At 44.7% G+C, this 72,089-nt stretch overlaps 1 protein-coding gene across 1 annotated transcript; it reads right to left on the bottom strand.

Moving 5' to 3' along the window:
• Positions 1-30,391: 30,391 nt before the first annotated feature.
• LOC109885199 (STAM-binding protein-like A) lies at positions 30,392-67,983 on the bottom strand. Its single transcript, XM_031816497.1, has 11 exons — positions 67,767-67,983; positions 62,532-62,765; positions 60,983-61,058; positions 60,240-60,335; positions 59,971-60,104; positions 59,203-59,426; positions 53,243-53,376; positions 52,623-52,760; positions 43,540-43,652; positions 33,071-33,170; positions 30,392-32,944 (listed from the first exon to the last, which is right to left on the bottom strand). Exons 2-11 carry the CDS (start codon positions 62,732-62,734, stop codon positions 32,888-32,890), a joined length of 1,275 nt encoding a protein of 424 aa, XP_031672357.1. The 5' UTR covers positions 62,735-62,765; positions 67,767-67,983; the 3' UTR covers positions 30,392-32,887.
• Between the last annotated feature and the right edge of the window lie 4,106 nt (positions 67,984-72,089).

The following is a 72,089-nucleotide window of genomic DNA, read 5'->3' as shown; positions in this document are numbered from 1 at the left end:
GTGCTTAAAGCTAGTGAGGGAGATAAGTGTTTCCAGTTTCAGAGATTTTTGTAGTTCGTTTCAGTCATTGGCAGCAGAGAACTGGAAGGAGAGGCGGCCAAAGAAAGAATTGGTTTTGGGGGTGACTAGAGAGATATACCTGCTGGAGCGTGTGCTACAGGTGGGAGATGCTATGGTGTCCAGCGAGCTGAGATAAGGGGGGGACTTTACCTAGCAGGGTCTTGTAGATGACATGGAGCCAGTGGGTTTGGCGACGAGTATGAAGCGAGGGCCAGCCAACGAGAGCGTACAGGTCGCAATGGTGGGTAGTATATGGGGCTTTGGTGATAAAACGGATTGCACTGTGATAGACTGCATCCAATTTGTTGAGTAGGGTATTGGAGGCTATTTTGTAAATGACATCGCCAAAGTCGAGGATTGGTAGGATGGTCAGTTTTACAAGGGTATGTTTGGCAGCATGAGTGAAGGATGCTTTGTTGCGAAATAGGAAGCCAATTCTAGATTTAACTTTGGATTGGAGATGTTTGATATGGGTCTGGAAGGAGAGTTTACAGTCTAACCAGACACCTAAGTATTTGTAGTTGTCCACGTATTCTAAGTCAGAGCCGTCCAGAGTAGTGATGTTGGACAGGCGGGTAGGTGCAGGTAGCGATCGGTTGAAGAGCATGCATTTAGTTTTACTTGTATTTAAGAGCAATTGGAGGCCACGGAAGGAGAGTTGTATGGCATTGAAGCTTGCCTGGAGGGTTGTTAACACAGTGTCCAAAGAAGGGCCAGAAGTATACAGAATGGTGTCGTCTGCGTAGAGGTGGATCAGGGACTCACCAGCAGCAAGAGCGACCTCATTGATGTATACAGAGAAGAGAGTCGGTCCAAGAATTGAACCCTGTGGCACCCCCATAGAGACTGCCAGAGGTCCGGACAGCAGACCCTCCGATTTGACACACTGAACTCTATCAGAGAAGTAGTTGGTGAACCAGGCGAGGCAATCATTTGAGAAACCAAGGCTGGCGAGTCTGCCGATGAGGATATGGTGATTGACAGAGTCGAAAGCCTTGGCCAGATCAATGAATACGGCTGCACAGTAATGTTTCTTATCAATGGCAGTTAAGATATCGTTTAGGACCTTGAGCGTGGCTGAGGTGCACCCGTGACCAGCTCTGAAACCAGATTGCATAGCAGAGAAGGTATGGTGAGATTCGAAATGGTCGGTAATCTGTTTGTTGACTTGGCTTTCAAAGACCTTAGAAAGGCACGGTAGGATAGATATAGGTCTGTAGCAGTTTGGGTCAAGAGTGTCCCCCCCTTTGAAGAGGGGCATGACCGCAGCTGCTTTCCAATCTTTGGGAATCTCAGACGACACGAAAGAGAGGTTGAACAGGCTAGTAATAGGGGTGGCAACAATTTCGGCAGATAATTTTAGAAAGAAAGGGTCCAGATTGTCTAGCCCGGCTGATTTGTAGGGGTCCAGATTTTGCAGCTTTCAGAACATCAGCTGAATGGATTTGGGAGAAGGAGAAATGGGGAAGGCTTGGGCGAGTTGCTGTTGGGGGTGCAGTGCTGTTGTCCGGGGTAGGAGTAGCCAGGTGGAAAGCATGGCCAGCCGTAGAAAAATGCTTATTGAAATTCTCAATTATGGTGGATTTATCAGTGGTGACAGTGTTTCCTATCTTCAGTGCAGTGGGCAGCTGGGAGGAGGTGTTCTTATTCTCCATGGACTTTACAGTGTCCCAGAACTTTTTTGAGTTAGTGTTGCAGGAAGCAAATTTCTGCTTGAAAAAGCTAGCCTTGGCTTTTCTAACTGCCTGTGTATAATGGTTTCTAGCTTCCTGAACAGCTGCATATCACGGGGGCTGTTCGATGCTAATGCAGAACGCCATAGGATGTTTTTGTGTTGGTTAAGGGCAGTCAGGTCTGGGGAGAACCAAGGGCTATATCTGTTCCTGGTTCTAAATTTCTTGAATGGGGCATGTTTATTTAAGATGGTTAGGAAGGCATTTTTTTTAAATATCCTGGCATCCTCTACTGACGGGATGAGACCAATATCCTTCCAGGATACCCCGGCCAGGTCGATTAGAAAGGCCTGCTCGCAGAAGTGTTTCAGGGAGCGTTTTACAGTGATGAGTGGAGGTCGTTTGACCGCTGACCCATTACGGATGCAGGCAATGAGGCAGTGATCGCTGAGATCTTGGTTGAAGACAGCAGAGGTGTATTTAGAGGGGAAGTTGGTTAGGATGATATCTATGAGGGTGCCCGTGTTTAAAGCTTTGGGGAGGTACCTGGTAGGTTCATTGATAATTTGTGTGAGATTGAGGGCATCAAGCTTAGATTGTAAGATGGCTGGGGTGTTAAGCATGTTCCAGTTTAGGTCGCCTAGCAGCACGAACTCTGAAGATAGATGGGGGGCAATCAGTTCACATATGGTGTCCAGAGCACAGCTGGGGGCAGAGGGTGGTCTATAGCAGGCGGCAACGGTGAGAGACTTGTTTTTAGAGAGGTGGATTTTTAAAAGTAGAAGTTCAAATTGTTTGGGTACAGACCTGGATAGTAGGACAGAACTCTGCAGGCTATCTTTGCAGTAGATTGCAACACCGCCCCCTTTGGCAGTTCTATCTTGTCTGAAAATGTTGTAGTTTGGAATTAAAATTTCAGAATTTTTGGTGGTCTTCCTAAGTCAGGATTCAGACACAGCTAGAACATCCGGGTTGGCAGAGTGTGCTAAAGCAGTGAATAGAACAAATTAGGGAGGAGGCTTCTAATGTTAACATGCATGAAACCAAGGCTATTACGGTTACAGAAGTCGTCAAAAGAGAGCGCCTGGGGAATAGGAGTGGAGCTAGGCACTGCAGGGCCTGGATTCACCTCTACATCGCCAGAGGAACATAGGAGGAGTAGGATAAGGGTACGGCTAAAAGCTATGAGAATTGGTCGTCTAGAACGTCTGGAACATAGAGTAAAAGGGGGTTTCTGGGGGCGATAAAATAGCATCAAGGTATAATGTACAGACAAATGTATGGTAGGATGTGAATACAGTGGAGGTAAACCTAGGTATTGAGTGATGAAGAGAGAGATATTGTCTCTAGAAACATCGTTGAAACCAGGAGATGTCATTGCATGTGTGGGTGGTGGAACTAATAGGTTGGATAAGGTATAGTGAGCAGGACTAGAGGCTCTACAGTGAAATAAGCCAATAAACACTAACCAGAACAGCAATGGACAAGACATATTGACATTAAGGAGAGGCATGCTTAGTCGAGTGATCAAAAGGGTCCAGTGAGTGGAGAGGTTGGTTGGTGATTTAGACAGCTAGCCAGGGCATCGGTAGCAAGCTAGCATAGGATGGAGGTCTGTTGTTAGCCACCTCTTGCGTTCCGTCAGTAGATTAGTGGGGTTCCGTGTGGTAGAGGGGATTAATCCAAATCACACAACAACAACAAAAATAAAAACAATTGATATAGTTATAGAGGCCCAAGAAGAAAACAATAATAATAATAAAAATAAATAAATTGTCCGATTGTCTATTCAGATAGCAGCCGGTAAAACAGCTAACGGTTAGCAGGCCGCATATGGGCGTTCAGGTAACGTCGCGACGGAGGAGCCAGCCGAATCTCCTTCGGGTAGATAACGTCGGCAGTCCAGTTGTGAAGGCCCGGTGGGGCTCCGCGTAGGCAGTAAAACGGGTCCGGATAGGTGACTGCAGCCCAGGAGTGATTGATGGAACTCAGGAGTGATTGACGGAGCTTGCTAGCTCCGGAATAATTGATGTTTGCTCCGGAATCGACGAAGGCCGATAGTCACACGGATAGCAGCTAGCTAGCTGTGAGATCCGGGTATGAATGTCCAGAGAGCAGTCGAAATCCAGGGACATGGAGAGAAAAATTGGTCCGGTATGTTCCGTTCCGAGCCATATGGACTATGGTGGGAGGATATGGACTATGGTTGGAGGATATGGACTATGGTTGGAGGATAGACACTATGGTGGGAGGATATGGACTATGGTTGGAGGATATGGACTATGGTTGGAGGATATGGACTATGGTGGGAGGATATGGACTATGGTTGGAGGATAGACACTATGGTTGGAGGATAGACACTATGGTGGGAGGATATGGACTATGGTGGGAGGATATGGACTATGGTTGTAGGATAGACACTATGGTTGGAGGATATGGACTATGGTGGGAGGATATGGACTATGGTTGGAGGATAGACACTATGGTTGGAGGATAGACACTATGTTTGGAGGATAGACACTATGGTTGGAGGATAGACACTATGGTTGGAGGATATGAACTATGGTTGGAGGATATGGACTATGGTTGGAGGATATGAACTATGGTTGGAGGATATGGACTATGGTTGGAGGATATGGACTATGGTTGGAGGATATGGACTATGGTTGGAGGATATGGACTATGGTTGTAGGATATGGACTATGGTTGGAGGATATGGACTATGGTTGTAGGATAGACACTATGGTTGGAGGATATGGACTATATCTCAGCCTCCAGTATCAGGGGCTGAGTCACTGGCTTGCTGGGGCTCTCTCATGCTGTCCCTGGAGGGGGTGCGTCACCTGAGTGGGTTGATTCACTGTTGTGGTCATCCTGTCTGGGTTGGCGCCCCCCCCCCCTTGGGTTGTGCCGTGGCGGAGATCTTTGTGGGCTATACTCAGCCTTGTCTCAGGATGGTAAGTTGGTGGTTGAAGATATCCCTCTAGTGGTGTGGGGGCGGTGCTTTGGCAAAGTGGGTGGGGTTATATCCTTCCTGTTTGGCCCTGTCCGGGGGTGTCCTCGGATGGGGCCACAGTGTCTCCTGACCCCTCCTGTCTCAGCCTCCAGTATTTATGCTGCAGTAGTTTATGTGTCGGGGGGCTGGGGTCAGTTTGTTATATCTGGAGTACTTCTCCTGTCCTATTCGGTGTCCTGTGTGAATCTAAGTGTGCGTTCTCTAATTCTCTCCTTCTCTCTTTCTTTCTCTCTCTCGGAGGACCTGAGCCCTAGGACCATGCCCCAGGACTACCTGACATGATGACTCCTTGCTGTCCCCAGTCCACCTGGCCATGCTGCTGTTCCAGTTTCAACTGACCTGAGCCCTAGGACCATGCCCCAGGACTACCTGACATGATGACTCCTTGCTGTCCCCAGTCTACCTGGCCATGCTGCTGCTCCAGTTTCAACTTCCACCTGACTGTGCTGCTGCTCTAGTTTCAACTGTTCTGCCTTATTATTATTCGACCATGCTGGTCATTTATGAACATTGAACATCTTGACCATGTTCTGTTATAATCTCCACCCGGCACAGCCAGAAGAGGACTGGCCACCCCACATAGCCTGGTTCCTCTCTAGGTTTCTTCCTAGGTATTGGCCTTTCTAGGGAGTTTTTCCTAGCCACTGTGCTTCTCCACCTGCATTGCTTGCTGTTTGGGGTTTTAGGCTGGGTTTCTGTACAGCACTTTGAGATATCAGCTGATGTACGAAGGGCTATATAAATAAATTTGATTTGATTTGATTTATGTTGCAGTAGTTTGTGTGTCGGGGGGCTAAGGTCAGTTTGTTATATCTGCAGTACCTCTCCTGTCCTATTCGGTTTCCTGTGTGAATCTAAGTGTGCGTTCTCTAAATCTCTCTTTCTCTCTCTCTCTCTCTCGGAGGACCTGAGCCCTAGGACCATGCCCCAGGATTACCTGACATGATGACTCCTTGCTGTCCCCAGTCCACCTGGCCGTGCTGCTGCTCCAGTTTCAACTGTTCTGCCTTATTATTATACGACCATGCTGGTCATTTATGAACATTTGAACATCTTGGCCATGTTCTGTTATAATCTCCACCCGGCACAGCCAGAAGAGGACTGGCCACCCAACATAGCCTGGTTCCTCTCTAGGTATCTTCCTAGGTTTTGTCCTTTCTAGGGAGTTTTTCCTAGCCACCGTGCTTCTACATCTGCATTGCTTGCTGTTTGGGGTTTTAGGCTGGGTTTCTGTACAGCACTTTGAGATATCAGCTGATGTACGAAGGGCTATATAAATACATTTGATTTGATTTGACTATGGTTGGAGGATTTGGACTATGATTGGAGGATATGGACTATGGTTGGAGGATATGGACTATGGTTGGAGGATATGGACTATGGCTGGAGGATATGGACTATGGTTGGAGGATATGGACTATGGTTGGAGGATAGACACTATGGTTGGAGGATATGGACTATGGTTGGAGGATAGACACTATGGTTGGAGGATATGGACTATGGTTGGAGGATATGGACTATGGCTGGAGGATAGACACTATGGTTGGAGGATAGACACTATGGTTGGAGGATAGACACTATGGTTGGAGGATAGACACTATGGTTGGAGGATATGGACTATGGTTGGAGGATATGGACTATGGTTGGAGGATATGGACTATGGTTGGAGGATATGGACTATGGTTGGAGGATATGGACTATGGTTGGAGGATATGGACTATGGTTGGAGGATATGGACTATGGTTGGAGGATATGGACTATGGTTGGAGGATATGAACTATGGTTGGAGGATATGGACTATGGTTGGAGGATATGGACTATGGTGGGAGGATATGGACTATGGTTGGAGGATAGACACTATGGTTGGAGGATATGGACTATGGTTGGAGGATAGACACTATGGTTGGAGGATATGAACTATGGTTGGAGGATAGACACTATGGTTGGAGGATATGGACTATGGTTGGAGGATATGAACTATGGTTGGAGGATATGAACTATGGCTGGAGGATATGGACTATGGTTGGAGGATATGGACTATGGTTGGAGGATATGGACTATGGTTGGAGGATATGGACTATGGTTGGAGGATATGGACTATGGTTGGAGGATATGGACTATGGTTGGAGGATATGGACTATGGTTGGAGGATATGGACTATGGTTGGAGGATATGGACTATGGTTGGAGGATATGGACTATGGTTGGAGGATAGACACTATGGTTGGAGGATATGGACTATGGTTGGAGGATATGAACTATGGTTGGAGGATATGAACTATGGCTGGAGGATATGGACTATGGTTGGAGGATATGAACTATGGTTGGAGGATATGAACTATGGCTGGAGGATATGGACTATGGTTGGAGGATATGGACTATGGTTGGAGGATATGGACTATGGTTGGAGGATATGAACTATGGTTGGAGGATATGGACTATGGTTGGAGGATATGGACTATGGTTGGAGGATATGGACTATGGTTGGAGGATATGGACTATGGTTGGAGGATATGGACTATGGTTGGAGGATATGGACTATGGTTGGAGGATATGAACTATGGTTGGAGGATATGGACTATGGTTGGAGGATATGGACTATGGTGGGAGGATATGGACTATGGTTGGAGGATAGACACTATGGTTGGAGGATATGGACTATGGTTGGAGGATAGACACTATGGTTGGAGGATATGAACTATGGTTGGAGGATATGGACTATGGTTGGAGGATATGAACTATGGTTGGAGGATATGAACTATGGCTGGAGGATATGGACTATGGTTGGAGGATATGGACTATGGTTGGAGGATATGGACTATGGTTGGAGGATATGGACTATGGTTGGAGGATATGGACTATGGTTGGAGGATATGGACTATGGTTGGAGGATATGGACTATGGTTGGAGGATAGACACTATGGTTGGAGGATAGACACTATGGTTGGAGGATATGGACTATGGTTGGAGGATATGAACTATGGTTGGAGGATATGAACTATGGCTGGAGGATATGGACTATGGTTGGAGGATATGGACTATGGTTGGAGGATATGGACTATGGTTGGAGGATATGGACTATGGTTGGAGGATATGGACTATGGTTGGAGGATATGGACTATGGTTGGAGGATATGGACTATGGTTGGAGGATATGAACTATGGTTGGAGGATATGGACTATGGTTGGAGGATATGGACTATGGTTGGAGGATATGAACTATGGTTGGAGGATATGGACTATGGTTGGAGGATATGGACTATGGTTGGAGGATAGACACTATGGTTGGAGGATAGACACTATGGTTGGAGGATATGGACTATGGTTGGAGGATATGGACTATGGTTGGAGGATAGACACTATGGTTGGAGGATAGACACTATGGTTGGAGGATAGACCACTATGGTGGGAGGATATGGACTATGGTTGGAGGATATGGACTATGGTTGGAGGATATGAACTATGGTTGGAGGATGTGGACTATGGTTGGAGGATATGGACTATGGTTGGAGGATATGAACTATGGTTGGAGGATATGGACTATGGTTGGAGGATATGGACTATGGTTGGAGGATAGACACTATGGTTGGAGGATAGACACTATGGTTGGAGGATAGACACTATGGTGGGAGGATATGGACTATGGTTGGAGGATATGGACTATGGTTGGAGGATATGAACTATGGTTGGAGGATATGGACTATGGTTGGAGGATATGGACTATGGTTGGAGGATAGACACTATGGTTGGAGGATATGGACTATGGTTGGAGGATATGGACTATGGTTGGAGGATAGACACTATGGTTGGAGGATAGACACTATGGTTGGAGGATATGGACTATGGTTGGAGGATATGAACTATGGTTGGAGGATATGGACTATGGTTGGAGGATATGGACTATGGTTGGAGGATATGGACTATGGTTGGAGGATATGGACTATGGTTGGAGGATATGAACTATGGTTGGAGGATATGGACTATGGTTGGAGGATATGGACTATGGTTGGAGGATAGACACTATGGTTGGAGGATATGGACTATGGTTGGAGGATATGAACTATGGTTGGAGGATATGAACTATGGTTGGAAGATATGGACTATGGTTGGAGGATATGAACTATGGTTGGAGGATATGAACTATGGTTGGAGGATATGGACTATGGTTGGAGGATATGAACTATGGTTGGAGGATATGGACTATGGTTGGAGGATATGGACTATGGTTGGAGGATAGACACTATGGTTGGAGGATAGACACTATGGTTGGAGGATAGACACTATGGTTGGAGGATAGACACTATGGTTGGAGGATATGGACTATGGTTGGAGGATATGGACTATGGTGGGAGGATATGGACTATGGTTGGAGGATAGACACTATGGTGGGAGGATATGGACTATGGTTGGAGGATATGGACTATGGTTGGAGGATATGGACTATGGTTGGAGGATATGAACTATGGTTGGAGGATATGAACTATGGTTGGAGATATGGACTATGGTTGGAGGATATGGACTATGGTGGGAGGATATGGACTATGGTTGGAGGATAGACACTATGGTTGGAGGATATGACCTATGGTTGGAGGATAGACACTATGGTTGGAGGATATGGACTATGGTGGGAGGATATGGACTATGGTTGGAGGATATGGACTATGGTTGGAGGATATGAACTATGGTTGGAGGATATGGACTATGGTTGGAGGATATGGACTATGGTGGGAGGATATGGACTATGGTTGGAGGATATGGACTATGGTTGGAGGATATGAACTATGGTTGGAGGATATGGACTATGGTTGGAGGATATGGACTATGGTGGGAGGATATGGACTATGGTGGGAGGATATGGACTATGGTGGGAGGATATGGACTATGGTGGGAGGATATGGACTATGGTTGTAGGATATGAACTATGGTTGGAGGATATGGACTATGGTTGGAGGATAGACACTATGGTTGGAGGATATGAACTATGGTTGGAGGATAGACACTATGGTTGGAGGATATGGACTATGGTTGGAGGATATGAACTATGGTTGGAGGATATGAACTATGGTTGGAGGATATGGACTATGGTTGGAGGATATGGACTATGGTTGGAGGATAGACACTATGGTTGGAGGATAGACACTATGGTGGGAGGATATGGACTATGGTTGGAGGATATGGACTATGGTTGGAGGATATGGACTATGGTGGGAGGATATGGACTATGGTTGGAGGATAGACACTATGGTGGAGGATATGGACTATGGTTGGAGGATATGGACTATGGTTGGAGGATATGGACTATGGTTGGAGGATATGAACTATGGTTGGAGGATATGAACTATGGTTGGGAGGATATGGACTATGGTTGGAGGATATGGACTATGGTGGGAGGATATGGACTATGGTTGGAGGATAGACACTATGGTTGGAGGATATGACTATGGTTGGAGGATAGACACTATGGTTGGAGGATATGGACTATGGTGGGAGGATATGGACTATGGTTGGAGGATATGGACTATGGTTGGAGGATATGAACTATGGTTGGAGGATATGGACTATGGTTGGAGGATATGGACTATGGTGGGAGGATATGGACTATGGTTGGAGGATATGGACTATGGTTGGAGGATATGAAACTATGGTTGGAGGATATGGACTATGGTTGGAGGATATGGACTATGGTGGGAGGATATGGACTATGGTGGGAGGATATGGACTATGGTGGGAGGATATGGACTATGGTGGAGGATATGGGACTATGGTTGTAGGATATGAACTATGGTTGGAGGATATGGACTATGGTTGGAGGATAGACACTATGGTTGGAGGATATGAACTATGGTTGGAGGATAGACACTATGGTTGGAGGATATGGACTATGGTTGGAGGATATGAACTATGGTTGGAGGATATGAACTATGGTGGAGGATATGGACTATGGTTTGGAGGATATGGACTATGGTTGGAGGATAGACACTATGGTTGGAGGATAGACACGTATGGTGGGAGGATATGGACTATGGTTGGAGGATATGGACTATGGTTGGAGGATATGGACTATGGTTGGAGGATATGGACTATGGTTGGAGGATATGGACTATGGTTGGAGGATATGGACTATGGTTGGAGGATATGAACTATGGTTGGAGGATATGGACTATGGTTGGAGGATATGGACTATGGTGGGAGGATATGGACTATGGTTGGAGGATAGGCACTATGGTTGGAGGATATGGACTATGGTTGGAGGATAGACCTATGGTTTGGAGGATATGAACTATGGTTGGAGGATAGACACTATGGTTGGAGGATATGGACTATGGTTGGAGGATATGAACTATGGTTGGAGGATATGAACTATGGCTGGAGGATATGGACTATGGTTGGAGGATATGGACTATGGTTGGAGGATATGGACTATGGTTGGAGGATATGGACTATGGTTGGAGGATATGGACTATGGTTGGAGGATATGGACTATGGTTGGAGGATAGACACTATGGTTTGGAGGATAGACACTATGGTTGGAGGATATGGACTATGGTTGGAGGATATGGACTATGGTTGGAGGATAGACCACTATGGTTGGAGGATAGACACTATGGTTGGAGGATAGACACTATGGTGGGAGGATATGGACTATGGTGGAGGATATGGACTATGGTTGGAGGATATGAACTATGGTTGGAGGATGTGGACTATGGTGGAGGATATGGACTATGGTTGGAGGATATGAACTATGGTTGGAGGATATGGACTATGGTTGGAGGATATGGACTATGGTTGGAGGATAGACACTATGGTTGGAGGATATGGACTATGGTTGGAGGATATGGACTATGGTGGGAGGATATGGACTATGGTTGGAGGATAGACACTATGGTTGGAGGATATGGACTATGGTTGGAGGATATGGACTATGGTTGGAGGATATGGACTATGGTTGGAGGATATGAACTATGGTTGGAGGATATGAACTATGGTTGGAGGATATGGACTATGGTTGGAGGATATGGACTATGGTTGGAGGATATGGACTATGGTTGGAGGATAGACACTATGGTTGGAGGATATGACTATGGTTGGAGGATAGACACTATGGTTGGAGGATATGGACTATGGTGGGAGGATATGGACTATGGTTGGAGGATATGGACTATGGTTGGAGGATATGGACTATGGTTGGAGGATATGAACTATGGTTGGAGGATATGGACTATGGTTGGAGGATATGGACTATGGTTGGAGGATATGGACTATGGTTGGAGGATATGGACTATGGTTGGAGGATATGGACTATGGTTGGAGGATATGGACTATGGTTGGAGGATATGGACTATGGTTGGAGGATATGAACTATGGTTGGAGGATATGGACTATGGTTGGAGGATATGGACTATGGTTGGAGGATATGGACTATGGTTGGAGGATATGGACTATGGTTGGAGGATATGGACTATGGTGGAGGATATGGACTATGGTTGGAGGATATGAACTATGGTTGGAGGATATGGACTATGGTTGGAGGATAGACACTATGGTTGGAGGATATGAACTATGGTTGGAGGATAGACACTATGGTTGGAGGATATGGACTATGGTTGGAGGATATGAACTATGGTTGGAGGATATGAACTATGGTTGGAGGATATGGACTATGGTTGGAGGATATGGACTATGGTTGGAGGATAGACACTATGGTTGGAGGATAGACACTATGGTTGGAGGATATGGACTATGGTTGGAGGATATGGACTATGGTTGGAGGATATGGACTATGGTTGGAGGATATGGACTATGGTTGGAGGATATGGACTATGGTTGGAGGATATGGACTATGGTTGGAGGATATGAACTATGGTTGGAGGATATGGACTATGGTTGGAGGATATGGACTATGGTGGGAGGATATGGACTATGGTTGGAGGATAGGCACTATGGTTGGAGGATATGGACTATGGTTGGAGGATAGACACTATGGTTGGAGGATATGAACTATGGTTGGAGGATAGACACTATGGTTGGAGGATATGGACTATGGTTGGAGGATATGAACTATGGTTGGAGGATATGAACTATGGTTGGAGGATATGGACTATGGTTGGAGGATATGGACTATGGTTGGAGGATATGGACTATGGTTGGAGGATATGGACTATGGTTGGAGGATATGGACTATGGTTGGAGGATATGGACTATGGTTGGAGGATAGACACTATGGTTGGAGGATAGACACTATGGTTGGAGGATATGGACTATGGTTGGAGGATATGGACTATGGTTGGAGGATAGACACTATGGTTGGAGGATAGACACTATGGTTGGAGGATAGACACTATGGTTGGAGGATATGGACTATGGTTGGAGGATATGGACTATGGTTGGAGGATATGAACTATGGTTGGAGGATATGGACTATGGTTGGAGGATATGGACTATGGTTGGAGGATATGAACTATGGTTGGAGGATATGGACTATGGTTGGAGGATATGGACTATGGTTGGAGGATAGACACTATGGTTGGAGGATAGACACTATGGTTGGAGGATAGACACTATGGTGGGAGGATATGGACTATGGTTGGAGGATATGGACTATGGTTGGAGGATATGAACTATGGTTGGAGGATATGGACTATGGTTGGAGGATATGGACTATGGTTGGAGGATAGACACTATGGTTGGAGGATATGGACTATGGTTGGAGGATATGGACTATGGTTGGAGGATAGACACTATGGTTGGAGGATAGACACTATGGTTGGAGGATATGGACTATGGTTGGAGGATATGAACTATGGTTGGAGGATATGGACTATGGTTGGAGGATATGGACTATGGTTGGAGGATATGGACTATGGTTGGAGGATATGGACTATGGTTGGAGGATATGAACTATGGTTGGAGGATATGGACTATGGTTGGAGGATATGGACTATGGTTGGAGGATAGACACTATGGTTGGAGGATATGGACTATGGTTGGAGGATATGACTATGGTTGGAGGATATGAACTATGGTTGGAGGATATGGACTATGGTTGGAGGATATGAACTATGGTTGGAGGATATGAACTATGGTTGGAGGATATGGACTATGGTTGGAGGATATGAACTATGGTTGGAGGATATGGACTATGGTTGGAGGATATGGACTATGGTTGGAGGATAGACACTATGGTTGGAGGATAGACACTATGGTTGGAGGATAGACACTATGGTTGGAGGATAGACACTATGGTTGGAGGATATGGACTATGGTTGGAGGATATGGACTATGGTGGGAGGATATGGACTATGGTTGGAGGATAGACACTATGGTGGAGGATATGGACTATGGTTGGAGGATATGGACTATGGTTGGAGGATATGGACTATGGTTGGAGGATATGAACTATGGTTGGAGGATATGGACTATGGTTGGAGGATATGGACTATGGTTGGAGGATATGGACTATGGTTGGAGGATATGGACTATGGTTGGAGGATAGACACTATGGTTGGAGGATATGGACTATGGTTGGAGGATAGACACTATGGTTGGAGGATATGAACTATGGTTGGAGGATAGACACTATGGTTGGAGGATATGGACTATGGTTGGAGGATATGAACTATGGTTGGAGGATATGAACTATGGTTGGAGGATATGAACTATGGTTGGAGGATATGGACTATGGTGGGAGGATATGGACTATGGTTGGAGGATATGGACTATGGTTGGAGGATATGGACTATGGTTGGAGGATATGGACTATGGTTGGAGGATATGACTATGGTTGGAGGATATGGACTATGGTTGGAGGATATGAACTATGGTTGGAGGATATGAACTATGGTTGGAGGATATGGACTATGGTTGGAGGATATGGACTATGGTTGGAGGATAGACACTATGGTTGGAGGATAGACACTATGGTTGGAGGATAGACACTATGGTTGGAGGATAGACACTATGGTTGGAGGATATGGACTATGGTTGGAGGATATGGACTATGGTTGGAGGATATGGACTATGGTTGGAGGATAGACACTATGGTTGGAGGATATGGACTATGGTTGGAGGATATGGACTATGGTTGGAGGATATGGACTATGGTTGGAGGATATGGACTATGGTTGGAGGATATGGACTATGGTTGGAGGATATGGACTATGGTTGGAGGATATGGACTATGGTTGGAGGATATGGACTATGGTTGGAGGATAGACACTATGGTTGGAGGATAGACACTATGGTTGGAGGATAGACACTATGGTTGGAGGATATGGACTATGGTTGGAGGATATGGACTATGGTTGGAGGATATGGACTATGGTTGGAGGATATGGACTATGGTTGGAGGATATGGACTATGGTTGGAGGATATGGACTATGGTTGGAGGATATGGACTATGGTTGGAGGATATGGACTATGGTTGGAGGATAGGACTATGGTTGGAGGATATGGACTATGGTTGGAGGATAGACACTATGGTTGGAGGATATGAACTATGGTTGGAGGATAGACACTATGGTTGGAGGATATGGACTATGGTTGGAGGATATGAACTATGGTTGGAGGATATGAACTATGGTTGGAGGATATGGACTATGGTTGGAGGATATGGACTATGGTTGGAGGATATGGACTATGGTTGGAGGATATGGACTATGGTTGGAGGATATGGACTATGGTTGGAGGATATGGACTATGGTTGGAGGATATGGACTATGGTTGGAGGATATGGACTATGGTTGGAGGATATGGACTATGGTTGGAGGATATGGACTATGGTTGGAGGATAGACACTATGGTTGGAGGATAGACACTATGGTTGGAGGATAGACACTATGGTTGGAGGATATGGACTATGGTTGGAGGATATGGACTATGGTTGGAGGATATGAACTATGGTTGGAGGATATGGACTATGGTTGGAGGATATGGACTATGGTTGGAGGATATGAACTATGGTTGGAGGATAGACACTATGGTTGGAGGATATGGACTATGGTTGGAGGATATGAACTATGGTTGGAGGATATGAACTATGGTTGGAGGATATGGACTATGGTTGGAGGATATGGACTATGGTTGGAGGATATGGACTATGGTTGGAGGATATGGACTATGGTTGGAGGATATGAACTATGGTTGGAGGATATGGACTATGGTTGGAGGATATGGACTATGGTTGGAGGATATGGACTATGGTTGGAGGATAGACACTATGGTTGGAGGATATGGACTATGGTTGGAGGATATGACTATGGTTGGAGGATATGGACTATGGTTGGAGGATATGGACTATGGTTGGAGGATAGACACTATGGTTGGAGGATAGACACTATGGTTGGAGGATAGACACTATGGTTGGAGGATAGACACTATGGTTGGAGGATATGGACTATGGTTGGAGGATAGACACTATGGTTGGAGGATATGAACTATGGTTGGAGGATAGACACTATGGTTGGAGGATATGGACTATGGTTGGAGGATATGAACTATGGTTGGAGGATAGACACTATGGTTGGAGGATAGACACTATGGTTGGAGGATATGGACTATGGTTGGAGGATATGGACTATGGTTGGAGGATATGGACTATGGTTGGAGGATATGGACTATGGTTGGAGGATATGGACTATGGTTGGAGGATATGAACTATGGTTGGAGGATATGGACTATGGTTGGAGGATATGGACTATGGTTGGAGGATATGGACTATGGTTGGAGGATATGGACTATGGTTGGAGGATAGACACTATGGTTGGAGGATATGGACTATGGTTGGAGGATAGACACTATGGTTGGAGGATAGACACTATGGTTGGAGGATAGACACTATGGTTGGAGGATAGACACTATGGTTGGAGGATATGGACTATGGTTGGAGGATATGGACTATGGTTGGAGGATATGAACTATGGTTGGAGGATATGACTATGGTTGGAGGATATGGACTATGGTTGGAGGATATGGACTATGGTTGGAGGATAGACACTATGGTTGGAGGATATGGACTATGGTTGGAGGATAGACACTATGGTTGGAGGATATGGACTATGGTTGGAGGATATGGACTATGGTTGGAGGATAGACACTATGGTTGGAGGATAGACACTATGGTTGGAGGATAGACACTATGGTTGGAGGATAGACACTATGGTTGGAGGATATGGACTATGGTTGGAGGATATGAACTATGGTTGGAGGATAGACACTATGGTTGGAGGATATGGACTATGGTTGGAGGATATGAACTATGGTTGGAGGATATGAACTATGGTTGGAGGATATGGACTATGGTTGGAGGATATGGACTATGGTTGGAGGATATGGACTATGGTTGGAGGATATGAACTATGGTTGGAGGATATGGACTATGGTTGGAGGATATGGACTATGGTTGGAGGATAGACACTATGGTTGGAGGATATGGACTATGGTTGGAGGATAGACACTATGGTTGGAGGATATGAACTATGGTTGGAGGATATGGACTATGGTTGGAGGATATGAACTATGGTTGGAGGATATGGACTATGGTTGGAGGATATGGACTATGGTTGGAGGATATGAACTATGGTTGGAGGATATGGACTATGGTTGGAGGATATGGACTATGGTTGGAGGATAGACACTATGGTTGGAGGATAGACACTATGGTTGGAGGATAGACACTATGGTTGGAGGATATGGACTATGGTTGGAGGATATGAACTATGGTTGGAGGATATGACTATGGTTGGAGGATATGGACTATGGTTGGAGGATATGGACTATGGTTGGAGGATAGACACTATGGTTGGAGGATAGACACTATGGTTGGAGGATATGGACTATGGTTGGAGGATAGACACTATGGTTGGAGGATATGGACTATGGTTGGAGGATATGACACTATGGTTGGAGGATATGGACTATGGTTGGAGGATATGGACTATGGTTGGAGGATATGGACTATGGTTGGAGGATATGGACTATGGTTGGAGGATAGAACTATGGTTGGAGGATATGGACTATGGTTGGAGGATATGGACTATGGTTGGAGGATAGACACTATGGTTGGAGGATATGAACTATGGTTGGAGGATATGACACTATGGTTGGAGGATATGGACTATGGTTGGAGGATATGAACTATGGTTGGAGGATATGGACTATGGTTGGAGGATATGGACTATGGTTGGAGGATATGACACTATGGTTGGAGGATAGAACTATGGTTGGAGGATATGGACTATGGTTGGAGGATATGGACTATGGTTGGAGGATATGGACTATGGTTGGAGGATATGAACTATGGTTGGAGGATATGGACTATGGTTGGAGGATATGAACTATGGTTGGAGGATATGGACTATGGTTGGAGGATATGGACTATGGTTGGAGGATATGGACTATGGTTGGAGGATATGGACTATGGTTGGAGGATATGGACTATGGTTGGAGGATATGGACTATGGTTGGAGGATATGGACTATGGTTGGAGGATATGACTATGGTTGGAGGATATGGACTATGGTTGGAGGATATGGACTATGGTTGGAGGATATGGACTATGGTTGGAGGATATGGACTATGGTTGGAGGATATGGACTATGGTTGGAGGATATGAACTATGGTTGGAGGATATGGACTATGGTTGGAGGATATGGACTATGGTTGGAGGATATGACACTATGGTTGGAGGATAGACACTATGGTTGGAGGATAGACACTATGGTTGGAGGATATGGACTATGGTTGGAGGATATGGACTATGGTTGGAGGATATGGACTATGGTTGGAGGATATGGACTATGGTTGGAGGATATGGACTATGGTTGGAGGATATGAACTATGGTTGGAGGATATGGACTATGGTTGGAGGATATGGACTATGGTTGGAGGATATGAACTATGGTTGGAGGATATGACACTATGGTTGGAGGATATGGACTATGGTTGGAGGATATGACTATGGTTGGAGGATATGAACTATGGTTGGAGGATATGGACTATGGTTGGAGGATATGGACTATGGTTGGAGGATATGGACTATGGTTGGAGGATATGACACTATGGTTGGAGGATATGACTATGGTTGGAGGATATGGACTATGGTTGGAGGATATGACTATGGTTGGAGGATATGGACTATGGTTGGAGGATATGGACTATGGTTGGAGGATATGGACTATGGTTGGAGGATATGGACTATGGTTGGAGGATATGGACTATGGTTGGAGGATATGGACTATGGTTGGAGGATATGAACTATGGTTGGAGGATATGGACTATGGTTGGAGGATATGGACTATGGTTGGAGGATATGAACTATGGTTGGAGGATATGACACTATGGTTGGAGGATATGGACTATGGTTGGAGGATATGGACTATGGTTGGAGGATATGAACTATGGTTGGAGGATATGAACTATGGTTGGAGGATATGGACTATGGTTGGAGGATATGGACTATGGTTGGAGGATATGAACTATGGTGGAGGATATGGACTATGGTTGGAGGATATGGACTATGGTTGGAGGATATGGACTATGGTTGGAGGATATGGACTATGGTTGGAGGATATGGACTATGGTTGGAGGATATGGACTATGGTTGGAGGATATGAACTATGGTTGGAGGATATGGACTATGGTTGGAGGATATGGACTATGGTTGGAGGATATGGACTATGGTTGGAGGATATGGACTATGGTTGGAGGATATGGACTATGGTTGGAGGATATGGACTATGGTTGGAGGATATGGACTATGGTTGGAGGATATGAACTATGGTTGGAGGATATGGACTATGGTTGGAGGATATGAACTATGGTTGGAGGATATGAACTATGGTTGGAGGATATGGACTATGGTTGGAGGATATGGACTATGGTTGGAGGATATGACACTATGGTTGGAGGATATGGACTATGGTTGGAGGATATGGACTATGGTTGGAGGATAGACACTATGGTTGGAGGATATGGACTATGGTTGGAGGATATGGACTATGGTTGGAGGATATGGACTATGGTTGGAGGATATGGACTATGGTTGGAGGATATGGACTATGGTTGGAGGATATGGACTATGGTTGGAGGATATGGACTATGGTTGGAGGATATGGACTATGGTTGGAGGATATGGACTATGGTTGGAGGATATGGACTATGGTTGGAGGATATGGACTATGGTTGGAGGATATGAACTATGGTTGGAGGATATGGACTATGGTTGGAGGATATGGACTATGGTTGGAGGATATGGACTATGGTTGGAGGATATGGACTATGGTTGGAGGATATGGACTATGGTTGGAGGATATGGACTATGGTTGGAGGATATGGACTATGGTTGGAGGATATGGACTATGGTTGGAGGATAGGACTATGGTTGGAGGATAGACACTATGGTTGGAGGATAGACACTATGGTTGGAGGATAGACACTATGGTTGGAGGATATGGACTATGGTTGGAGGATATGGACTATGGTTGGAGGATATGGACTATGGTTGGAGGATATGGACTATGGTTGGAGGATATGGACTATGGTTGGAGGATATGGACTATGGTTGGAGGATATGAACTATGGTTGGAGGATATGGACTATGGTTGGAGGATATGGACTATGGTTGGAGGATATGAACTATGGTTGGAGGATATGAACTATGGTTGGAGGATATGGACTATGGTTGGAGGATATGGACTATGGTTGGAGGATATGGACTATGGTTGGAGGATATGACTATGGTTGGAGGATATGGACTATGGTTGGAGGATATGGACTATGGTTGGAGGATATGGACTATGGTTGGAGGATATGGACTATGGTTGGAGGATATGGACTATGGTTGGAGGATATGGACTATGGTTGGAGGATATGGACTATGGTTGGAGGATATGGACTATGGTTGGAGGATATGGACTATGGTTGGAGGATATGGACTATGGTTGGAGGATATGGACTATGGTTGGAGGATATGGACTATGGTTGGAGGATATGGACTATGGTTGGAGGATATGGACTATGGTTGGAGGATATGGACTATGGTTGGAGGATATGGACTATGGTTGGAGGATATGGACTATGGTTGGAGGATATGGACTATGGTTGGAGGATATGGACTATGGTTGGAGGATATGGACTATGGTTGGAGGATATGGACTATGGTTGGAGGATATGAACTATGGTTGGAGGATATGAACTATGGTTGGAGGATATGGACTATGGTTGGAGGATATGGACTATGGTTGGAGGATATGAACTATGGTTGGAGGATATGGACTATGGTTGGAGGATATGGACTATGGTTGGAGGATAGACACTATAGTTGGAGGATAGACACTATGGTTGGAGGATATGGACTATGGTTGGAGGATATGGACTATGGTTGGAGGATATGAACTATGGTTGGAGGATATGAACTATGGTTGGGAGGATATGGACTATGGTTGGAGGATATGGACTATGGTTGGAGGATATGAACTATGGCTGGAGGATATGGACTATGGTTGGAGGATATGGACTATGGTTGGAGGATATGGACTATGGTTGGAGGATATGGACTATGGTTGGAGGATATGGACTATGGTTTGGAGGATATGGACTATGGTGGAGGATATGAACTATGGTTGGAGGATATGACTATGGTTGGAGGATATGGACTATGGTTGGGAGGATATGGACTATGGTTGGAGGATATGGACTATGGTTGGAGGATATGGACTATGGTTGGAGGATATGGACTATGGTTGGAGGATATGGACTATGGTTGGAGGATATGGCACTATGGTTGGAGGATATGAACTATGGTTGGAGGATATGGAACTATGGTTGGAGGATATGAACTATGGTTGGAGGATATGGACTATGGTTGAGGATAGACTATGTGGAATGACTATGGTTGGAGGATAGACACTATGGTTGGAGGATAGACACTATGGTTGGAGGATAGACACTATGGTTGGAGGATAGACACTATGGTTGGAGGATATGGACTATGGTTGGAGGATATGGACTATGGTGGGAGGATATGGACTATGGTTGGAGGATATGGACTATGGTTGGAGGATATGGACTATGGTTGGAGGATATGGACTATGGTTGGAGGATATGAACTATGGTTGGAGGATATGGACTATGGTTGGAGGATATGAACTATGGTTGGAGGATATGAACTATGGTTGGAGGATATGGACTATGGTTGGAGGATATGGACTATGTTGGAGGATAGACACTATGGTTGGAGGATAGACACTATGGTTGGAGGATAGACACTATGGTTGGAGGATAGACACTATGGTTGGAGGATATGGACTATGGTTGGAGGATATGGACTATGGTGGGGAGGATATGGACTATGGTTGGAGGATAGACACTATGGTGGGAGGATATGGACTATGGTTGGAGGATATGGACTATGGTTGGAGGATATGGACTATGGTTGGAGGATATGAACTATGGTTGGAGGATATGGACTATGGTTGGAGGATATGGACTATGGTGGGAGGATATGGACTATGGTTGGAGGATAGACACTATGGTTGGAGGATATGGACTATGGTTGGAGGATAGACACTATGGTTGGAGGATATGAACTATGGTTGGAGGATAGACACTATGGTTGGAGGATATGGACTATGGTTGGAGGATATGAACTATGGTTGGAGGATATGGACTATGGTTGGAGGATATGGACTATGGTTGGAGGATAGACACTATGGTTGGAGGATAGACACTATGGTTGGAGGATAGACACTATGGTTGGAGGATATGGACTATGGTTGGAGGATATGAACTATGGCTGGAGGATATGGACTATGGTTGGAGGATATGACTATGGTTGGAGGATATGGACTATGGTTGGAGGATATGGACTATGGTTGGAGGATATGGACTATGGTTGGAGGATATGGACTATGGTTGGAGGATATGGACTATGGTTGGAGGATATGGACTATGGTTGGAGGATATGAACTATGGTTGGAGGATATGAACTATGGTTGGAGGATATGGACTATGGTTGGAGGATATGGACTATGGTTGGAGGATATGGACTATGGTTGGAGGATAGACACTATGGTTGGAGGATATGGACTATGGTTGGAGGATAGACACTATGGTTGGAGGATATGGACTATGGTGGAGGATATGGACTATGGTTGGAGGAATGAGCACTATGGTTGGAGGATAGACCACTATGGTTGGAGGATAGACACTATGGTTGGAGGATAGGACACTATGGTTGGAGGATATGACTATGGTTGGAGGATATGGACTATGGTTGGAGGATATGGACTATGGTTGGAGGATATGGACTATGGTTGGAGGATATGGACTATGGTTGGAGGATATGGACTATGGTTGGAGGATATGGACTATGGTTGGAGGATATGAACTATGGTTGGAGGATATGGACTATGGTTGGAGGATATGGACTATGGTTGGAGGATATGAACTATGGTTGGAGGATATGAACTATGGTTGGAGGATATGGACTATGGTTGGAGGATATGGACTATGGTTGGAGGATATGGACTATGGTTGGAGGATAGACACTATGGTTGGAGGATATGGACTATGGTTGGAGGATAGACACTATGGTTGGAGGATATGGACTATGGTTGGAGGATATGGACTATGGTTGGAGGATAGACACTATGGTTGGAGGATAGACACTATGGTTGGAGGATAGACACTATGGTTGGAGGATAGACACTATGGTTGGAGGATATGGACTATGGTTGGAGGATATGGACTATGGTTGGAGGATATGGACTATGGTTGGAGGATATGAACTATGGTTGGAGGATATGGACTATGGTTGGAGGATATGGACTATGGTGGGAGGATATGGACTATGGTTGGAGGATAGACACTATGGTGGGAGGATATGGACTATGGTTGGAGGATATGGACTATGGTTGGAGGATATGGACTATGGTTGGAGGATATGAACTATGGTTGGAGGATATGGACTATGGTTGGAGGATATGGACTATGGTTGGAGGATATGGACTATGGTTGGAGGATAGACACTATGGTTGGAGGATATGGACTATGGTTGGAGGATATGGACTATGGTTGGAGGATATGAACTATGGTTGGAGGATATGAACTATGGTTGGAGGATATGGACTATGGTTGGAGGATATGGACTATGGTGGGAGGATATGGACTATGGTGGGAGGATATGGACTATGGTGGGAGGATATGGACTATGGTGGGAGGATATGGACTATGGTTGTAGGATATGAACTATGGTTGGAGGATAGACACTATGTTTGGAGGATAGACACTATGGTTGGAGGATAGACACTATGGTTGGAGGATAGACACTATGGTTGGAGGATATGGACTATGGTTTGGAGGATATGGACTATGGTTGGAGGATATGGACTATGGTTGGAGGATATGGACTATGGTTGGAGGATATGGACTATGGTTGGAGGATATGGACTATGGTTGGAGGATATGGACTATGGTTGGAGGATATGGACTATGGTTGGAGGATATGGACTATGGTTGGAGGATATGAACTATGGTTGGAGGATATGGACTATGGTTGGAGGATATGAACTATGGTTGGAGGATATGGACTATGGTTGGAGGATATGGACTATGGTTGGAGGATATGGACTATGGTTGGAGGATATGGACTATGGTGGGAGGATATGCTGTCTGTCCTGTTTCCCTGTAGCGCTGTCTTAGGCGTCTCACAGTACGGACATTGCAATTTATTGCCCTGGCCACATCTGCAGTCCTCATCCCTCCTTGCAGCATGCCTAAGGCACGTTCACACAGATGAGCAGAGACCCTGGGCATCTTTGTTTCTGTGTTTTTCAGAGTCAGTATAAAGGCCTCTTTAGTGTCCTATGTTTTCATAACTGTGATCTTAATTGCCTACCGTGTCTTAACGACCGTTCCACAGGTGCATCTTCATTAATTGTTTATGGTTCATGGGAAACAGTGTTTACAATGAAGATCTGTGAAGTTATTTCGATTTTTACGAATTTTCTTTTAAAAACAGGGTCATGAAAAAGGGCCATTTCTTATTTTGCTGAGATTTGATGTATCCTCTATGTAACTCTGTAACATAGGGCATAATTACCATCTGGTAAATATACACTATATATACTTCATATATATATATTTCAGCCACACCCGTTACTGACAGGTGTATAAAAGCGAGCACACAGCCATGCATTCTCCATAGACAAACATTGGCAGTATAATAGCCTTACTGAGGAGCTCTCAGGGACTTTCAACGTGGCACCGTCATAGGATGCCACCTTTCCAAGTCAGTTCATCAAATTTCTGCCCTGCTAGAGCTGCCCCGGTCAACAGCCAGGTTTCCATGGCCGAGCACCCGCATACATTCCTAAGATCACCATGCGCAATGCCAAGCATCGGCTGGAGAGATGTAAAGCTTGCCACGATTGGACTCTGGAGAAGTGGAAACGCATTCTCTGGAGTGATGAATCACGCTTCACCATCTGGCAGTCAGACGAAGGAAGCTGGGTTAGGCAGATGCCAGGAGAACCCTACCTGCCCGAATGCATAGTGCCAACTGTACATTTTGGTGGAGGAGGAATAATGGTCTGGAACGATATGTTGGACGAGCAGGTGTCCACATACTTTTGGTCATATTGTGTAAGAGGTCAGTAGAAAGCGGTCACTGTTTTCCTCCCCAAAACAGAATTAAACTAATGAAACGCAACACGCAACAGAGATTCCAAAAGTCTTTTACTTTTTAAAAATGAACTCAGGAGGCAAAACCTATTTCAGAGTTAGAAATGATTTAGAATCTCAATAAATACATATTGCCCTGCAGATTCCCCTGTGGATGACTTCTGTCACCCACTGTCTGAAGCATTCTCCATCTAAAGGACATCTCTGTGCCATACTACAGCTACAAAGCACTTCACCAGAGCCTCAATCAGTGTGGAGCGTGCAGAGCAGAGCGCCAGGCTTCTAATAATCAGCTACACTAAAGCCTTGCCTCCCCCTCAGTCCCAGTGTCAGCCACCCAGCTAGCATCGAGGCTAATCTACCCTAGTCTCTACTGGTAGCGCAAAATCTAATCTCTACCTCACTTCCCTAGCGCCTAGGCTAATCTCGTCCTCACTTCCTTAGCGCAAAGGCTAATCTCTACCTGAAAATTCACTCCCCCCTGCTAGCACTGATGCTAATCTCAACTCTGCTATGCGGAGGAGCCCTCTGATATGGTCTCTCCTGGTGTTTTTCATTACAGTGGTGTTACCGGCCTGCTGCCAGTATTACCCTGACATTAGTCGCTTGGTGGAGCAGGGATCACTGGGCAATCTACCCACAACCCCTGTCCTGGTGTTTCAAATCCTGCCTGCGCTTCTTTCTCTCCCTCCAATCACTCTCACTCACTCCCCCCCTCAATCACTCTCACTCACTCCCCCCCTCAATCACTCTCACTCCATCACTCCCCCCCTCAATCACTCTCACTCCATCACTCCCCCCCTCAATCACTCTCACTCCATCACTCCCCCCCTCAATCACTCACTCCCCTCAATCACTCACTCCCCTCCCTCAATCTTTCACTCACTCACTATTTTCTCCCTCTCTCTAGTTAAGGGAAGATCTGCCTGATCTGCCTGATCTTTACATCCATTTCAGATAACATTGCTGTTCTGTTCCCTGCTCACCACTTTTTAAACAATCAGTCTTTCCCAACATTATTAGGTGTTTTCAGGAAGACTCCCCGGAATCAGGAGGGCAGCAGGAAAACTGGAAACTTTCAACTAGGATTTCTGGAAAACTGGTCAGGGAAAGATACCAGAATTTTTGAAACAGTCCTTCTGCAGTTTGTTTGGTCTTGCATGGCGGAGGCAGAACGTGACTAACAACCCCTGAACTTAAGATGTGAACCAAAGCAGCAAGTGACACATTTTATAATCACATTTAGAAATGTACTGCATTAGGTTTGGCCTCAGAACAGAGTTAACTTCATATAACGGTCTGTCTCCTACCAGGCAGCACAGCAGTTCCACTCAACTTTTGCCCTAAGATCAGCTAGTATAATGCAGCTGATTGTCCTCTTTCCTCAGAGCTAATATAATACAGCTGATTGTCCTCTCTCCTCAGAGCTAATATAACACAGCTGATTGTCCTCTCTCCCCAGAGCTAATATAACACAGCTGATTGTCCTCTCTCCTCAGACAGAGCTAATATAACACAGCTGATTGTCCTCTCTCCCCAGAGCTAATATAATACAGCTGATTGTCCTCTCTCCCCAGAGCTAATATAATACAGCTGATTGTCCTCTCTCCTCAGAGCTAATATAACACAGCTGATTGTCCTCTCTCCTCAGAGCTAATATAATATAGCTGATTGTCCTCTCTCCTCCGAGCTAATATAACACAGCTGATTGTCCTCTCTCCTCAGACAGAGCTAATATAACACAGCTGATTGTCCTCTCTCCTCAGACAGAGCTAATATAATACAGCTGATTGTCCTCTCTCCTCAGAGCTAATATAACACAGCTGATTGTCCTCTAAATTGTCTATTACTAAATTACACATTTATTACAAGTGTGAACACTCCTCAGCCTATCAGGACCCCCATGTTAGAGAGGCACTGGTGAGTAATTAAAGCTTATTAAATCTGCTCCTCCTGTGAGGGAGTCATTAGCAATGATGTGCTGCTCCCTCCCCTCCCCTGTGTGAAACTCTCACTGTGTGTCTCTCTGCTTCCCTGTAAAGTGGGTGGTTAATGAGGAAAAGGCCGTCATTAGCATTGTTCCCCGCTACGCTACATCAGAGAGAGATCAATCATTTCCAGGCCCAGAGACATGTACTAGTCTGTGGCGACCTAAATGCCAGAACTGGACAAGAACCTGACACCCTCAGCACACAGAGGGACAAACACCTGCCTGCAGGTGACAGCAATACCACCCCCATATGCCCCATTACACAACTACATAACCAACAAAAACGGGTCACTCCTGCAGCTTTGTCACACGCTGGTACTGTGCATAGTCAATTATAGGCTACTCCTATGGTAGGTACACCTATAGCTTAACTCTTGGCAGAAGTACTGTAGACTACTTTATCACTGACCTCTACCCAGAGTCTCTCAGAGCGTTCACAGTCAGCCTACTGACACCCCTATCAGACAACAGAAAAATCAGTCTACTTGAACAGAGCAATACTCAAATCATGAGGCATCAAAGCCAAAGGAACTGAATAATAAGAAATGCTATAGATGGAAGGAATGTAGTGTGGAAACCTACCAAAAACTATTAAGCAACAACAAATTCAATCCCTTTCTGGACAAAATGTTTGACTAATAGTGAAGGTGTAAACTTGGCAGTAGAAAACCTGAACAGTATATTTGATCTCTCAGCTCCCTTAAATAATCTACAAATTTGAAGCATAAAACCTAAGAAAATGAAAAATGACAAATGGTTTGATGAAGAATGCAAAAACCTAAGAAAGAAATTGTGAAACCTATCCAACCAAAAACATCGAGACCCAGAAAACCGGAGCTTACGCCTAAATCAATACAGAAATAGACTACACAAAGAAGCAACAGCACGTCAGAAATCAGCTCAATGTCATTTAAGAATCCATAGAAAATTGGACACTAACCAAACACAAAAAATTCTCTATCAAAAACAGATGTATGGATAAACCACTTTTTTTGGCCCTAAAACAAACTAGAAACAGCAAAAACACGATCAAATACAAATCTTTGAATCAACTATTAAAGTCGACCAGAACCCAGTGGATTCTCCAATTACATTGGATGAACTACAGAACAAAATACAAACCCTCCACGCAAAGAAAAGGCATGTGGAGTTGATATCTTAAATAAAAAAATACAGACCACAAATTCATACTTAAACTATTTAACATTATCTTCAGCGCTAGGATCGTCCCCAATATTTGGAACCAAGGACTGATCACCCCAAACCACAAAAGTAGAGACAAATTTTACTCCATTAACTACATTGGGATGAGCCAACAGCAATCTTGGGTAAATCCTCTGCATTATCATTAACTCGTACATTTCCTCAGCTAAAACAATGTACTGAAAAAAATGTCAAATTGGCTTTTTACCAAATTACCATACGGCAGACCACGTATTCACCCTGCACACCCTAATTGACAAACAAACAAACCAAAACAAAGGCAGTCTTCTCATGCTTTGTTCAATAAAAAAAATTGACTCATTTTGGCTTGAGGGTCTGCTATACAAATTGATGGAAAGCAGTGTTGAGGGAAAAACAAATAAGTGTGCGGTTAAAATTTGCAAAAACACATTCTTTCCACAGGGCCGTGGGGTGAGACAGGGATGCAACTTAAGCCCCACTCTCTTCCAACATATATATCAACGAATTGGTGAGGACACTAGAACAGTCTGCAGCACCCCGGCCCCCCCCCCTACTAGAATCTGAAGTAAAATATCTACTGTTTGCTGATAATCTGGTGCTTCTGTCCCCAACCAAGGAGGGCCTACAGCAGCACCTAGATCTTCTGCACAGATTCTGCCAGACCTGGGCACTGACAGTAAATCTCAGTAAGACCAAAATAATGGTGTTCCAAAAAAGGTCCAGTTGACAGGACCACAAATACAAATTCCATCTAGACACCGTTGCCCTTGAGCACACAAAACTATACATACGTTGGCCTAAACATCAGCGCCACAGGTAACTTCCACAGAGCTGTGAATGACCTGAGAGACAAGGCAAGATGGGCCTTCTATGCCATCAAAAGGAACAAAATTCAACATACCAATTAGGATTCGGCTAAAAATACTTAAATCAGTCATAGAGCCCATTGCCCTTTATGGTTGTGAGGTCTAGGGTCTGCTCACCAACCATGAATTCACAAAATGGGACAAACACCAAATTGAGAATCTGCACGCAGAATTCTGCAAAAATATCCTCCGTGTACAACGTAGAACACCAAATAATGCATGCAGAGCAGAATTAGGCTGATACCCGCTAATTATCAAAATCCAGAAAAGAGCCATTAAATTCTACAACCACCTAAAAGGAAGCGATTCCCAAACCTTCAATAACAAAGCCATCACCTACAGAGAGATGAACCTGGAGAAGAGGACTCCTAAGCAAGCTGGTCCTGGGGCTCTGTTCACAAACACACCCCACAGAGCCCCAGGACAGCAGCACAATTAGACCCAACGAAATCATGAGAAAACAAAAAGATAATTACTTGACACATTGGAAATAATTACCAAAAAACTGAGTAAACTAGAATGCTATTTGACGGTAAACAGAGTACACAGTGGCAGAATACCTGACCACTGTGACTGACCCAAATTTAAGGAAAGCTTTGACTATGTACAGACTCAGTGAGCATAACCTTGCTATTGAGAAAGATGGCTGTAGGCAGACCTGCCTCTCAAGAGAAGACAGGCTATGTGCAACACTGCCCACAAAATGAGGTGGAAAATGAGCTGCACTTCCTAACCTCCTGCCAAATGTATGACCATATGAGAGAGACATATTTCCCTCAGATTACACAGATCCACAAAGAATTTGAAAACAAATCCAATTTTGATAAACTCCCATATCTACTGGGTGAAATACCAGTGTGCATCACAGCAGCAATATTTGTGACCTGTTGCCACAAGAAAAGGGCAACCAGTGAAGAACACCATTGTAAATACAACCTATATTTGTGTTTATTTTCGCTTTTGTACTTTAATAACTATTTGCACATCACCACAACACTGTATATATACACATAATATGACATTTGAAAATTCATTCTTCTTTTGGAACTCTTTAGTGTAATGGTTACTGTTAATTTTTATTGTTCATTTCACTTCTGTTTACAATCTATTTCACTTGCTTTGGCAATGTTAACATATGTTTCCCATGCCAATAAAGCCCTTTGAATTGAATTGAGAAGGGGTGGATAGAGAACGGGTTGGAGGGGGACAGAGAGCAAACCTCAAAACATTTTCTACTATTTGTCTCCCCCTAGTGGATATATTTGGGAAAGCAAGAGAAGCAATATTCAGATGGGGAAGTTCCCCTTTATTAAAGCGCTTCCAAAGCCAGTGACATGGCCATACTGGAACAGAGCCTCACTTAGCCATTTAATTACAGCTGAACACATTGAGAACCATCTAGAGCAGCCTGACAAGTCATTAATAGGACAGAGAGAAGTATAAACATACAGATAATAGTTATTAATCACACGGGACAACAGTTATACGCATTCAAACTGCCTTTCACCCATTTCTTTAACTGCTGTCTAAACAGACACAAAGTATACAGGTCCCTTAATAAGCACTAGATGGATGCTGCGTTCAAACACACAACGTTGTGGAACGCTCCGGACTACAGGTCTGGAATCAGCCTCCTCAAACATAACATTAACCATTCGTGGGGAAACTGCCAAATCCAAGATCAGCATCTAGGGGGCGACATCCCCCTCGTCCTTGTGGAAGATCCAGATAAAATAGATGGTACTGAAAAGGCATGCCTCTCGTTGTATTTCTATCTGTTGTCCATGAGAGTGCAGCTGTTAGTCATCTTATTATGACGATCACAAACTGGGAGAAAATCAAGAGACGTACGGCGTCATCGTCTCTAGTCAGTTCTCCTTGGCACTTTCCTTAGGTTAGACTGTTAGGTCTGCATGCCCTGTCAGACCATATAAACCCCGGAGGCTGGTGAGGGGAGGACAGCTCATAATAAATGAATGAAACGGAAACCATGTGTTTGATCCATTTATTCAGCTCCTCCCCTCAGCAGCCTCCTGTGCAACACAAGAGACAGTTTTGTAGGAAAAATCCTCTCACATTGCCTATAGATCCTCTCTGATCTGAGCCAGCCTGCGAGACAGGTAGCCAGCCAGCCAGCCTGCGAGACAGGTAGCCAGCCAGCCAGCCTGCGAGACAGGTAGCCAGCCAGCCAGCCTGCGAGACAGGTAGCCAGCCAGCCAGCCTGCGAGACAGGTAGCCAGCCAGCCAGCCTGCGAGACAGGTAGCCAGCCAGCCAGCCTGCGAGACAGGTAGCCAGCCAGCCAGCCAGCCTGCGAGACAGGTAGCCAGCCAGCCAGCCAGCCTGCGAGACAGGTAGCCAGCCAGCCAGCCTGCGCGACAGGTAGCCAGCCAGCCAGCCTGCGAGACAGGTAGCCAGCCAGCCTGTGAGACAGGTAGCCAGCCAGCCTGTGAGACAGGTAGCCAGCCTGCCTGTGAGACAGGTAGCCAGCCTGCCTGTGAGACAGGTAGCCAGCCAGCCTGTGAGACAGGTAGCCAGCCAGCCTGTGAGACAGGTAGCCAGCCAGCCTGTGAGACAGGTAGCCAGCCAGCCTGTGAGACAGGTAGCCAGCCTGTGAGACAGGTAGCCAGCCTGTGAGACAGGTAGCCAGCCTGTGAGACAGGTAGCCAGCCTGTGAGACAGGTAGCCAGCCTGTGAGACAGGTAGCCAGCCTGTGAGACAGGTAGCCAGCCTGTGAGACAGGTAGCCAGCCTGTGAGACAGGTAAGCTCTGAGCAAAAAAAAAGCAGAAAACCATCAAAAAGGATATGAAATCATAAACGGACTGTTGGCAGCAAGCCTAGCAGAGCTTTATGGAGTGATAGTCTTTATTTAAAAAGTGAGTTTTATTCCAGAGGTGACTAAGACAGAAAAGTGGGAGTGGACCCAGGAGAGTTGTCCTTCCCCCTACGAGAAGCGGTCTGCTTTAGTTCAACGGAGGACAGTGAGCGCAGGAGGTCCCTTAATGAACCATTCCCACTGTCTGTACTGATGGGTAGAACAATGGGTTTAGAAGTAAGATGTCTCTGTCTTTTAACAGTCTTTCTCCAAATTCCTGGATTATTCAGAAATCCTGGTTGGAATATTCCTGGAAATCCGGGAAAATCTCCAACCAAGATTCATGGCACCCTGGTCATTTTACAACAATTTAAAGAAAATTACCAGAATTATGCAACCCCAAATTAAGCTAGATGTCAGCTGGCCAGGCAGGTCAGCCAGTCAACTTTATCAGTTACTTGTCATGTTTTGTGATTTTTATGGTTCCCAGGAAGAGTAGCTGCCGCTTCTTAAAAAGCTAAATGGGGATCCTAATAAACAAATACAGTCAGTCAGCCAGCCAACCAGCCAGCCAGCGTTTGGTGTGTAGATCCCCAGTCCAGAGGTGATCACCGCAGGTCCAACATGGTGACTCTGTCCTCGGTGACGGTGATGTGTCCTGCTCCCTGGAGGTGAACACAGAGGAGGACGTGTTGATGTGTTTCTGAACAGAACCCTACTCCCTATATAGGGTTCAGGCAGCTTCAAAGGTAGTGCACTACAAAGGGGATAGGGAAAAGAGGTGTACTCACAGTGAAGAGAGGAGGGTCTTTGCTGTGAGGGTGGAAGCCTTTCTGTTTACATGTTGAGATCTCATCCATCCCACGGTCTGTTATCCTGAAGTAGCCCGTCCTATAAACACAAACGGTCTGTTAGTCAGAAGTAGCCCATCCTATAAACACACACAGTCTGTTATCCTGAAGTAGCCCGTCCTATAAACACACAGTCTGTTAGTCTGAAGTAGCCCATCCTATAATAACAACATACACATTATTGGGCTGAACTGTGAATTACAGACTGTGGCTTTAAAACAGCATCTGAGAAGAAAAAGAAACGCACACCTATTTAGGCCAGGTGCTGGCTAGAGGTGCTGGCTAGAGGTGCTGGCTAGAGGTGCTGGCTAGAGGTGCTGGCTAGAGGTGCTGGCTAGAGGTGCTGGCTAGAGGTGCTGGCTAGCGGTGCTGCTAGAGGTGCTGGCTAGCGGTGCTGGCTAGAGGTGCTGGCTAGAGGTGCTGGCTAGCGGAGCTGGCTAGAGGTGCTGGCTAGCGGTGCTGGCTAGCGGTGCTGGCTAGCGGTGCTGGCTAGAGGTGCTGGCTAGAGGTGCTGGCTAGCAGTGCTGGCTAGCGGTGCTGGCTAGAGGTGCTGGCTAGAGGTGCTGGCTAGAGGTGCTGGCTAGAGGTGCTGGCTAGCGGAGCTGGCTAGAGGTGCTGGCTAGAGGTGCTGGCTAGAGGTGCTGGCTAGCGGAGCTGGCTAGAGGTGCTGGCTAGAGGTGCTGGCTAGAGGTGCTGGCTAGCGGTGCTGGCTAGAGGTGCTGGCTAGAGGTGCTGGCTAGAGGTGCTGGCTAGAGGTGCTGGCTAGCGGAGCAGACAACTAGGACATAAAGGAGAGCTGCACACTCTAGGAGCTCAGATGCAACAATGTAATTACCAACGTTTGGACAGCCAAGCTGTCTTCATCAGGGTATTATCAAACACTGCAGGGTGACTCGTTTATGTAGTGTCAAAAGACACAGGTGTCTGTAATCATGGCCAAGAGTGGCCTAATATCATTGGTTAATTATCAAATATTAAAATGGCATACAAAGAACAGCATACAAACAGCAAATGGATAGCATATGATCATAGATTAATTTGACTACACAAGCTTACAAACAATTACAATGGCAAAGTCACAATAATCACAAGAATGTCTTCAGATCAAAGTCTACGTTGAGACCGAAGGGCGCAAGGGTCTTTAAGTTAAAGATCCAGGCAGCCTCTCGTTTTAAAAATAAATTATCTAGGTTACCCCCTCTCCTAGGAAGGGTGACATGTTCGATGCCAATGTAACGCAGAGACGAAATCGAGTGGCCTGCTTTTACAAGTTTTTACACCTATTGGTGCTACGATGCTCTGAGATACGTACTTTTAATTCACACTTTGTTTTACCCACATCATTTTTTACCACAAGGACAAGTTATAAGATAAATAACTGCCTTAGTGAAGCACGTGATAACACCTTTAATTGGGATCTGTTTCCCTGTTTGTGGGTGTTTGAAGGATCTACATTTATAAGTGCCATTGCATTGAGCACAGCCGTTACACTTGTAGTTTCCATCCAGTAGGGGCGCAAATAGACGTTCAGGAATATCTTGGGGTGGTAAATCAGAGTTTACCAATTGATCTCTGAGGTTTCTGCCCCGCGCGAATATGACCAAGGGAGGGTCCGAAAACACATTACCGAGACCATCATCAGATTTTAGGATGTGCCAATGTTTGTGAACGATTCCCTTAATTTGTTCAGAGCACTTTGAATAGTTAGAATACAAGAATGCGTCTTTTTGCGAGACTGACCTTGAAAAAGGTCATGTCTCGTTTTTTCCCGTTTTTTTCTCAATGGCAATATTAATCTGGAAAACTCTCCAAGATGGCGTAGCAGTAAGTCGTCCTGTCGTGTCGTGTCCCTGTATATATCGTTTCTTTTTCGTTTTTTACATATTTTTCTACGCATATCTCTTTAAAAACATTTAGCTAAACCTAAGCTTCCAAATACTCTCCTGCAACACGCCTCACCCGATGTAGCTATTTTTCCTAAAGTATTTATATTTACTTCGGAACCCCCTCAACTGAAGCTAGCCAGCTAACCACCAGCTATGCTAGCGGTCTTCAGCTAACCGGTCATCAGCTAACCTTTAGTTGGGAAAGCTCTCCCCAGTTCGAACAACGCGACTCTAACCAGAGCATAACGGACCTATTCATTTTTCATCCCCGGATTCATCCCCGGATTCCCACCGCAAACGGAACATTTTTCAGCTGGATTTTTCAGCTGGATCTTCACAACTAGCTATCTAGCTAAACCACAACCCCGGATGATTACTCCTGGCTAGCTTTTCCACCCACTTAGCTTGAAGCTAGCCCGGCCAGCGCACCTGTGCTACCACCGTAGCATACTCCTGGGCTACAATACCCGGGCCCACGACCGGTCTATCGATGTCACCGCATGAAGAGGAAAAAACAGACTCACCCCACCGCGACGTCCCCCAAAGGCTAACTCTCTAGCCCTCGCTATCTCCCTGCTTGCTAATTCGGCCTGCTAACTGCTAGCTTGTCCAGCTCCGGTCCGCTAACTGCTACCTTGTCTAGCCCGGGCCTACAAACTGTTAGCTTGTTAGCACAGGCCTGCTAACCGCCTGAAATGCCGCGTCCCAAACACTCACTGGACCCATATTTACTTTCTATCTCTTTTGATTTTTAATTTGTTTATACCTTCCGGAAACCTGCCTCACCCAATGTGATACGGAATCGCTATTATTTTTAATTTTTAGAACACACTCAAGAACCTCCAGAAGCTAACCAGCTAACTAGCTACAAGCTATTTAGTCATTGTTAGTTTTTTTTAACCTGGATAACACACGCCAGTCCAGCTTCCCTGCCCCATCCACCGCTGCCCCCTGGACACTGATCTCTTGGCTACATAGCTGATGCATGCTGGACTGTCCATTAATCACGGTACTCCATTCTGCTTGTTTGTTTTATCTGTTGGCCCCGTTGCCTAGTCAACGCCATTTTACCTGCGGTTGTTGTGCTAGCTGATTAGCTGTTGTCTCACCTACTGTTTTAGCTAGCTTTCCCAATTCAACACCTGTGATTACTGTATGCCTCGCTGTATGTCTCTCTCAAATGTCAATATGCCTTGTATACTGTTGTTCAGGTTAGTTATCATTGTTTTAGTTCACAATGGAGCCCCTAGTTCCACTCTTCACACCCCTGATAACTCCTTTGTCCCACCTCCCACACATGCGGTGACCTCACCCATTACAACCAGCATGTCCAGAGATACAACCTCTCTCATCATCACCCAGTGCCTGGGCTTACCTCCGCTGTACCCGCACCCCACCATACCCCTGTCTGCGCATTATGCCCTGAATATATTCTACCATGCCCAGAAACCTGCTCCTCTTATTCTCTGTCCCCAACGCTCTAGGCGACCAGTTTTGATAGCCTTTAGCCGCACCCTCATACTACTCCTTCTCTGTTCCGCGGGTGATGTGAGGTAAACCCAGGCCCTGCATGTCCCCAGGCACCCTCATTTGTTGACTTCTGTGATCGAAAAAGCCTTGGTTTCATGCATGTCAACATCAGAAGCCTCCTCCCTAAGTTTGTTTTACTCACTGCTTTAGCACACTCTGCTAACCCTGATGTCCTTGCTGTGTCTGAATCCTGGCTCAGGAAGGCCACCAAAAATTCAGAGATTTCCATACCCAACTATAACATCTTCCGTCAAGATAGAACTGACAAAGGGGGAGGAGTTGCAGTTTACTGCAGAGATAGCCTGCAAAGTAATGTCATACTTTCCAGGTCCATACCCAAACAGTTCGAACTACTAATTTTGAAAATTACTCTCTCCAGAAATAAGTCTCTCACGGTTGCCGCCTGCTACCGACCCCCCTCAGCTCCCAGCTGTGCCCTGGACACCATTTGTGAATTGATCGCCCCCCATCTAGCTTCAGAGTTTGTTCTGTTAGGTGACCTAAACTGGGATATGCTTAACACCCCGCCAGTCCTACAATCTAAGCTAGATGCCCTCAATCTCACACAAATCATCAAGGAACCCACCAGGTACAACCCTAACTCTGTAAACAAGGGCACCCTCATAGACGTCATCCTGACCAACTGGCCCTCCAAATACACCTCCGCTGTCTTCAACCAGGATCTCAGCGATCACTGCCTCATTGCCTGTATCCGCTACGGAGCCGCAGTCAAACGACCACCCCTCATCACTGTCAAACGCTCCCTAAAACACTTCTGTGAGCAGGCCTTTCTAATCGACCTGGCCCGGGTATCCTGGAAGGACATTGACCTCATCCCGTCAGTTGAGGATGCCTGGTCATTCTTTAAAAGTAACTTCCTCACCATTTTAGATAAGCATGCTCCGTTCAAAAAATGCAGAACTAAGAACAGATACAGCCCTTGGTTCACCCCAGACCTGACTGCCCTCGACCAGCACAAAAACATCCTGTGGCGGACTGCAATAGCATTGAATAGTCCCCGTGATATGCAACTGTTCAGGGAAGTCCGGAACCAATACACGCAGTCAGTCAGGAAAGCTAAGGCCAGCTTCTTCAGGCAGAAGTTTGCATCCTGTAGCTCCAACTCCAAAAAGTTCTGGGACACTGTGAAGTCCATGGAGAACAAGAGCACCTCCTCCCAGCTGCCCACTGCACTGAGGCTAGGTAACACGGTCACCACTGATAAATCCATGATTATCGAAAACTTCAATAAGCATTTCTCAACGGCTGGCCATGCCTTCCGCCTGGCTACTTCAACCTCGGCCAACAGCTCCGCCCCCCTCGCCCAAGCCTCTCCAGGTTCTCCTTTACCCAAATCCAGATAGCAGATGTTCTGAAAGAGCTGCAAAACCTGGACCCGTACAAATCAGCTGGGCTTGACAATCTGGACCCTCTATTTCTGAAACTATCTGCCACCATTGTCGCAACCCCTATTACCAGCCTGTTCAACCTCTCTTTCATATCGTCTGAGATCCCCAAGGATTGGAAAGCTGCCGCAGTCATCCCCCTCTTCAAAGGGGGAGACACCCTGGACCCAAACTGTTACAGACCTATATCCATCCTGCCCTGCCTATCTAAGGTCTTCGAAAGCCAAGTCAACAAACAGGTCACTGACCATCTCGAATCCCACCGTACCTTCTCCGCTGTGCAATCTGGTTTCCGAGCCGGTCACGGGTGCACCTCAGCCACGCTCAAGGTACTAAACGATATCATAACCGCCATCGATAAAAGACAGTACTGTGCAGCCGTCTTCATCGACCTTGCCAAGGCTTTCGACTCTGTCAATCACCATATTCTTATCGGCAGACTCAGTAGCCTCGGTTTTTCGGATGACTGCCTTGCCTGGTTCACCAATTACTTTGCAGACAGAGTTCAGTGTGTCAAATCGGAGGGCATGCTGTCCGGTCCTCTGGCAGTCTCTATGGGGGTGCCACAGGGTTCAATTCTCGGGCCGACTCTTTTCTCTGTATATATCAATTATGTTGCTCTTGCTGCGGGCGATTCCCTGATCCACCTCTACGCAGACGACACCATTCTATATACTTTCGGCCCGTCATTGGACACTGTGCTATCTAACCTCCAAACAAGCTTCAATGCCATACAACACTCCCTCCGTGGCCTCCAACTGCTCTTAAACGCTAGTAAAACCAAATGCATGCTTTTCAACCGGTCGCTGCCTGCACCCGCATGCCCGACTAGCATCACCACCCTGGATGGTTCCGACCTAGAATATGTGGACATCTATAAGTACCTAGGTGTCTGGCTAGACTGCAAACTCTCCTTCCAGACTCATATCAAACATCTCCAATCGAAAATCAAATCAAGAGTCGGCTTTCTATTCCGCAACAAAGCCTCCTTCACTTACGCCGCCAAGCTTACCCTAGTAAAACTGACTATCCTACCGATCCTCGACGATGTCATCTACAAAATGGCTTCCAACACTCTACTCAGCAAACTGGATGCAGTCTATCACAGTGCCATCCGTTTTGTCACTAAAGCACCTTATACCACCCACCACTGCGACTTGTATGCTCTAGTCGGCTGGCCCTCGCTACATATTCGTCGCCAGACCCACTGGCTCCAGGTCATCTACAAGTCCATGCTAGGTAAAGCTCCGCCTTATCTCAGCTCACTGGTCACGATGGCAACACCCATCCGTAGCACGCGCTCCAGCAGGTGTATCTCACTGATCATCCCTAAAGCCAACACCTCATTTGGCCGCCTTTCGTTCCAGTTCTCTGCTGCCTGTGACTGGAACTGATTGCAAAAATCGCTGAAGTTGGAGACTTTTATCTCCCTCACCAACTTCAAACATCTGCTATCTGAGCAGCTAACCGATCGCTGCAGCTGTACATAGTCTATTGGTAAATAGCCCACCCATTTTTACCTACCTCATCCCCATACTGTTTTTATTTATTTACTTTTCTGCTCTCTTGCACACCAATATCTCTACCTGTACATGACCATCTGACCATTTATCACTCCAGTGTTAATCTGCAAAATTGTAATTATTCGCCTACCTCCTCATGCCTTTTGCACACAATGTATATAGACTCTCTTTTTCTACCATGTTATTGACTTGTTAATTGTTTACTCCATGTGTAACTCTGTTGTCTGTTCACACTGCTATGCTTTATCTTGGCCAGGTCGCAGTTGCAAATGAGAATTTGTTCTCAACTAGCCTACCTGGTTAAATAAAGGTGTTCTCAACTAGCCTACCTGGTTAAATAAAGGTGTTCTCAACTAGCCTACCTGGTTAAATAAAGGTGTTCTCAACTAGCCTACCTGGTTAAATAAAGGTGTTCTCAACTAGCCTACCTGGTTAAATAAAGGTGATCTCAACTAGTCTACCTGGTTAAATAAAGGTGTTCTCAACTAGTCTACCTGGTTAAATAAAGGTGTTCTCAACTAGTCTACCTGGTTAAATAAAGGTGTTCTCAACTAGCCTACCTGGTTAAATAAAGGTGAAATAAAAAATAAAAAAATATTAAAAACATCAAAAGTAACTAACCAGTTATTCTCAGGGAGAGGATCAACAGATTCAATAATAGAGGCCATACTGCTGGTGTCCTTTACAAAGGAGGGGAGCTGTTCTGAGACCATACTGCTGGTGTCCTTTACAAAGGAGGGGAGCTGTTCTGAGACCATACTGCTGGTGTCCTTTACAAAGGAGGGGAGCTGTTCTGAGACCATACTGCTGGTGTCCTTTACAAAGGAGGGGAGCTGTTCTGAGACCATACTGCTGGTGTCCTTTACAAAGGAGGGGAGCTGTTCTGAGACCATACTGCTGGTGTCCTTTACAAAGGAGGGGAGCTGTTCTGAGACCATACTGCTGGTGTCCTTTACAAGGAGGGGAGCTGTTCTGAGACCATACTGCTGGTGTCCTTTACAAAGGAGGGGAGCTGTTCTGAGACCATACTGCTGGTGTCCTTTACAAAGGAGGGGAGCTGTTCTGAGACCATACTGCTGGTGTCCTTTACAAAGGAGGGGAGCTGTTCTGAGATCATACTGCTGGTGTCCTTTACAAAGGAGGGGAGCTGTTCTGAGACCATACTGCTGGTGTCCTTTACAAAGGAGGGGAGCTGTTCTGAGACCATACTGCTGGTGTCCTTTACAAAGGAGGGGAGCTGTTCTGAGATCATACTGCTGGTGTCCTTTAGGAGGGGAGCTGTTCTGAGACCATACTGCTGGTGTCCTTTAGGAGGGGAGCTGTTCTGAGACCATACTGCTGGTGTCCTTTAGGAGGGGAGCTGTTCTGAGACCATACTGCTGGTGTGTCCTTTAGGAGGGGAGCTGTTCTGAGACCATACTGCTGGTGTCCTTTAGGAGGGGAGCTGTTCTGAGGCCATACTGCTGGTGTCCTTTAGGAGGGGAGCTGTTCTGAGATCATACTGCTGGTGTGTCCTTTAGGAGGGGAGCTGTTCTGAGACCATACTGCTGGTGTCCTTTAGGAGGGGAGTACGATAGGGGCCGTTACTGCATCAATGCCCCCTACAATAGGGGCTGTTACTGCATCAATGCCCCCTACAATAGAGACTGTTACTGCATCAATGCCCCCTACAATAGGGACTGTTACTGCATCAATGCCCCCTACAATAGGGACTGTTACTGTATCAATGCCCCCTACAATAGGGACTGTTACTGCATCAATGCCCCCTACAATAGAGACTGTTACTGCATCAATGCCCCCTACAATAGAGACTGTTACTGCATCAATGCCCCCTACAATAGGGACTGTTACTGCATCAATGCCCCCTACAATAGGGACTGTTACTGCATCAATGCCCTCTACAATAGAGACTGTTACTGCATCAATGCCCTCTACAATAGGGACTGTTACTGCATCAATGCCCTCTACAATAGGGACTGTTACTGCATCAATGCCCTCTACAATAGGGACTGTTACTGCATCAATGCCCCCTACAATAGGGACTGTTACTGCATCAATGCCCTCTACAATAGGGACTGTTACTGCATCAATGCCCCCTACAATAGGGACTGTTACTGCATCAATGCCCTCTACAATAGGGACTGTTACTGCATCAATGCCCCCTACAATAGGGACTGTTACTGCATCAATGCCCTCTACAATAGAGACTGTTACTGCATCAATGCCCTCTACAATAGGGACTGTTACTGCATCAATGCCCTCTACAATAGGGACTGTTACTGCATCAATGCCCCCTACAATAGGGACTGTTACTGCATCAATGCCCTCTACAATAGGGACTGTTACTGTATCAATGCCCCCTACAATAGGGACTGTTACTGCATCAATGCCCTCTACAATAGGGGCTGTTACTGCATCAATGCCCCCTACAATAGGGACTGTTACTGCATCAATGCCCCCTACAATAGGGACTGTTACTGCATCAATGCCCCCTACAATAGGGACTGTTACTGCATCAATGCCCCCTACAATAGGGACTGTTACTGCATCAATGCCCCCTACAATAGGGACTGTTACTGCATCAATGCCCTCTACAATAGGGGCCGTTACTGCATCAATGCCCTCTACAATAGAGACTGTTACTGCATCAATGCCCCCTACAATAGGGACTGTTACTGCATCAAAGCCATTCTTGTGATTATTGTGACTTTGCCACTGTAATTGTTTGTAAACTTGTGTAGTCTTAAATGAATCTATGATCGAATGCTATCCATTTGCTGTTTGTATGGTGTTCTTTGTATGCCATTTTAATATTTGATAATATCATTGGTTAATTAGGCCACTCTTGGCCATGATTACAGACACCTGTGTCTTTTGATACTATATAAACGAGTCATCCTGCAGTGTTTGTGATTATACCCTGATGAAGACAGCTTGACTGTCCAAACGTTGGTAATTACATTGTTGCATCTGAGCTCCTAGAGTGTGTGGCTCTCCTTTATGTCCTAGTTTAAAACAGCTTACAACACATGACATGACATAGGCAGTGTGTCAACACATGACATAGGCAGTGTGTCAACACATGACAAAGGTAGTGTCTACACTCACTCGTTATAACACATGACAAAGGCAGTGTCTACACTCACTCGTTATAACACATGACAAAGGCAGTGTCTACACTCACTCGTTATAACACATGACAAAGGCAGTGTCTACACTCACTCGTTATAACACATGACATAGGCAGTGTCTACACTCACTCGTTATAATACATGACATAGGCAGTGTCTACACTCACTCGTTATAACACATGACCTGATAAAGGCAGTGTCAACACTCACTCGTTATAACACATGACAAAGGCAGTGTCAACACTCACTCGTTATAACACATGACCTGATAAAGGCAGTGTCTACACTCACTCTTTATAACACATGACCTGATAAAGGCAGTGTGTCTACACTCACTCGTTATAACACATGACCTGATAAAGGCAGTGTGTCTACACTCACCCGTTATAACACATGACCTGATAAAGGCAGTGTGTCTACACTCACCCGTTATAACACATGACCTGATAAAGGCAGTGTGTCTATACTCACTCGTTATAACACATGACATAGGCAGTGTCTACACTCACCCGTTATAACACATGACCTGATAAAGGCAGTGTGTCTACACTCACCCGTTATAACACATGACCTGATAAAGGCAGTGTGTCTACACTCACCCGTTATAACACATGACCTGATAAAGGCAGTGTGTCTACACTCACCCGTTATAACACATGACCTGATAAAGGCAGTGTGTCTACACTCACCCGTTATAACACATGACCTGATAAAGGCAGTGTGTCTACACTCACCCGTTATAACACATGACCTGATAAAGGCAGTGTGTCTACACTCACCCGTTATAACACATGACCTGATAAAGGCAGTGTGTCTACACTCACCCGTTATAACACATGACCTGATAAAGGCAGTGTGTCTATACTCACTCGTTATAACACATGACATGATAAAGGTTATAACACATGATAAAGGCAGTGTGTCTATACTCACTCGTTGAACCTGGGTGAGCAGACAATAGCGATAGCCTCCGGCATCATGAGCTGGTAGGAACAGTGTGTGTGGAGATCGACACTGGACAGGAAGGCTGTCTGGGTGGGGTGGGTCTGAAACAATACAAACATATATATTGAACAAAAATATGAGGTGTTGGTCCCATGAACTGAAATAAATGATCCCAGAAATGTTCCATTCATGCAAAAATCTTATTTCTAACAAATGTTTGTTGACATCCTTGTTACTGAACATTTCTCCAAGATAATCCATCCACCTGGCAGGTGTGGCATATCAAGAAGCTGATTAAACAGCATGATCATTACACAGGTGCACCTTCTGCTGGGGTCAATAAAAGGCCACTGTAAAATGTGCAGTTTTGTCACACAACACAATGCCACAGATGTTTCAAGTTGAGGAAGCTTGCAATTGGCATACTGACTACAGGAATGTCCACCAGAGTTTTTGCCAGAGAATTGAACATGTATTTCTCTACCATAAGCTGCCTCCAACATAATTTTAGAGAATTTGTTTTAGACAATCCGGCTTCTTCACCTGCGGGATCGTCTGAGACCAGCCACCCGGGCAGCTGATGAAACCGAAGAATTACTGCACAAACTGTCAGAAACCATCTCAGGGAAGCTAATCTGTGTGCTCGTTGTCCTCACCAGACTGCAGTTAAGCGTCATAACTGAATCATTGGGAAAATACTCACCTTCGATGGCCACTGGCATGCTGGAGAAGTGTGATCTTTACGGATGAATCTTGGTTTCAACTGTACCAGGTAGATGGCAGACGGCGTGTATGGTATCGTGTGGGAGAGCAGTTTGCTGATGTCAAAGTTGTGAACAGAGTGCCCCATGGTGGGGTTATGGTATGGGCAGGCATAAGCTACGGACAATGAACACCAATTGCATTTATCGATGGCAATTTGAATGCACAGAGATACCATGACGAGAACCTGAGGCCCATTGTTGTGCCATTCATCTGCTGCCGTCACCTCAAGTTTCAGCATGATAATACACGGCCCCATGTAGCAAGGATCTGTACACAATTCCTGGAAGCTGAAAATGTCCCAGTTCTTCCATGGCCTACATACTCAGACATGTCACATTGAGCATGTTTGGGATGCTCTGGATCAACGTGTACGACCGCCTGTTCCAGTTCCCACCAATATCCAGAAACTTCCGCAGCCATTGAAGAGGAGTGGGACACCATTCCACAGGCCACAGTCAACAGCCTGATCAACTCTATGTGAAGGAGATGTGTCATGCGCTGCACGAGGCAGATGGTCACACCAGATACTGACTGGTTCTGATCCACACCAGATACTGACTGGTTCTGATCCACACGCCTACCTTTTTAACGTATCTGTGATCAACAGATGCATATCTGTATTCCCAGTCATGTGAAATCCATAGATTAGGGCTAAATGTATTTCTTTAAATTGGGGGGGGGGGGGGGCCTCCCGGGTGGCACAGTGGTTAAGGGTGCTGTACTGCAGCGCCAGCTGTGCCATCAGAGTCCCTGGGTTTGCGCCCAGGCTCTGTCGTAACCGGCCGCGACCGGGAGGTCCGTGGGGTGACGCACAATTGGCCCTAGCGTCGTCCGGGTTAGGGAGGGCTTGGTCGGTAGGGATGTCCTTGTCTCATCGCGCACCAGCGACTCCTGTTGCATGTTGCATTTATAATTTTGTTCAGTGTATAATTATATATTATTATATAGTAGGAACAAGGTGTGTGGAGATCAACACTGGGCAGGAAGACAATTTTCTCAGAGGAGAAGCCCGGGTTCAGTATCTCAGTAAATGTATCATCTCTGGTAGGGTTATCCCAATACCAGAATCTCAGTAAATGTACAGTTGAAGTCGGAAGTTTACACACAATTAGGTGTGAGTCATTAAAACTTGTTTTTCAACCACTCCACAAATGTTGTGTTAACAAACTATAGTTTTGGCAAGTCGGTTACGACATCTACCCTGTGCATGACACAAGTAATTTTTCCAACAATTGTTTCCAGACATATTATTTCATTTCGAATTCACTGTATGACAATTCCAGTGGGTCAGAAGTTTACATACACTAAGTTGACTGTGCCTTTAATTAAACAGCTTGGAAATGTACAGAAAATTATGTCATGGCTTTAGAAGCTTCTGATAGTAGTTTGTGTCAGGGGGCTAGGGTCAGTTTGTTATATCTGGAGTACTTCTCCTGTCCTATTCGGTGTCCTATGTGAATCTAAGTGTGCGTTCTCTAATTCTCTCCTTCTCTCTCTCGGAGGACCTGAGCCCTAGGACCATGCCCCAGGATTACCTGACATGATGACTCCTTGCTGTCCCCAGTCCACCTGGCCGTGCTGCTGCTCCAGTTTCAACTGTTCTGCCTTCTTATTATTCGAACATGCTGATCATTTATGAACATTTGAACATCTTGGCCATGTTCTGTTTTAATCTCCACCCGGCACAGCCAGAAGAGGACTGGCCACCCCACATAGCCTGGTTCCTCTCTAGGTTTCTTCCTAGGTAATGGCCTTTCTAGGGAGTTTTTCCTAGCCACCGTGCTTCTACACCTGCATTGCTTGCTGTTTGGGGTTTTAGGCTGGGTTTCTGTACAGCACTTTGAGATATCAGCTGATGTACGAAGGGCTATATAAATAAATTTGATTTGATTTGATAGGCTAATTGACGTCATTTGAGTCAATTGGAGGTGAACCTGTGGATGTATTTCAAGGCCTACCTTCAAACTCAGTGCCTCTTTGCTTGACATCATGGGACAATCAAAAGAAATCAGCCAAGACCTCAGAAAAAAAAATGAAATGGTTCATCCTTGGGAGAAATTACAGCGTTCATCTGTACAAACAATAGTACGCAAGTATAAACACCATGGGACCACACAGCCGTCATACCGCTCAGGAAGGAGACCCGTTCTGTCTCCTAGAGATGAACGTACTTTGGTGAGAAAAGTGCAAATCAATCCCAGAACAACAGCAAAGGACCTTGTGAAGATGCTGGAGGAAACAGGTACAAAAGTATCTATATCCACAGTAAAACTAGTCCTATGTCGACATAACCTGAAAGGCCGTTCAGCAAAGAAGAAGCCACTGCTCCAAAACCGCCATAAAAAAGCTAGACTACGGTTTGCAACTACACATGGGGACAAAGATCGTACTTTTTGGAGAAATGTCCTCTGGTCTGATGAAACAAAAATAGAACCGTTTGGCCATAATGACCATCATTATGTTTGGAGGAAACAGGGGAAAGCTTGCAATACGAAGAACACCATCCCAACCATGAAGCACGGGGGTGGCAGCATCATGTTGTGGGGGTGCTTTGCTGCAGGAGGGACTGGTGCACTTCACAAAATAGATGGCATCATGAGGGTGGAAAATTATGTGGAGATATTGAAGCAACATCTCAAGACATCAGTCAGGAAATTAAAGCATGGTCACAAATGGGTCTTCCAAATGGACAATGACCCCAAGCATACTTCCAAAGTTGTGGCAAAATGACTTAAAGACAACAAAGTCAAGGTATTGGAGTGGCCATCACAAAGCCCTGACGTCAATCCTGTAGAAAATTTGTGGCCAGAACTGAAAAAGTGTGTGCGAGCAAGGAGGCCTACAAACCTGACTCAGTTACACCAGCTCTGTCAGGAGGAATGGGCCAAAATTCATCCAACTTATTGTGGGAAGCTTGTGGAAGGCTACCCGAAACCTTTGACTCAAGTTAAATAATTTAAAAGGCAACGCTACCAAATACTAATTGAGTGTATGTAAACTTCTGACCCACTGGGAATGTGATGAAAGAAATAAAAGCTGAAATAAAAATCACTCTACACAGGGGATTTTTACTAAGATTAAATGTCAGGAATTGTGAAAAACTGAGTTTAAATGTATTTGGCTGAGGTGTATGTAAACTTCCTACTTCAACTGTATGTAAGAATGCTGTTTATTGACTACAGCTCAGCATTCAACACCATAGTGCCCTCCAAGTTCATCATTAAGCTCAGGGCCTACAGGGAGGATGAGTGGTGCCAGGAAAATAACCCACAACAAAACGAAGGAGCTATTCATGGAGTTCAGGAGACAGCAGAGGGAGCACCCCCCTATCCACATCGATGGGACCGCAGTGGAGAAAGTGAAAAGCTTAAAGTTTCTCTGCGTACACATCACTGGCAAACTGAAATGACACAGACAATGTGCTGAAGAAGTCACAACAGCGCATCAGGAGGCTGAAGAAATTCGGCTTGGCACCTAAAACCCTCACAAACTTAGATGCATCATTGAGAGCATCCTGTCAGGCTGTATCACCACCTGGTACGGCAACTGTACCGTCCGCAACTGCAGGGCTCTCCAGAGGGTGGTACGTTCAGGCATCCGAGCCACGGCCTGTTCACCCAGAAGGCGAGGTCAGTACAGGTGCATCAAAGCTGAGAACAAGAGACTGAAAAACAGCTTCTATCTCAAGGCCACCAGACTGTTAAACAGCCATCACTAGCAGCTACCACCCGGTTACTCAACCCTGCACCTTAGAGACTGCTGCCTGAAATCACTGATCACTTCAATAATGTTTACAAACTGTTTTACTCATTTCATATGTATATGGTGTATACTACTGTATTGCTCGTCCTAATATTTATATATTTCTTAATTCCACTCTTGTACTTTTAGTTGTGTGCATTGTTAGATACTACTTGTTATTACTGCACTGTTGGAACACAAGCATTTCACCCACAATAACATCTGCAACCAATTTGATTTGGAATTGGATTTGATCACAATACCAGTATCTCAGTAGATTACCATTAATATTAATATTATTATGACCTCTGCTCATCCAACATCTCATTCCAAAATCACAGAGTTGGTCCCCCCTTTGCTGCTATAACAGTCTCCACTCTTCTGCTAAGTCATTAATATTGAGTTGGTCCCCCCTTTGCTGCTATAACAGTCTCCACTCTTCTGCTAAGTCATTAATATTGAGTTGGTCCCCCCTTTGCTGCTATAACAGCCTCCACTCTTCTGCTAATTCAGAAGAGTGGAGGTTGCAAACTGGAATCCATTTATCCGGAGGCTGCATTCATTGTAGCTGGGGATTTTAACAAGGCTAATCTGAAAACAAGACTCCCTAAATTTTATCAGCATATCGATTGTGCAACCAGGGGTGGAAAAACCTTGGATCATTGTTACTCTAACTTCCGCGACGCATATAAGGCCCTGCCCCGCCCCCCTTTCGGAAAAGCTGACCACGACTCCATTTTGTTGATCCCTGCCTACAGACAGAAACTAAAAAAAGAAGCTCCCACACTGAGGTCTGTCCAACGCTGGTCCGACCAAGCTGACTCCACACTCCAAGACTGCTTCCATCACGTGGACTGGGAGATGTTTCGTATTGCGTCAGATAACAACATTGACGAATACGCTGATTCGGTGTGCGAGTTCATTAGAACGTGCGTTGAAGATGTCGTTCCCATAGCAACGATTAAAACATTCCCTAACCAGAAACCGTGGATTGATGACAGCATTCGCGTGAAACTGAAAGCGCGAACCACTGCTTTTAATCAGGGCAAGGTGACTGGTAACATGACCGAATACAAACAGTGCAGCTATTCCCTCCGCAAGGCTATCAAACAAGCTAAGCGCCAGTACAGAGACAAAGTAGAATCTCAATTCAACGGCTCAGACACAAGAGGCATGTGGCAGGGTCTACAGTCAATCACGGACTACAAGAAGAAAACCAGCCCAGTCACGGACCAGGATGTCTTGCTCCCAGGCAGACTAAATAACTTTTTTGCCCGCTTTAAGGACAATACAGTGCCACTGACACGGCCTGCAACGAAAACATGCGGACTCTCCTTCACTGCAGCCGAGGTGAGTAAGACATTTAAAGTTGTTAACCCTCGCAAGGCTGCAGGCCCAGACGGCATCCCCAGCCGCGCCCTCAGAGCATGCGCAGACCAGCTGGCCGGTGTGTTTACGGACATATTCAATCAATCCCTATACCAGTCTGCTGTTCCCACATGCTTCAAGAGGGCCACCATTGTTCCTGTTCCCAAGAAAGCTAAGGTAACTGAGCTAAACGACTACCGCCCCGTAGCACTCACTTCCGTCATCATGAAGTGCTTTGAGAGACTAGTCAAGGACCATATCACCTCCACCCTACCTGACACCCTAGACCCACTCCAATTTGCTTACCGACCAAATAGGTCCACAGACGATGCAATCTCAACCACACTGCCCTAACCCATCTGGACAAGAGGAATACCTATGTGAGAATGCTGTTCATCGACTACAGCTCGGCATTCAACACCATAGTACCCTCCAAGCTCGTCATCAAGCTCGAGACCCTGGGTCTCGACCCCGCCCTGTGCAACTGGGTACTGGACTTCCTGACGGGCCGCCCACAGGTGGTGAGGGTAGGCAACAACATCTCCACCCCGCTGATCCTCAACACTGGGGCCCCACAAGGGTGCGTTCTGAGCCCTCTCCTATACTCCCTGTTCACCCACGACTGCGTGGCCACGCACGCCTCCAACTCAATCATCAAGTTTGCGGTTTGGTAGGCTTGATTACCAACAACGATGAGACGGCCTACAGGGAGGAGGTGAGGGCCCTCGGAGTGTGGTGTCAGGAAAATAACCTCACACTCAACGTCAACAAAACTAAGGAGATGATTGTGGACTTCAGGAAACAGCAGAGGGAGCACCCCCCTATCCACATCGATGGAACAGTAGTGGAGGGTAGCAAGTTTTAAGTTCCTCTGCATACACATCACAGACAAACTGAATTGGTCCACTCACACAGACAGCATGAAGTGAGGAAGAAGGCGCAGCAGCGTCTCTTCAACCTCAGGAGGCTGAAGAAATTTGGCTTGTCACCAAAAGCACTCACAAACTTCTACAGATGCACAATCGAGAGCATCCTGGCGGGCTGCATCACCGCCTGGTACGGCAACTGCACCGCCCTCAACCGTAAGGCTCTCCAGAGGGTAGTGAGGTCTGCACAACGCATCACCGGGGGCAAACTACCTGCCCTCCAGGACACCTACACCACCCGATATTATGGGAAGGCCATAAAGATCATCAAGGACAACAACCACCCGAGCCACTGCCTGTTCACCCCGCTATCATCCAGAAGGCGAGGTCAGTACAGGTGCATCAAAGCTGTGACCGAGAGACTGAAAAACAGCTTCTATCTCAAGGCCATCAGACTGTTAAACAGCCACCACTAACATTGAGTGGCTGCTGCCAACACACTGACACAACTCCAGCCACTTTAATAATGGGAATTGATGGGAAATGTAAAATATATCACTAGCCACTTTAAACAATGCTACCTAATATAATGTTACATACCCTACATTATTCATCTCATATGCATACGTATATACTGTACTCTATATCATCTACTGCATCCTTATGTAATACATGTATCACTAGCCACTTTAACTATGCCACTTTGTTTACATACTCATCTCATATGTATATACTGTACTCGATACCATCTACTGTATCTTGCCTATGCTGCTCTGTACCATCACTCATTCATATATCTTTATGTACATATTCTTTATCCCCTTACACTGTGTATAAGACAGTAGTTTTGAAATTGTTAGTTAGATTACTTGTTGGTTATTACTGCATTGTCGGAACTAGAAGCACAAGCATTTCGCTACACTCGCATTAACATCTGCTAACCATGTGTATGTGACAAATAACATTTGATTTGATTTGATTTAATATGGAGTTGGTCCCCCCTTTGCTGCTATAACAGTCTCCACTCTTCTGCCAAGTCATTAATATGGAGTTGGTCCCCCCTTTGCTGCTATAACAGTCTCCACTCTTCTACCAAGTCATTAATATGGAGTTGGTCCCCCCTTTGCTGCTATACCAGCCTCCACTCTTCTGCTAAGTCATTAATATGGAGATGGTCCCCCCTTTGCTGGTACTATTTAATAAAGCTAACAGCCTCCACTCTTCTGGGAAGGGAAGATGTAGGAACATTGCTGCTATAACAGCCTCCACTGTACTTGCAGGCCAGTCATGTTCTTCCACACCTATCTCAACAAACCATTTCTGTATGGACCTCGCTTTGTGCTCAAGGACATTGTCATGCTGAAACAGGAAAGGGCCTTCCCCAATGTTGCTAGAAAGTTGGAAGAACAGAATCGTCTAGAATGTCATTGTATGCTGTAGCGTTCAGATTTCCGTTCACTGGAACTAAGGGGCCTGAACCACGAAAAACAGTCCCAGACCATTATTCCTCCTCCACCAAACTTTACAGTTGGCACTATGTATTGGGGCAGGTAGGGTTCTCCTGGCATCTGCCAAACCCAGATTCGTCAGTCGGGCTGCCAGATGGTGAAGCGTGATTCACCCCTCCAGAGAACGTGTTTCCACTGCTCCAGACTCCAATGGCGGCAAGCTTTACACCACTGCAGCTGACGCTTGGCATTGGGCATGGTGATCTTAGTCTTGGGTGCGGCTGCTCTTTAATGGAAACCATGGCTCCATTTCATGAAGCTCCCGACGAACAGTTCTTGTGCTGACGTTGCTTCCAGAGGCAGAATGGAACTCAGTATTGAGTGTTGCAACCGGGGACAGACAATTTTTACACTCTTCAGCACTCGGCGGTCCTGTTCTGTGAGCTGGTGTGGCCTACCACTTCGTGGCTGAGCCGTTGTTGCTCCTAGACATTACCACTTCACAAAAACAGAGCGTACACTTGACAGGGACATCTCTAGCAGGGCAGAAATTTAACCAACTGAATTGTTGGAAAAGTGGCATCCTATGACAGTGCCAAGTTGAAATTCACTGAGCTCTTCAGTAAGGCCATTCTACTGACAATGTTTGTCTATGGAGATTGCATGGCTGTGTGCTCCATTCTATACATCTGTCAGCAACATGTGTGGTTGAATTAGCAGAATACACTCATTTGGAGGGGTGTCCACAAACTTTTGCACAAAAAGTATCATGACAAGCAAACAAAAAATAAAGCAGACTTAATTTGCAGAGGAAAATGTTATAAACTGGTCCTGGATCTGCTCTCCTAGAGGTTGTATGAATATGGGCTCTGGTGTAACTCACATGTATCCAGCCCAGGGTGATGAGGTCATACTGGTCCTGGATCAGGAACAGCTCCTCTTCGTTCTCCGTGTCGCAGTAGTCTGGCCCTCCGTTCTGCTTCGGCACAATCACATGGGTCACTGTGAACGCATTCCTCAGCTGGAAAACACAGAATCAGACACACATAGTCAGAGACACAGAGAGCGTCAGAGACACAGAGAGCGTCAGAGACACAGAGAGCGTCAGAGACACAGAGAGCGTCAGAGACACAGAGAGCGTCAGAGACACAGAGAGCGTCAGAGACACAGAGAGCGTCAGAGACACAGAGAGCGTCAGAGACACAGAGAGCGTCAGAGACACAGAGAGCGTCAGAGACACAGAGAGCGTCAGAGACACAGAGAGCGTCAGAGACACAGAGAGAGTCAGAGACACAGAGAGAGTCAGAGACACAGAGAGAGTCAGAGACACAGAGAGAGTCAGAGACACAGAGAGAGTCAGAGACACAGAATCAGACATGGACTGCCATCATGACTCCTAATACGGACACCGTAGCAGCCCGACATGCACCCACATCAATACGTTTTCCTGTAGAATAACTATGATTATAGTACAGCTGTTGCTGTATAAAAGTCAGGTCTTACCAGTTTGCCACAGAGGATGCCACAGGTCTCCACAGCTCGGCTGGTGTTGGACTCAGCTAGCCTGAGGAAGCTGCTGCAGAGCTCTGAGGGCACTGCCAGCTGCCGGATGCCATCCACCATCCCATCCATGGTGTCTGGACAGAGGAGGGACAACACCCCATCATGAACCATCAGAGGAGGACAACACCCCATCATGAACCATCAGAGGAGGACAACACCCCATCATGAACCATCAGAGGAGGGACAATACCCCCATCATGAACCATCAGAGGAGGGACAATACCCCCATCATGAACCATCAGAGGAGGGACAATACCCCCATCATGAACCATCAGAGGAGGGACAATACCCCCATCATGAACCATCAGAGGAGGGACAATACCCCATCATGAACCATCAGAGGAGGGACAATACCCCATCATGAACCATCAGAGGGACAATACCCCATCATGAACCATCAGGTTTTCAGGACCACTTCAGAAATAACTGTTTTCATTCGTGTTATCCTCTGTCATTGAAATGTGAATCTTGTGTTGTATTTCATCCCTTCTATTCTATGTGGTGGAGCCAGATGAAACATCTCTTCTATGTGGTGGAGCCAGATGAAACATCTATTCTATGTGGTGGAGCCAGATGAAACATCTATTCTATGTGGTGGAGCCAGATGAAACATCTATTCTATGTGGTGGAGCCAGATGAAACATCTATTCTATTCTATGTGGTGGAGCCAGATGAAACATCTATTCTATTCTATGTGGTGGAGCCAGATGAAACATCTCTTCTATTCTATGTGGTGGAGCCAGATGAAACATCTATTCTATTCTATGTGGTGGAGTCAGATGAAACATCTATTCTATGTGGTGGAGCCAGATGAAACATCTATTCTATGTGGTGGAGCCAGATGAAACATCTCTTCTATGTGGTGGAGCCAGATGAAACATCTATTCTATGTGGTGGAGCCAGATGAAACATATCTTCTATGTGGTGGAGCCAGATGAAACATCTCTTCTATGTGGTGGAGCCAGATGAAACATCTCTTCTATGTGGTGGAGCCAGATGAAACATCTCTTCTATGTGGTGGAGCCAGATGAAACATCTCTTCTATTCTATGTGGTGGAGCCAGATGAAACATCTCTTCTATGTGGTGGCGCCAGATGAAACATCTCTTCTATTCTATGTGGAGGAGCCAGATGAAACATCTATTCTATTCTATGTGGTGGAGCCAGATGAAACATCTATTCTATGTGGTGGAGCCAGATGAAACATCTATTCTATGTGGTGGAGCCAGATGAAACATCTATTCTATGTGGTGGAGCCAGATGAAACATCTATTCTATGTGGTGGAGCCAGATGAAACATCTATTCTATTCTATGTGGTGGAGCCAGATGAAACATCTATTCTATTCTATGTGGTGGAGCCAGATGAAACATCTATTCTATGTGGTGGAGCCAGATGAAACATCTATTCTATTCTATGTGGTGGAGCCAGATGAAACCTCTATTCTATGTGGTGGAGCCAGATGAAAATTCTCTTCTATTCTATGTGGTGGAGCCAGATGAAACATCTCTTCTATGTGGTGGAGCCAGATGAAACATCTCTTCTATGTGGTGGCGCCAGATGAAACCTCTATTCTATGTGGTGGAGCCAGATGAAACCTCTATTCTATGTGGTGGAGCCAGATGAAACCTCTATTCTATGTGGTGGAGCCAGATGAAACATCTATTCTATGTGGGGGAGCCAGATGAAACATCTCTTCTATTCTATGTGGTGGAGCCAGATGAAACATCTCTTCTATGTGGTGGAGCCAGATGAAACATCTCTTCTATGTGGTGGCGCCAGATGAAACCTCTATTCTATGTGGTGGAGCCAGATGAAACCTCTATTCTATGTGGTGGAGCCAGATGAAACCTCTATTCTATGTGGTGGAGCCAGATGAAACATCTATTCTATTCTATGTGGTGGAGCCAGATGAAACATCTATTCTATTCTATGTGGTGGAGCCAGATGAAACATCTATTCTATGTGGTGGAGCCAGATGAAACATCTATTCTATGTGGTGGAGCCAGATGAAACCTCTATTCTATGTGGTGGAGCCAGATGAAACCTCTATTCTATGTGGTGGAGCCAGATGAAACATCTCTTCTATTCTATGTGGTGGAGCCAGATGAAACATCTCTTCTATTCTATGTGGTGGAGCCAGATGAAACATCTATTCTATGTGGTGGAGCCAGATGAAACATCTATTCTATGTGGTGGAGCCAGATGAAACATCTATTCTATGTGGTGGAGCCAGATGAAACATCTATTCTATGTGGTGGAGCCAGATGAAACATCTATTCTATATGGTGGAGCCAGATGAAACATCTATTCTATGTGGTGGAGCCAGATGAAACATCTCTTCTATTCTATGTGGTGGAGCCAGATGAAACATCTCTTCTATTCTATGTGGTGGAGCCAGATGAAACATCTCTTCTATTCTATGTGGTGGAGCCAGATGAAACATCTCTTCTATTCTATGTGGTGGAGCCAGATGAAACATCTCTTCTATTCTATGTGGTGGAGCCAGATGAAACATCTCTTCTATTCTATGTGGTGGAGCCAGATGAAACATCTCTTCTATTCTATGTGGTGGAGCCAGGTGAAACATCTCTTCTATGTGGTGGAGCCAGATGAAACATCTCTTCTATGTGGTGGAGCCAGATGAAACATCTCTTCTATGTGGTGGAGCCAGATGAAACATCTCTTCTATGTGGTGGAGCCAGATGAAACATCTCTTCTATGTGGTGGAGCCAGATGAAACATCTATTCTATGTGGTGGAGCCAGATGAAACATCTATTCTATGTGGTGGAGCCAGATGAAACATCTATTCTATTCTATGTGGTGGAGCCAGATGAAACATCTATTCTATTCTATGTGGTGGAGCCAGATGAAACATCTATTCTATTCTATGTGGTGGAGCCAGATGAAACATCTATTCTATTCTATGTGGTGGAGCCAGATGAAACATCTATTCTATTCTATGTGGTGGAGCCAGATGAAACATCTATTCTATTCTATGTGGTGGAGCCAGATGAAACATCTACTCTATTCTATGTGGTGGAGCCAGATGAAACATCTATTCTATGTGGTGGAGCCAGATGAAACATCTATTCTATGTGGTGGAGCCAGATGAAACATCTCTTCTATTCTATGTGGTGGAGCCAGATGAAACATCTCTTCTATGTGGTGGCGCCAGATGAAACATCTCTTCTATTCTATGTGGTGGAGCCAGATGAAACATCTATTCTATTCTATGTGGTGGAGCCAGATAAAACATCTATTCTATTCTATGTGGTGGAGCCAGATAAAACATCTCTTCTATTCTATGTGGTGGAGCCAGATAAAACATCTCTTCTATTCTATGTGGTGGAGCCAGATGAAACATCTATTCTATGTGGTGGAGCCAGATGAAACATCTATTCTATTCTATGTGGTGGAGCCAGATGAAACATCTATTCTATTCTATGTGGTGGAGCCAGATGAAACATCTATTCTATTCTATGTGGTGGAGCCAGATGAAACATCTATTCTATTCTATGTGGTGGAGCCAGATGAAACATCTATTCTATTCTATGTGGTGGAGCCAGATGAAACATCTATTCTATGTGGTGGAGCCAGATGAAACATCTATTCTATGTGGTGGAGCCAGATGAAACATCTATTCTATGTGGTGGAGCCAGATGAAACATCTATTCTATGTGGTGGAGCCAGATGAAACATCTATTCTATTCTATGTGGTGGAGCCAGATGAAACATCTATTCTATTCTATGTGGTGGAGCCAGATGAAACATCTATTCTATTCTATGTGGTGGAGCCAGATGAAACATCTATTCTATTCTATGTGGTGGAGTCAGATGAAACATCTATTCTATGTGGTGGAGCCAGATGAAACATCTATTCTATGTGGTAGAGCTAGATGAAACATCTATTCTATGTGGTGGAGCCAGATGAAACATCTATTCTATTCTATGTGGTGGAGCCAGATGAAACATCTATTCTATGTGGTAGAGCTAGATGAAACATCTATTCTATGTGGTGGAGCTAGATGAAACATCTATTCTATGTGGTGGAGCCAGATGAAACATCTATTCTATTCTATGTGGTGGAGCCAGATGAAACATCTATTCTATGTGGTGGAGCCAGATGAAACATCTATTCTATGTGGTGGAGCCAGATGAAACATCTATTCTATGTGGTGGAGCCAGATGAAACATCTATTCTATGTGGTGGAGCCAGATGAAACATCTATTCTATGTGGTGGAGCCAGATGAAACATCTATTCTATGTGGTGGAGCCAGATGAAACATCTATTCTATGTGGTGGAGCCAGATGAAACATCTATTCTATGTGGTGGAGCCAGATGAAACATCTATTCTATGTGGTGGAGCCAGATGAAACATCTATTCTATGTGGTGGAGCCAGATGAAACATCTATTCTATGTGGTGGAGCCAGATGAAACATCTATTCTATGTGGTGGAGCCAGATGAAACATCTATTCTATGTGGTGGAGCCAGATGAAACATCTATTCTATGTGGTGGAGCCAGATGAAACATCTATTCTATTCTATGTGGTGGAGCCAGATGAAACATCTATTCTATTCTATGTGGTGGAGCCAGATGAAACATCTATTCTATGTGGTGGAGCCAGATGAAACATCTATTCTATGTGGTAGAGCTAGATGAAACATCTATTCTATGTGGTGGAGCTAGATGAAACATCTATTCTATGTGGTGGAGCCAGATGAAACATCTATTCTATTCTATGTGGTGGAGCCAGATGAAACATCTATTCTATGTGGTGGAGCCAGATGAAACATCTATTCTATGTGGTGGAGCCAGATGAAACATCTATTCTATGTGGTGGAGCCAGATGAAACATCTATTCTATGTGGTGGAGCCAGATGAAACATCTATTCTATGTGGTGGAGCCAGATGAAACATCTATTCTATGTGGTGGAGCCAGATGAAACATCTATTCTATGTGGTGGAGCCAGATGAAACATCTATTCTATGTGGTGGAGCCAGATGAAACATCTATTCTATGTGGTGGAGCCAGATGAAACATCTATTCTATGTGGTGGAGCCAGATGAAACATCTATTCTATGTGGTGGAGCCAGATGAAACATCTATTCTATGTGGTGGAGCCAGATGAAACATCTATTCTATGTGGTGGAGCCAGATGAAACATCTATTCTGTGGTGGAGCTAGATGAAACATCCAGAGAAAAGTAGATCAGAGTAGAAGAATTTGATAAGCCTTTGAATCGTTCCATGAACACTGAGTGTACAAAACATCAGGAACACCTTCCTAATATTAAGTTGCACCCCCTTTTGCCCTCAGAACAGCCTCAATTCGTCAGGGTATGAGACTCTACAAGGTGTTGAAAGCGTTCCACGGGGATGCTGGCCGATGTTGACTCCAATGCTTCCCACAGTTGTGTCAAGTTGGCTGGATGTCCTTTGGGTGGTGGACCATTCTGGATACACACAGGAAACTGCAAGGCGTGAAAAACGCAGCAGCTTTGCAGTTCTTGACACTCAAACCAGTGCGCCTGGCACCTACTACCATACCCCATTCAAAGCCACTTAAATATTTAGTCCTGTCCATTCAGTCAGAATGACACACATACACAATTCATGTCTCAATTGTCTCAAGGCTGAAAAAGCCTACTTTAACCCGTCTCCTCCCCTTCATCTACACTGATTGGAGTGGATTTAACCTGTCTCCTCCCCTTCATCTACACTGATTGGAGTGGATTTAACCTGTCTCCTCCCCTTCATCTACACTGATTGAAGTGGATTTAACCTGTCTCCTCAATAAGGGATCATAGATTTATACCTGGAATCACCAGATCAGTCTGTCATGGAAAAAGCAGGTGTTCCTAATGTTTTGTACAGTCAGTGTGTGTTTACTCACTGCTGTTCCCACTAGGGCTCACAGGTTTGAGCGTCCGGTCGAAGGTGGGGAGCGGTCTGACCTGGCCGGCGCTGTCCCCCGGGCTCTGAGGGGGGGTGGGGGACACAGCCAGGGGAAGAGGGGGGCCCTGGATCCCTGGGAGGAGGGGTGCATCAGGGGGAGGGGTCCCAGGAGCATGAAACTCCTGAAGGATACGCTGCCTCTCCTTCTCCAGCTCCTGACGCCTGATTATGGAGTCACATTTAGTGTCAATATTGATCAATATTTAAAAAAGGCCCATTTTGATCTTCATATGAAATCCTTTCTGGGTAAGTTACTGTACTTTACTGTGATTTTTGACCAATTGAAAACAAACTAAAATAGCTACTTAGCAAAGAGCAATTTCTCAAGTCTGTCTGTGAGTGGTCTGAGTGGGGAGGGGAGAACTGGTGATGTCCCCAGGCACGCCAAAACTCCATCCCACCAAAACGGGAGGAAATTTCCGTTGACCTTTTCAAACCTCTTCACAGTACTATTCCAACATCATAGTGTGTAAGTATATATAAAACAGGAAAATGACATTTTTGACTGCACTGGTTAAAAAAATGCTATATCCATTCAATCCAGTTTCAAATCATGAAATAGCCTACAAGTTCAATATATGAATTCAATGATTCACTCATTTGTCCAATACAAATTACAATTTTTTTTTAAATTGAAATTACATTTCTTAAATGCAAATGAAAAAGCGATTAAATTCAGATGACGTTTCTGTTGGCAGTGATGTACCTGATCATCTCCTCGAAGGCGCTGAACTGCTCTTGTTCCCGTTGGCGCCGCTGCAGTTCCACCACACGCTCCCGCTCTGCTTCTAGCGCCTGCTGCTTCGACTGCTGCTGCGCCAAGGTTGCCTCCTCCGCTTTCTACAAACACAGTAGTGACACACACATACACACATTAGCAAATCAACCAAATCCAGTGGGCAGAGGGCTCTACTGAGGGTATAAAGTTGGAAAATGGGCAGGAAGGTCTACAGAGGTGGGCAGAAGTCTTGTTACCTTTTTGATGAGATACTGTGCATGCTCCTGCTCATATATCTTGAGAAGAGCCTTCTTCAGCACCTCTGCTTGAGGGAAGGCCACCTCCTTCAGCCTCTGTTGGGACAGATGACAGAATGTCACATCACAAGAGAACCATAGAGGTCCAAGAAGCCTGTTGTTTCACAACCCTGGTCCTCCAGTACCCCCCCCCCCCCCCCCAACACTGGTCCTCCTTGGCTGCTGGAGGACCAGGGTTGGGCTGCTGGGGGACCAGGGTTGGGCTGCTGGGGGACCAGGGTTGGGCTGCTGAGGGACCAGGGTTGGGCTGCTGAGGGACTGGAGGACCAGGGTTGGGCTGCTGGGGGACTGGAGGACCAGGGTTGGGCTGCTGGGGGACTGGAGGACCAGGGTTGGGCTGCTGGGGGACTGGAGGACCAGGGTTGGGCTGCTGGGGGACTGGAGGACCAGGGTTGGGCTGCTGGGGGACTGGAGGACCAGGGTTGGGCTGCTGGGGGACTGGAGGACCAGGGTTGGGCTGCTGGGGGACTGGAGGACCAGGGTTGGGCTGCTGGGGGACTGGAGGACCAGGGTTGGGCTGCTGGGGGACTGGAGGACCAGGGTTGGGCTGCTGGGGGACTGGAGGACCAGGGTTGGGCTGCTGGGGGACTGGAGGACCAGGGTTGGGCTGCTGGGGGACTGGAGGACCAGGGTTGGGCTGCTGGGGGACTGGAGCGTGAAACAGTTAGAATCTGGAATGGTACCTTCAAAGTGTCCTTCTTCTCTGGAATGTTGGCTGTTTTGTAATCTCTATGTTTAGGAAGCTTCTCAATGAAGAGCCTGAATAGAAGCATGATGATAAACAGAAACACATCTTCATGACATTGCAAAAATCTGAAACTTTTTGTCTAAAAATGATGCAGAAAAATGTATCCATGCTTTTGTCACTTCTAGGTTAGACTACTGCAATGCTCTACTTTCCAGCTACCCGGATAAAGCACAAAATAAACTTCAGTTAGTGCTAAATACGGCTGCTAGAATCTCTACTAGAACCAAAAATGTGATCATATTATTCCAGTGCTAGTCTCCCTACACTGCCGTCCTGTTAAGGCAAGGGCTGATTTCAAGGTTTTACTGCTAAGCATTACATGGACTTGCATCTACCCATCTCTCTGATTTGGTCCTGTCGTACATACCTACACATACACTACGGTCACAAGAAGCAGGCCTGCTTACTGTCCCTAGAATGTCTAAGCAAACAGCTGGAGGCAGGGATTTCTCCTATACAGCTAAATTTTTATGGAATGGTCTGCCTACCCGTGTCAGAGATCTGGAGTATTAGTCCTGTCCTATCTGGAGTATTTCTCCTGCGATTATTTTTATTTGACCCTGCTGGTCATCTATGAACATTTGAACATCTCGAAGAACAATCTGGCCTTAATGGCCATTATATACTCTTATAATTTCCACCCGGCAAAGACAGAGCCAGAGGACTGGCCACCCCACAGAGCCTGGCTCCTCTCAAGGTTTATTCCTTGGTTCCTGCCTTTCTAGAGAGTTTTTCCTAGCCACCGTGCTTCTACACCTGCATTGCTTGCTGTTTGGGGTTTTAGGCTGGGTTTCTGTACAGCACTTTGAGATATCAGCTGATGTAAACAGGGCTTTATAAAAACATTTGATTGATCGATTCATATTCCTGACTTATAACAGTGATAGCGTGATGCTTTTTGTTCAGATGAGGCCCATACTTCCCAGGGCACCTGCTGTGCGTTTCAGATGAGGCCCATACTTCCCAGGACACCTGCTGTGTGTTTCAGATGAGGCCCATACTTCCCAGGACACCTGCTGTGTGTTTCAGATGAGGCCCATACTTCCCAGGACACCTGCTGTGTATTTCAGATGAGGCCCATACTTCCCAGGACACCTGCTGTGTGTTTCAGATGAGGCCCATACTTCCCAGGACACCTGCTGTGTGTTTCAGATGAGGCCCATACTTCCCAGGACACCTGCTGTGTATTTCAGATGAGGCCCATACTTCCCATTCATTTGAGACTCAGGCATTTTATCTGGATCTAAGCTCTACAGCTCATCTCAACATGATAGTTTATTGGGTTGCAGACAATATGGTACATTGTCCCCACTACTACCATAAACACATGTCCCCAGGGGAGAGAGATGCCTGGCTAAGTAACCTACAACACACTGACACTTCATCTATCTTGGGTTCTCGGTCTTCTTGACAACACCTTCATCAGCGGCGTCACCCTAAAACCTAGAAATGTAACGTAGCCTAGTTTCACCAACTTAACTTACGTGATATACTTGTTGTAGAGTACGAAGGCGTGCTCGGCGTTGCCCTCCTCGGTGTAGGTGTTGGCCATACGGATCATCTCCACGCCTGACCTGAAATACCTCCGGGGAGGAACGTCCTCGTTCACGTCCACAGAGCTGCCCTTCTTGGTCAGGGCACGGACACGGTCCTCAGGGGGCAGGCTGACATCAGTGTGGTCTGCCATCAGGACCTTCCTCCTATACACCTGACAGGGACTTAATCAAAAGTATTGATTAAACTCTGGTTTACATCAGCACTTGTCTCAGAAGGGCGCGTTCCACAGCTAAGAGCGAGGCAACAACCAATGGCTGCGTGCCATGTCACTGACTGTGTCAGACTGACAGATTGCTATAACATGTGATTTGGTCAAATTATACTTAAAATAGCTATCCAGTTGTTGTAAGATCTGCTAGGTGTCAGCAACGTCTAATCAGATGAACGCTCCCAAAGGCCACGATTACACAGGAGAGACTTAGTTCTTCACTGACTAATGAAACTTTAAAATGTGTTACTGTTAAATCACTTTGGATGTGTTTACACAGGCAGACAAATTCTGATATTTTTACCCACTAATTGGTATTTTTATCAATCACAGATCCACCCACATCAGATCCACCCACATCAGATCCACCCACATCAGATCCACCCACATCAGATCCACCCACATCAGATCCACCCACATCAGATCCACCCACATCAGATATTTTTCAGTGCTGATCTGAATGGTCAAAAGACAAATAAGTGAAAAAAGTTCAGAATCAGGCTGTCTGTGTAAACACATCCAATGTGATTTTACAGTAACACATTTTAAGCTTTCATTAGTCAGTGTAGTTAGTCTCTCCTGGTCACAACATGGCATGATGACGACACGGGAGAAGCTACACGGACACTCCCGGTGCCCAAATTGATGACGTATGTCGTGCAGCTGCGAGCCGCGTGGAGGCGAATGGATTGAGTTCAGTCCTGATGAGCCCTTCAAAGCTAGCTAATGTATGCTGGCTAGCTGGCAGCAACAGCAGAACGGTGGAACTTAAAACTTGGAAAAGAAAGTGATGTTTATTTCGATGGGCGAGGGAGAAGTTACTTGTAGTACAGGTCACCAGCTGTATATTTAGAGTAGAACAGCAGCCTAAGAGTTGCTCCATCCTACTTGATTAGAGTAGACCAGCAGCCTAAGAGTTGTTTCCATCCTACTTGATTAGAGAAAGATAGCAGCATAAGAGTTGCTCCATCCTACCTGATTAGAGTAGACCAGCAGCCTAAGTTGTTTTCATACTACTTGATTATATTTAGAGTAGAACAGCAGCCTAAGAGTTGTTCTATCCTACTTGATTAGAGTAGACCAGCAGCCTAAGAGTTGTTTCCATCCTACTTGATTAGAGAAAGATAGCAGCATAAGAGTTGCTCAATCCTACTTGATTAGAGTAGACCAGCAGCCTAAGAGTTGTTTCCATACTACCTGATTATATTTAGAGTAGGACAGCAGCCTAAGGGTTGTTTCCATACTACTTGATTATATTTAGAGTAGAACAGAAGCCTAAGGGTTGTTCCATCCTACTTGATTATATTTAGAGTAGAACAGAAGCCAAAGAGTTGTTCCATCCTACTTGATTAGAGAAGAACAGCAGCCAAAGAGTTGTTCCATCCTACTTGATTAGAGAAGAACAGCAGCCAAAGAGTTGTTCCATCCTACTTGATTAGAGAAGAACAGCAGCCTAAGAGCTGTTCCATCCTACTTGATTATATTTAGAGTAGGACAGCAGCCCAGGAGTTGTTTCATCCTACTTGATTAGAGTAGGACAGCAGCCCAGGAGTTGTTTCATCCTACTTGATTAGAGAAGAACAGCAGCACAGGAGTTGTTTCATGTCATTTCAGCCATGGCACACACCATCTCAGATTGTTTTGAAATTGTTTCAGTAGTTAGATTGGCATTCCTGATACATTATTTTGCCCATTTTAATTGATTGGATTCAGATATTCAATAAATATAGTACCAAACTTCTTCCTACCAAAAACAACTTGTAACGCCACCCACAGACCACCCCAACCATCAGTATAGAGTAGGAGTTCTCTATGTTTGACCAGTAGTATGAAGCTGTGGCTTCCCTGTGAAAATGGTGATGTTCTTCCCAGTGTAGACAAATTAGCCATTGAAGTCGCTTGTATGATCTACCATACAGTAGTGTGACAGTAGCAGGTTGACCACCAGATGCCGCTGTTCCTACTACACTCTTATCCATTTTGCTGGTCTCTTGTGTTTATTAAATAGATGACTTTTGTTTATCAACTTGTGTCATAAAACCAGTAGATTTGGCTCATTCTGAAAATAAATAGTGTGGTCATCCTCACAATTCAAGCCTGTCCTCCATGAAAGCAAATCCGTTGGTCAACCTTTAATCTGTGACCAGGAAACGGGTCGTATATTCCCTTTAAAAAAAAAAAGGTCTGGACGAATTACTGTTAGACCTTTCCTGGTGAACAAGTACACCAATAGTTTACAGCAGTTTCAATGGTTTCAATGGTAAAAGTCCCAAACACACAGTGTATTGTGTTTTGCAGTGGTAGTGTTGTTTGATTGAAATGGTAAAGGTCACTAAATCACACTGTATTGTGTTTTGCAGTGGTAGTGTTGTTTGATTGAAATGGTAAAGGTCCCAAACACACAGTGTATTGTGTTTTGCAGTGGTAGTGTTGTTTGATTGAAATGGTAAAGGTCACTAAATCACACTGTATTGTGTTTTGCAGTGGTAGTGTTGTTTGATTGAAATGGTAAAGGTCACTAAATCACAGTGTATTGTGTTTTGCAGTGGTAGTGTTGTTTGATTGAAATGGTAAAGGTCACTAAATCACACTGTATTGTGTTTTGCAGTGTTGTTTGATTGAAATGGTAAAGGTCACTAAATCACACTGTATTGTGTTTTGCAGTGGTAGTGTTGTTTGATTGAAATGGTAAAGGTCACTAAATCACACTGTATTGTGTTTTGCAGTGGTAGTGTTGTTTGATTGAAATGGTAAAGGTCCCAAACACACAGTGTATTGTGTTTTGCAGTGTTGTTTGATTGAAATGGTAAAGGTCCCAAACACACAGTGTATTGTGTTTTGCAGTGGTAGTGTTGTTTGATTGAAATGGTAAAGGTCCCAAACACACACTGTATTGTGTTTTGCAGTGGTAGTGTTGTTTGATTGAAATGGTAAAGGTCACTAAATCACACTGTATTGTGTTTTGCAGTGGTAGTGTTGTTTGATTGAAATGGTAAAGGTCCCAAACACACACTGTATTGTGTTTTGCAGTGGTAGTGTTGTTTGATTGAAATGGTAAAGGTCACTAAATCACAGTGTATTGTGTTTTGTAGTGTTGTTTGATTGAAATGGTAAAGGTCCCAAACACACAGTGTATTGTGTTTTGCAGTGATAGTGTTGTTTGATTGAAATGGTAAAGGTCCCAAACACACAGTGTATTGTGTTTTGCAGTGGCAGTGTTGTTTGATTGAAATGGTAAAGGTCCCAAACACACAGTGTATTGTGTTTTGCAGTGGCAGTGTTGTTTGATTGAAATGGTAAAGGTCCCAAACACACTACATATAGAGCTTATTCCTCATCATTTTATTGACCAACACAAGACTGCTATGCAATTATTATTATTTTTAAAGGTTGTCACATTTAAGTTGCTTGCCATCAACGTTTTGGGCTTGTAGGAAAAGTCTTTATAATAGAATTGCATAGGGATTGCCCTCTGAGAGCAGCATCGTGTTGGACTACTCAAGGAGAGTCAGGTTGAAGCAGTAGATTGCTAAGAGAACGACAAACAATTGATTTAATGGACGACTGACTTGAATTGGATGAATTGGATGCACAATATATTTTCTAAGTTGTAAAGGAAATGTTGTGATATATTTAATAAAACACCCCCAAAAAAGTCTGGAAATCCAGATGTTTTCAGGAGACCCTCCACAACCTGCACCACTCATCTAGGGAGGACAGGAAGTACCCATGGTATCAATGACCAAGTTCATCTAGACTCTAACCTCAGCGGTGATGCACGTGAAGCAGTGGCCTCACTGAGAAATGGCCTGAAGATCTGGTCACAGTGTACACTTGTGTCAGGTATGGTCTGGAATACGGTGGAGTGATGTTAGTTGGATGCAACAAAAAGCATCAGCAACAACTGAACATGGTGCTGAGGGTCCCTGAGGGACATCTCCAGAGGGGGAGCAGTCCAGCCACAGCTCCCATCACTGCAGAACAATTCTACACATTTTGCCATGAGGCTGAGAGAACAATGTGCAGTTCTATAGCAAATTCCCTTCAATTCTACACATTTTGCCATGGCTAAAACCATCCAAGTGACTCAAACATCATAACAAAATCAATGGGGGCCCCACACCATGACAAAAATACTCCTGAATGTATAATTACTTTTATTGTATATTCTCACCTGAATGTCTAGCTTTGATGTAGGTGTATGTTAGTTATCAAAGATGATCTTATTGAAAACAATGTCTACACTGTATTTCTGATCAATTTGATGTTATTTTAAAGGACATCATTTATTTATTTTCAACAAGGACATTTCTAAGTGACCCCAAACTTTTGAACGGTAGTGTACATAGATAAGGCGGCCACCCAAGACATTTCTATGCAGAAAAAAAACCTTCAGATATCTAAATATATGTTTCAGCCTTATATGGACAATCATTAAAATGTGTGACCGACCGGCTCAAATCGGTCTTAACCAGCGAAATGTTGTTTCTTACATTTGATAAAAGTAGAGACTAAACTCTACCTGTGCGACCTACGGACAACAGGCGTGGCCATAAAGCCTCTCCCTGATAACACACATTGTTATAAAGTTTCCACAATTAAGTTTTCTTATGTATATTAAGTATTTTGTGCATAAACATTTGTGTTTTTTCCCCAGAATGTTGGACTATCTTGCCAACAGAAAATGTTTGAGCATGATGAATCTGTAGCTAGCCAACTTCTAATATAATATGTTTGAGAGGCTAGCTAGCTAGCCATGACCGATTTGAAGTTAACCTGTATGGGCAACTAGCTAGCTAGCCAGTCATGACCGATGTGAAGTTACCCGGACATTTGATGTATGCTAGATGGACATGTTTCACCATCATCCATAATGAAAAACATGAATTCCAGGGTCAAGATTGATGTGCCAGCAGTTATAACACTAGCTAGTAGCTTATCAAAACTAACTTACGTTCGATTGTTTTCAAATTCCCTCCTGGTTGAGCGAGGAAATATGTAGGTTTCACCAACAAATACGTATCAAAGGATATATCATTCAATTCAGGACCTATTTATCGTTGTCTTTATCGAGTAAATCTTCAGTTAAGTAAATAATTAGCTAGCAAGGTGGCTAATTGTTACAACCGTCTACTTCCGCATCTCCACCAGCGTCTCGTCAGCAACACAAAAAAAATACTTCCGGGTCATGGAATTTCGGCAAAATAAAAGTGCTCTACGTAACAGAAGAAAGGTATTGTCTGTATTTATTGATGATATATGACATTGATTGTATAAGCATTAACATTGATGTGATGGTATTAATTAAAAGTAATTTTGATCGAAATGTGCAAATTGTCCAAACAGATCATTAAGGCAGACGGATTATTTTGAATACGCTATTGGACAATCAACAGATATGGCTCATTAACCTATACGGTCCAAATAATGATGATCCAAGCTGCTTTTAAAATATATATAAGAATCTATCAACTCTACAAGCAGCACTAGACTCTATTATTATGGTGGGAGATTTTAATACGGTCTTAAATACCTCTATGGACCTGAAAGGAAATCACACTACAAACTATCACTCTCAGGCACCTAAGGAAATCATGAATGTCATGGATATATTGGAATTAGAGGATATATGGAGACTTAAATACCCTGATCTAGTGAGCTTAATCAAGCTAGTCATCTTGACTACTTTCTTATACTATTCTCTCTGGCACCAAAAGTTTAAAAAGTGTTGATAGGGGACAGAATGTGGTCGGATCATCACATAATTTACATATCTATTACTCTTACAGAATTTCCACGTGGGCGAGGATATTGGAAATTGAATCAAAGCCTACTAGATGATAAATTGTTTAGAACTAGGACAGAAGAATTTATAACAGACTTTTTCCAACATAACATAGGTACAGCAGATTCCGTTATTGTATGGGACACTTTTAAATGTGCCTTCGGAGAACGTGCAATTCAGTACTCATCTATAAAATAAAAGCCATTTAGATCAAAATAGTCCATATTGACAAAGGAAATGGAAGGACTAACAGTAAAGTTAGATAGCAATAAAAAACTGTACCATAGAGGCTCAGAGTAAGTTAGAGGAAAAACACAAAGAAATGGAGGAACTTATTCAAGATCTAGTGTAATAGATTATAAAAATAAAGATCTAGTGTAATAGATTATAAAAATAAAGATCTAGTGTAATAGATTATAAAAATAAAGCGAACTGGATGGAATATGGGGAAAAATGCACCAAATTCTTTTTCAATCTTCAATATAGAAATGCTACAATTTTTTTTATTGAAACTTGTTACAAATTATATTTTGAAAGAGGAAGTAAACTACTTTAAACATGTTTTAATTTCAGTCTCCTCCATCTCCACTAACAGAAGATAATTGTATGGATCTTTCCTAATAATAATGTAAAATTAACATCTGTACAGAAAGACTGATGTGAATCCAAATTACAGAGGAGGAACTGAAAGACTGATGTGAATCCAAATTACAGAGGAGGAACTGAAAGACTGATGTGAATCCAAATTACAGAGGAGGAACTGAAAGACTGATGTGAATCCAAATTACAGAGGAGGAACTGAAAGACTGATGTGAATCCAAATTACAGAGGAGGAACTGAAAGACTGATGTGAATCCAAATTACAGAGGAGGAACTGAAAGACTGATGTGAATCCAAATTACAGAGGAGGAACTGAAAGACTGATGTGAATCCAAATTACAGAGGAGGAACTGAAAGACTGATGTGAATCCAAATTACAGAGGAGGAACTGAAAGACTGATGTGAAGGCCAAATTACAGAGGAGGAACTGAAAGACTGATGTGAATCCAAATTACAGAGGAGGAACTGAAAGACTGATGTGAATCCAAATTACAGAGGAGGAACTGAAAGACTGATGTGATGGCCAAATTACAGAGGAGGAACTGAAAGACTGATGTGAATCCACATTACAGAGGAGGAACTGAAAGACTGATGTGAATCCAAATTACAGAGGAGGAACTGAAAGACTGATGTGAATCCAAATTACAGAGGAGGAACTGAAAGACTGATGTGAATCCAAATTACAGAGGAGGAACTGAAAGACTGATGTGAATCCAAATTACAGAGGAGGAACTGAAAGACTGATGTGAATCCAAATTACAGAGGAGGAACTGAAAGACTCACGTGAATCCAAATTACAGAGGAGGAACTGAAAGACTCATGTGAATCCAAATTACAGAGGAGGAACTGAAAGACTGATGTGAATCCAAATTACAGAGGAGGAACTGAAAGACTGATGTGAATCCACATTACAGAGGAGGAACTGAAAGACTCATGTGAATCCAAATTACAGAGGAGGAACTGAAAGACTGATGTGAATCCAAATTACAGAGGAGGAACTGAAAGACTGATGTGAATCCAAATTACAGAGGAGGAACTGAAAGACTGATGTGAATCCAAATTACAGAGGAGGAACTGAAAGACTGATGTGAATCCAAATTACAGAGGAGGAACTGAAAGACTGATGTGAATCCAAATTACAGAGGAGGAACTGAAAGACTGATGTGAATCCAAATTACAGAGGAGGAACTGAAAGACTCATGTGAATCCAAATTACAGAGGAGGAACTGAAAGACTCATGTGAATCCAAATTACAGAGGAGGAACTGAAAGACTGATGTGAATCCACATTACAGAGGAGGAACTGAAAGACTCATGTGAATCCAAATTACAGAGGAGGAACTGAAAGACTGATGTGAATCCAAATTACAGAGGAGGAACAGAAAGACTGATGTGAATCCAAATTACAGAGGAGGAACTGAAAGACTGATGTGAATCCAAATTACAGAGGAGGAACAGAAAGACTGATGTGAATCCAAATTACAGAGGAGGAACTGAAAGACTGATGTGAATCCAAATTACAGAGGAGGAACTGAAAGACTGATGTGAATCCAAATTACAGAGGAGGAACTGAAAGACTGATGTGAATCCAAATTACAGAGGAGGAACTGAAAGACTGATGTGAATCCAAATTACAGAGGAGGAACTGAAAGACTGATGTGAATCCAAATTACAGAGGAGGAACTGAAAGACTCATGTGAATCCAAATTACAGAGGAGGAACTGAAAGACTGATGTGAATCCAAATTACAGAGGAGGAACAGAAAGACTGATGTGAATCCAAATTACAGAGGAGGAACTGAAAGACTGATGTGAATCCAAATTACAGAGGAGGAACAGAAAGACTGATGTGAATCCAAATTACAGAGGAGGAACTGAAAGACTGATGTGAATCCAAATTACAGAGGAGGAACTGAAAGACTGATGTGAATCCAAATTACAGAGGAGGAACTGAAAGACTGATGTGAATCCAAATTACAGAGGAGGAACTGAAAGACTGATGTGAATCCAAATTACAGAGGAGGAACTGAAAGACTGATGTGAATCCAAATTACAGAGGAGGAACTGAAAGACTGATGTGAATCCAAATTACAGAGGAGGAACTGAAAGACTCATGTGAATCCAAATTACAGAGGAGGAACTGAAAGACTGATGTGAATCCAAATTACAGAGGAGGAACTGAAAGACTGATGTGAATCCAAATTACAGAGGAGGAACTGAAAGACTCATGTGAATCCAAATTACAGAGGAGGAACTGAAAGACTCATGTGAATCCAAATTACAGAGGAGGAACTGAAAGACTCATGTGAATCCAAATTACAGAGGAGGAACTGAAAGACTCATGTGAATCCAAATTACAGAGGAGGAACTGAAAGACTGATGTGAATCCAAATTACAGAGGAGGAACTGAAAGACTGATGTGAATCCAAATTACAGAGGAGGAACTGAAAGACTCATGTGAATCCAAATTACAGAGGAGGAACTGAAAGACTGATGTGAATCCAAATTACAGAGGAGGAACTGAAAGACTGATGTGAATCCAAATTACAGAGGAGGAACTGAAAGACTGATGTGAATCCAAATTACAGAGGAGGAACTGAAAGACTGATGTGAATCCAAATTACAGAGGAGGAACTGAAAGACTGATGTGAATCCAAATTACAGAGGAGGAACTGAAAGACTGATGTGAAGGCCAAATTACAGAGGAGGAACTGAAAGACTGATGTGAAGGCCAAATTACAGAGGAGGAACTGAAAGACTCATGTGATGGCCAAATTACCGAGGAGGAACTTCTTCATGCAATTAAAGATGGGAAAACTCCAGGGCTGGATGGCATACCTTTTTTGATATGCTCAGAGGACCACTCCTATATAAACAGTAGATTATCAGACACG

The sequence above is a fragment of the Oncorhynchus kisutch genome, linkage group LG3 (genome assembly GCF_002021735.2).
Source record: "Oncorhynchus kisutch isolate 150728-3 linkage group LG3, Okis_V2, whole genome shotgun sequence".
In the NCBI taxonomy this organism is placed as follows: Eukaryota; Metazoa; Chordata; class Actinopteri; order Salmoniformes; family Salmonidae; genus Oncorhynchus; species Oncorhynchus kisutch.
Note: the sequence above shows the minus strand (reverse complement) of the source record. Positions and strands in the feature narration are given on the sequence as shown.

Coding starts and splice junctions, on each gene's coding strand:
- LOC109885199 (XM_031816497.1), bottom strand. CDS start 62,734: ATGGCAGACCACACTGATGTCAGCCTGCCCCCTGAGGACCGTGTCCGT. Junction 60,105..60,239: donor CACAGTATCTCATCAAAAAG/GTAACAAGACTT, acceptor CTGTGTTTGTAG/AAAGCGGAGGAGGCAACCTT. Junction 59,427..59,970: donor GCCTTCGAGGAGATGATCAG/GTACATCACTGC, acceptor CTCCATAATCAG/GCGTCAGGAGCTGGAGAAGG.